This window comes from Coloeus monedula, assembly GCF_965178545.1.
Source record: "Coloeus monedula genome assembly, chromosome: 1".
Classification (NCBI taxonomy): domain Eukaryota; kingdom Metazoa; phylum Chordata; class Aves; order Passeriformes; family Corvidae; genus Coloeus; species Coloeus monedula.
Window position 1 is genome coordinate 64173453 of NC_138781.1, and position 72089 is coordinate 64245541.

Consider the following 72089-nt stretch of genomic DNA (forward strand, 5'->3'; position numbering starts at 1 on the left):
AAGGGAGGAAGGGGAAAAGGTCCCTCTTTTCCGTGGGACCCAGTGCCAGGTCATGTGGGAATGGCTCAAAGCTGTGCCCCTCAGAAGAGGTTCAGACTTGGCAAGAGGAAGCATTTCTTTACCCAGTGGGTGTTCAAACCCTGGAACAGGCTCCCGAGAGAGGTGGTCACTGTCCTGAGTTGGTCAGTGTTGAAGAGGCTTTTGGACAGCACCCTTAATAGTATGCTTTAACTATTGTTCAGCCCTAAGCTGTCAGGCAGTTGGACTCGATGATCACTGTAGGCCCCTTCCAACTCAATTATTCTATTCTATTTTATATTATTTGATTTGATTCTTCTTGCTCCCTCCTCCTTTCCCTACCACTACTTGCTGAGGAAATCCTTGATGACATTTCTTCCCAGTCCTGTGCTGGAGAAAGGACAGAATGGGCAATTTTGTCAGCCTGGGCATTGGCTCTGTCACTTTGTGGGAAGGAGACATGTACCTTCTGATGGGGGTGAGAGCTATGGATCATCTTGAGATCACTTGTCCACTTAAACACATTTGCAAAAACCACAAGATTACTGTGAGTTTTTTAAGACTCTTCTGTGTTTATTCAGTTTAGCTGGGCTTCCACAGGATGGCAAACTCCCTCATCTCTGACACTAGGAGATAAAAGATCTTGGCTCAAAGATCAAGCCCTCAGCCTGGAGCAGAAGGTGCTCCAGAACTAAATGGCTGCAAAACTTTCTGACATAAACAATACTTGTTAATTTCCCTGGGGCATTCAGTCTGTGCCTCAGTGATGCTGTAGTTGTGCCCTTCTCTGACTCTCTTCGCTGGATGGGCCTGGGGCCTGCACTGCAGACAGCTTCTCTCCTGGATAGAGCCCTCAGACATGGGTGATAATTTTTCATGCAGAACATAGCAGAACTAGTCTAGTCTGTTCCCTACCTCACCCTGAGTCAAATAACTCAAAAATTGGACTGTTATTTGTTTTTTCATCTCCAAAAACACCTTCAAGGATACTTCACAAAGAGGTTACAAGCAGAAACAGGATTTTAAAAATTTTATATAATTTTATTTATTTTATGTTATTCTTCTGAATCTGTTTCAGGGCCAGGGCTCACATGCATTAGCACAATGCACTTGTGTAGCCAGGAGCAGGCTTATGCATTCTTCTGTTTGAAGAAAGCACTTCAGCTTGAAAAAACATTCCTTGCAGTCTGGCAAGGAATATCCACAGAGCCCCAGAGAGTAGCAGAAGGAGCACAGGCCAAGCAGTCCCTGTTTCCTGAAGAGTGAGAACTTGCAGAATGACAGTCAGTACTGACTGCACACAGAAGAAAAATAAAAGGTGTGTGTATGGTACCATGGAATATTTTCCAAAGTAGGACACATATCTATGACAAGAACTTTTTGCCTTCCAAAAGTTTCTCCACTGTGCTTCTTGGACAGTGGTGCATGAAATGCACTCTCATGCATGCCCTGTGCTTGTATTGCACATAGGGAAAATCAAAAGTGGCAGCTCTCAATGGGGCAAGCAAGTGATGCCTTGTTGGGACTACCTAGAAACAGAGGCTAGACAAAATTAAGAGAATAAAAAGCAGTTATATTTATTGAAGGGTCTTCAGGTACATTAGGGCAGATGAAGCCCACCCAGGGGCTACACCCATAAATGGACAACAGGGTCACATGTTTCCATACTTTTATAAGTTTGGTCCATTTGCATATCAGGGATTAATCCTCCAATTACAGCTTCAGGAAATGAAGTAATTTACTCCAAGTTTGCTCCCCCCCAACTCACTTTTGTTTGCATTTCTTGGGGCCTGAGACAGTAAGGTGTCCTTGAGTTTCAGGCCTAGAGGGGAATTGTTTTGTCTGACCAAAATGGGAGAACAGTAGCTAACACTATGTATGGAGTTTAGAGTTATACACTAAAGAATTGCAGAATTACAAATACAGGAAAAATATAAAAGCTAAAATCCTAAGGCATCACATGGAGCCCTTCCAAGCACAGGCTGTTTTCTGCAAGCAAGAATGCCTGTGGAAATGGAGCCAGGGGAAGAGCAGAGCTCGCTCCTCCAAGCTTGCAATGCACAAGACGGAGACAGATAGAGGTGGGGTATTAATGGTGCCTCAGAGGTGCCTGAGAGGAGTAACATCAGCTTAGTCTGTCTTGGACACGGAATACCTGGCCAAGAAAAGAGGGAAAGAAGTGTGCACACAGGTAACAGGTAACACAACTTCTCAGGATCAGACAGATAAGATTCTAATGCACTGAGCTGAGAAAAGGCTTGGCAGTGCTTCACTGTCATCAGTCCTCACAATCTCTAGTTGCAAAGCCCAGATCCTGCAGGAAGACTGTGACTCTCAGATGAAAAACACAAACACACAGACAGTGGCTTTTCAAGGAACTGGGAGTCAAGCTTAAAATAGATGAGGTAGGATTTAGCAACAATGTAACTCCTGTTGAGAGAAATTTTACATAATGTATGACTTCAAAAGAGGCACTGCATGTTAACCCCTCTTGATCCCTTCCTGTTATTTTATTTACTCAGACGACTTTAAAGATCTGGACCTAAATCCACAGCCTGGGGATAGCGATAGGCATCTGCTCTGTGGGATCAGCTTGATAGAAAATCACATACAAGGATGTGTGACTACAAATCCTCTTCCCCATCCAAGAAAAAAAAACTTGGGAAAAACAACAGCATGCTGGATTCACATCTACCTATGCAAAATAAGTCACTGATTAAGTATCACTTGCCCATTCATTACATGTGGGGTTCTGTTCCAGAAAAGATGTCGCGGCAGGATTTGATCTATTTGGAGGCTACATGTTCAACTTCAGTACAGATTAACACATCTTTGCATCATGTACTTTTAGCATCAGAAACTATTCATTTCTGCAAGTCTTCTTATTTCATACTCCTTCATTTACTTGAACATCAAGAGAAATAGACATAACCTAGAACTGGAGACTAATACAATTTTTAGAGGGTTTCTAAGTCCTTGTTCTCAGGAATTTTGATTTTTCCAGGAAAACAACAAAGCTGCTGAACACTTCAGGACAACCAGACTGGTTTTTTTGTGATGACCACTGGTTAATGCTGAGGTAGATATGCTTTAAATGACAGCATTTTTGCCTAGGGTCTCATGAGGGGAAAAGTACAAGCAGTCTCATCAGCAGTGTTCCACTACAGGAGAAGACAACCAAAAAGGTACCAAGAAGAATTAAAAATTCAAGTGCACTTTCCTTAGTACTTCTCTATTGCAAATATTTTTCTTTGGGTACAGAGCTGCTTTTAACCTTTCACCTGCTAGATAAAAACCAGGAAACTTGCTGTACTACATTTTTGCCTGTAAATCAGGAAGGATCTTTGCTTACCTTAATACTATCCCTTCAGAGTCTGCTTTATGAAAGAAAGTGAAATAAATCTCTGCTTGCCCTTACCTTATGTAAATTTACAATTCACTTCTAATGTTTCCTGCATTTCATGATTACTGATACTCCACTTACAGAAGGAATCTTTCTAAGAAACCCAAAAGTATTTTATTTATCTAAGACTACGATATCTTATTTGGACATACATATAGTTAGGGCTTGGACTGGTTTCTTCTGCTTCAGCTGTAGCCACCTAAGATCTTCTCTGTAAATACTGTATGATAAACAACATCCCAGCCACAGCCTTATTAATATCTACCTGGTTTTGTATCACTGCTGTAATGCAACTTTGAAGTTATCACTCTTGTTTTTTTATAGCAGAGGAAAACCCTAAAAGCAAAGTAAAGAGGGGAAAATGGATGTAACAGTAGGTTCATTTTTCCTATAATGAAATGATGTATTACATCAAATATACTTTTGGAGTTATAGTGGTATCTTGGAGAAAAAAGACTGTGCTGATTTTGCCTGGGCTAGAGTTAATTTTCTCCACAGTGGCTGGTATGGGGCTGTGTTTTAGATTTGTGCTGAGCACCAGGTTGATAATTTAGAGATGTTTTGTTATTGCTGAGCAGGACTTGCACAGAGCCAAGGCCTTTTCTGCTTTCCATACTGACACTCTGGCAAGGAATGTGGGGGTGCTTGGGAGGTTGGGAGGAGACACAGCCAGGACAGGTGACCCCAGCTGACCAGAGGGATATTCCAGACCACAGGGCATCATGCTCAGGGTATAAAGTGTGGGGAAGAAGGAGGAAGGGGGGAACATTTGGAGAGATGGTGTTTGTATTTCCAAATAATCATTACATGTGATTCAGCCCTGCCCTCCTGGGGATGGCTGAACACCTGCCTGCCCATGCAAAGCAGTGAATTAATGCATTGGTTTGCTTTGCTTTTGTGTGTGGCTTTTGCTTTTGCTGTTAAACTGTCTTCATCTCAACCAACAAATTTTCCATCTTTTACCCTTCCAATTCATTTCCCAGTCCTGCTGGTGGGGGAGTGAGTGAGTGGCTGCATGGGGCTTGGTGCTGGCTGGGTTTAAAGCACTACAGTATATGAATAGTCTATCTTTTCTTTCTCCCTAGCTAATTAATTAATAATTTGTGCTACCCTCAAAACAATTCTCTCTGAAATACTTTCTCACATGAAGGGAAGGGAGAGATATCCTACTAAAATAGGTTGGCTTTCAAAGTCTGAATGTCAAACTCAAAAAAATATCTTCTTTCAAGGGTCTCAGGTCAAAACATTGTTAGCACTTTTGTTCAGTGAGTAACTTCAATTTATGTCAATGATGCAGTAAAAAATGTAAAAACTTTTTTTGACAATCTGAGAAATGAATTAATCAGTAATAAAATTAATCATTATTTGATGCTTTTCCTAATACATGGTTATTCTGACATGACGGAGACACTCCTGTAGGTTTCCCCAGAGTTCATCCTTTGAGGAGCAGGCTGCCATTCTGACTTATGCCAAATATCATCTTACTTTTCTTTTAATTTTTTTTTTTTTTTAATTCTGCTATGGAGTCACAGGGTACTGTCAGGTATATTTTCAGTGTGAAGAAAGTTATCATACTGTCACTTTGGAGATATGACAACATTGTTACAAAATATTGCAGGATTTTGAGAGATCTACTTATAAAAATTTTTATTTTACAGATTAAAATCTACTTGAAGAGGCCCAGACATGCATTCCATGTCATGGGTCAGACAGACCCATCACATCATCAGTCAGAAATAGCCTATGTAGTACACAGAAAACTATATCAATATTGCCTATCTTCTTGGTAACACTTTCAGCACTGAGCAGGTTTTTTATTGTGGGCACTGCTTTTGGTGTTATCACATTCAGTCTTGAGGTTTTTTGTGATACAAAAAGTGTAGATGCACAGGAAGCTCCCCTCAGCTAAGGGACAGCTATCTGGCAAGCATACTGCAACTTTTACTTTTCCTGAATGTTTTTATGTGCCATAAAGATTTCTTTAAAATATACAAAAATGTGTCTTGGCTTGCTAGGTAATTTTGCACCCTCTTCTGGCCAAGACCTTCCCTTTTTAGGCATAAATCATCTAAGATAGGTGGATTGACCATGAAATTACTCAGCATTGAAACTAACTGTTCACACAGAAAAGTGTGTTGTCTGTAGGCCAACTCCTCCTTACTAGAGAAATACCTAGATCCCAAACCATTCCGGCCCTGGGGGTCAGCCATGTTCTCACCTGCTGTATTCAAATACTCCATATCGACACCTAAGAAAGGAAAAAGGAGTATGTTGAAATAAATACATTCTCATGAAACTGTCTTCTTCTACATCTCCCAGCAGACCTCTTATCACCAAGATAAAAGTCTTTGCTTTTCTTAAAGTGAGAGATGAGGCCCTTCCAAACTATGTAAGTTTCTATCTGTTTTTTAATCACCACCTATATGTCTTCAGCATGTATAGTAAAAGGGAAAGTGTCATTTAAGATGGTCAGAAAAACCCCTGCTGTTCTGTAACTCGTGCAAATATTTGAAAACACCAGTATCTCTACCCATATTTCTCCTTGAGTCCTACACACACTGTATAATTACGAAAGTAGCTTTAACTCTGGTGGCACAACTGCATAAGCAAGGTCTGTAGTCACGCACTACCTTGAGCAAAAAATCTTAGTTTGAAAACAGCTTAGTTTGACTATTAGCCCTAAACACCAACTTCAGTGGGATCTAAAACACCCGATGCTCAGCTGCGGATTTCACGACACTGCACTCATTTGAAGTTCTGGTGAATCTTTTTAAATACAGGTATTTTTTTTCCTTTTTGAAAGGCCACTGATGTCAGCTTGAGACACCTCCAATTTTTGCTCCCAGCTCATTATCTGCAACAGTTTTTAAAAGATGCTCAATAAATACAGGTCAATTGAGTGCTAATAGTGGTCATTCTTTTTCTTTTTTACTTGAACAAAAAGATACTTTGTTAATTTTGTTTTGGTTTTTGTTTTGATAGCTTGCGCATGGCCTAGGTTGACATTTGAGATTCAGCATGTCCCAAACACATCTTAAACCTATTCTAGCTTTGACATTCCTATTTCAACACTGATTTGTGTTTACTAGATGGCTCATGCTCTTAGCTGGTTTTCTGCTGCATATGGATGACTTAAAATTAGAAACCAAGCAGAACCTTGGAATCTCCTTATCTAATAGCCTACAAATACAGAAAAACCCTTTGGAAGTATTTGTGGAAATTGCACCTCTGTTTCTTGGGCAATCAAGGAGGCATTATTTGCTCTGCTGATTTTGCAGTTGAATTTAACACTGAAAAAGAAGCATTCACATGGCAAGTGCACAAGACACAGTTTAAGTAGAAAACACACTCAGAATCCAGACCAGCTCTGTTGGACAAGTATTTGAAAAAATCCACTGGTCATGGATAAAATATTGGTAAAATGTCTTGAAAGCAAAGCTAGATAATTTTTCTAGCCATTTTCCCCATTTTTCCAAAGGCATAAAATGCAGTAGACACTAAACAGAATTTTTGGCCACCAGTCAAACCTTTATAGTAAATTATTTCTTCATTGTTTCCTATTCCTTTTCTAGACTGCAGGCTTTAAAATTAGGAGTCAACCCTAAAACCTGAACTGAGTTTCCATCATATATTCCTGCTGGCCAATGGCCTAAGGTGTTACCAGCTGGATTAAAACTCGCAGCATCTGGCCTTAATCAGTGGCATCAAATCTGTTGCTTTTTTTCTTCTTGAAAAAGTCTTAATCTTTGATTAACAGCAATCTTCTCATGGAAGTGATGAAGGAGGATTCAAGATTTAACAAACTATGGATACCTGGTTTGGAAACAAACATAGTACAGTCCTGGATTTTCAAATAGGGAGCTTTGTAGATTAAACTATGAGGACCTCTAGTCCTCTGATTTGTTATTATCAGATAGAATTTGTTACCAAAGCATGCTTTTAAAGAGAGAGGTTTCTGTAATATTTATACCTTTTACATGACTGTATATTTATATGGGGAAATCTATCATAAAATCTGCACTCTTCTTCTAAAAGATCTTGATTTTCTTTCCTATTATCAGAAGAAATGTGTGGCCAACACCACTCCAAACTCCTGGCTAGCCTGTATTTTAGGCAGACTGTAGTTTACTGTTGAGTCACTGGGGGTTCTCACAAAGAGTAGACTGACTGGAACTACAGCACCCAGAAGTTACAGATGCTTTCCAAAGCCTCAATAATCTTTATACAGCAACTGTTTTTCTGCTATTTTGGATGATGGCGGCAGGGGCTAGAGGCTTGCATGGGATCAAAACGCCGTCATTTTCACAACAGTAAATTTCACTGGTTCCAAGCTTGCTGCAGTTCCCTTTTTATTGCAAATACATCAAACTGTCTCTGATATATCTAGCATGTCAAGGCTGAAAAAGGTTCACACTTCAGATGCTGACTTGCAGGGGGTGTTTAGAGTTGGGGGGGAAGTTGACATAAGGTACAAGCAGCCTTTCACATGCACTTAAAACATGTCATTTTTATGATCTTTTGGGCTTTTTTAATTTTTTTTTTTTTTTTAGCAGACAGTGGGGGAGAGTATATGTGTCAAGAAAGGTGGCTGTGTGCCTCCTCTCACACAAGATCCAAGGATTTCAGAGGACCTGGACACCTCTCCCTGCATCTTTTTCTGTCATTTCTAATAAGCAGACTCTGTTGCCAGATAAATAAACTTGTAGTCAATGACTAAATTTTCACTACTGTTACTAGTATTTTTAAATCCAAATTTGATTTTTCTGACATTTTTTTTTCTGAGAGAAAACTGTAGAGTCAAGTCTGATAGCAACTTTGACATGTTTTTGTCAAGTCCAACTTTCTCTGTGCATTGTATATAGAAGAATGTTCTGTAATTTCAATCATTGCATATAAAAAATGGCATCTTTACCCATTTAATGTACAGAACTTTCATTCAGTCTTCTTCTTGATTTATCAACCTGACTGTAGGTTTGGTTCAGAAAAAAATATCAAACAAAAAAAAGTTAAAGTTATAAGAATATAATGACTTGATTATATGAACTTCTCTTTATCCATTAATTTGTGCTCTGAAGCACCTGTGTTTTCTGTTTCTTACAGAATACAGATAAAGACTGTGCTATTGAATTTATCTGATAAATTCGCCCTCCCTCTTTGTCACACCTAAATAACAATATGTACATTTGAGCACACAGTGAAAACTAAACTGATGGCAGTGACTCACAGAAAGAAGTCCCTGGCAAAGAGTCATGATAAAATTGGCAGTAAGATATGGAAAGCTATTCTTTGTTTTACTGTAATTCTTTTTCTGAGCTTCCTATAAAATCTGATTTATGTCTGTCAAAAGATATTGAGAAACCAACTCCACCAATAGCAATAAAAAGTCACCAGCCTGAAGCAGCTTTGACATAAAGCCAGGTGTAATTTCCATACCTAGTTTTTAAGGGTGGTCACATCTTGAATTACAGAATCACAGAATATTCTGAGTTGGAATGGACTTCCAAGGATCACGAGACCAACTTCTGGCCCTGCACAGGATGCCCAGGAGTCACACCATGTGCCTGAGAGCACAGTCTGAACACTTCTTGAACTCTGTCAGGCTTGGTGCTTCCCTGTGGAGCCTGTCCCTGTGCCCAACCACCCTCTGGGTGAAGAACCTTTTCCTAATCTCCAACCTAAATGTCCCCTGACACAACTTCAGGCCATTCCCTCGGGTCCTGTCACTGGGCACCACGGAGAAGAGGGCAGGCCCTGCCCCTGCTCTTCCCCTCACAAGGAAGTTGTAACTGCAATCAGGTCTCCCCTCAGTCTCCTCCAGGCTGAACAGACCAAGTGACCTCAGCTGCTCCTCACACGGCTTTCCCTCAAGGCCCTTCATCATCCTCATGGCCCTCCTCTGGACACTTTCTAACAATTTAATATCCTTTTTCTATTGTGGCACCCAAAACTGCCCCCAACACTCATGGTGAGGCCGCCCCAGAGCAGAGCAGAGCGGGACAATCCCCTCCCTTGCCCAGCTGGCGATGCTGTGCCTGATGCACCCCAGGACATGGTTGGCCCTCCTGGCTGCCAGGGCACTGCTGACTCAGATTCAATTTGCCATCGACCAGGACCCCCAGGACCCTTTCCACAGCACTGCTTTCCAGCATCTCATTCCCTGGTCTGTATGTACAGCTGTTGTAACCACTTGACTCTGCCTAGCAGGCTGCAGCTCCCTGAGAGCACAGCGGGGTTTCCTAGGGCCATGCGATCGGCCGCACCCCGGAGTCCATTTCGGACAGCCCCGCGATCTGGCTCCAGCAGCTGGCAGCGTTACAACGCAGTGGATGGCAAAGAAGCAGAGAAGGGTCTCTCATAAGGGTTTGAAATGACTTTAATCACATCTTGTCCCCACAATGTTAAGAGGTAGAGAAACTGCGCTCTGACTGCGGGGCGGTTTTGCCAGGGGCCCAGGGGCGGTCCCTGGGCGGGGTTGGGGTACAGGAGCCAATAGGAAGAAACCGAGCGAGTGGCCAAGGCTAGGGAGGGAACAGGGGGAACATACAGAATCACGGGGTTAACAGGCCACCCCATACAGCCAGGATTGTCCCATCCCTGGTGCAGCGTCCAGCACTTCGTTGGACTTCATACAGCTGGTGATTGCCCATCTCTCTAATTTGTTGAGGTCTCTCTTTAGGGCGTTCCTCTGAGAGAGTCAACGGCTCCGCCCAGTTTTGCATCATCTGTGAAATTGCACAGTATCCCTTCCAGTCCTGCATCCAAGTAATTCATGAAGATGTTGAAGAGCACAAGGCTGAGGATGGAGCTCTGTGGAACCCCCTAGTGACAGGTTGCCAGCCTGATGTCACCCCATTCTCTGTGACCCTTTTAAGACCTTCAAGGAAAAATATGACTATTACACTTTCTGATATGAATATATATTTTTTTTCACACTGCATGTCTTTTATCTTGTAAATAGGAAGGTATATCTCCAAAATGAAGATTTATGGTATGGGCAAAGCAGTGAACAAAATATAGTAATTTTAATGGAAAGACTGTCTATTAAACACAGAAGACATGATCACAACCTTCCCCCCCAACCCCCTTATTAATCTATTAATTAACTGTATTCTTCTCTAGAAGGCAATGTCCCTAAAGAGGAGGAGATATTTATGAGAGGTCCAGCTGACAACATTAGCAGGTGAATCAGTTAATCATATGTTCTGGGTTAAACAGCATTACTGTTATATAGATGCTAGATCTCTGTTCTGGGGCACATATGCTGAAGAGAAGGAAAAGACAGCACCCCAGAGAAGAATGAAAGGTACCATTATTATAACTTGTATGACAGCACGATCTCGTTGATTATTCTCAGTATCTTATTTCAGTTTCTGTTTTAATTTCATTTACTAAAAATGGCAGCATATTTTCTGGGTTGACTGTCACTTACAGGATTTAGTAATAGACACAGAGTAATACATAATTACTTTTGACTTCTTGCTATCTATAAATCTGAAGTTCATGGAATCAAATTTTTAGTGTCTTTTCCTTCTCCTCTACTGTCACTTCTCACGCGTTACCAGCCAGCTGCTTTAAAGCTTGGGAGGTCAGATTTCCTATTTTACCTAGGCTCTCTCCCCTTGATGAAAGTAATCTGAATGGAATAAAGAAGTGAAGACATTTCTAAGCAGAACAGGGGGTTTAGGGAGGAAAGCAAAAATACAATGTTGGCTTAATATACAGGATAGATTCCAAGACTTTACAGCTAAAAGTAATCATGAGATGATCCTGTATGACTTTATATCTCAGGGCAGTAAATTTCACTCTATGTCCCTATATTAACTTTAGAACTCCCTCTTGCTTAAAACCAACATTCTAAAATGACAACAAGTAGAGGAATCCCACCTCTGCTGGTATTCACCTTCAGTGGGCAAACATCCTGTAGAATCATAGTATCATTAAGGTTGGAAAAGACCTCTAAGATCAAGTCCAGATATTAATGCAGCACTACCAAGTCTCCAGGCACTTCACTAACTTTCTGCCCTCCTTTGGACATGTTAATTTTTACAGGCATTATTTCATATTCAAATTTACTGGTCTCATCTTCCAGCCATTGGACGATGGTACACACACTTCTGCTAGGTTACTGAGCCCCTTAATGCCTGCCATTCATAAGTTCAGTAACATATAAAAATTGTAAAAGTAGGCTGTTACAACAAGGACCTAAGAGTTAACTAATCAAGCTCCATTTTAGGATCTTTATAGATCTAACTTCATGCTTGGTTTAAGATAGAATCCCACAAAATCTATAAAATTAAACTTGAACAACAGAAAACCTGCCTAGTTTCAGGTCACACCATAAACTCCTTACTCAGTCCAGGTCACAGTTTCTCATGTAAGCCCAACATCAGGTGAAGAGTAATTTCTCTCATTTGTAAAATGACACTAAAACTAGGGTGCCCCATGTTTTCAGAGTTATCATCAAGTAACACTGCACGAGCATATTCTGCTCTTGCATCATTGTCAAAATAAAAGGACAGGACAGTCTATGTATTAACTTTGTGGGTTTAATTTTTTTAATTTCTGAAATGATACACAACGAATGCTCTGAGTCAGAGATTTGAGTATATCCTTATATATCTCACAGATAATAGATTCCACCCAATTACCACTGTATTAAGTGCCGTAATGTGTGTTTGAAAAGTGCATATTTACAGAGAAGGAATTAGTATTTATCTGGAAGAGTCAAAAGAGAAAAATCCAGGTTTTCCACTGATAGTTCCATCTTTTCATCATTTGACTCTTATTAATGCATGCCATACTTTTTATTCAAATTTGTCTTTTTAATTAGCTTCCATCCATTAACTTTTTTGTCATGAATTTCTTCAAAACAGTTAAAGAACTGTGGGTTTTGGCTTTTTTCTCCTTCTTCCGCTTATACTCTGGAATCAAATCACCTCTCAACTTCAATTTTGATGAGTGGACCCAATTATTAAGTGTAAGATATATTATTTTAATATCAACAAACCTTTCATATTTCAAGTTAACCTCAGAGTAACTGGTCTTTGGTGATTTTTCACTAATACTACACTGATACTTTACCACGGCATTTGTCTCCAACATGTTTTCTTAAGGCAATCACCACAGTGTGTCTAATTCCATCTACTCTGTTGCAACTGCAATATGCACATTAAATTATAGTGGGGGAAATGATATAAATATAAGACATTTTGAAAATTATATGAATGCAAAAATAGTCTACATGGTTTAAAAAAACCTTAAGTTGAATATTTATAATTATTTTACTCAGACTGCTCAGTTGCAGCAGTCTTCCAGGTGGCAGTGGTTATTTTCTCACTGGCCACAGAATGACGTGAATAGAAGGTCAATATGTATTGCTGGGATAGCACATGCCCACTTTATGTACAGAAATCTCTCTTCTATGTGGGTGGAATACAACAGCTCCTATCTTTACTGAAAAATCAATTTCAGTATAATGGCTACAGAACTCAGGATCCTGCTTGTGTACATGTCGAGTAACTGAGCTACAGAATGACAGAGCCATGAGGAACTTACTAGAGAAAATTCTACCTTTAGTTAGACACCAGAGGAAGGAAAATATATTTGAGGCTTTGAAAAGGGCTTTACTGGTGAGAACTTGATAAGAGCTCAGATGTGGCATGAGGTCAAGACACATTTCTTCATAGTGACTCTATATTTGACCTTCTTGACACCCAATCAGTCATATGTTTTCCAAAGCTACTTCCGTGTAATGGAAGCATCGGTAATGTTTCGAATTCAGTTTTGTGTCTGAAAATCATTCAGTAAGAACTCAAATGGAGTCAAAACCAACAGAAATATAACTAGAGTATTTTTCCACGTTATGTTTCTGTTCTCCTACAACAGCATTGCCATCAGCTATGTTAGAATGACCACACAATGCAATGCAGTGTTGTATTTGGTCTTCTGCAAAAAGCTTCTGAGAAAAAAATAAACAAACAAAAAAACCCAACCAAAAACCTGAGCAGGTTGAACACACAGAAAACAAGAGAACAAAGGTCTTCACAGCAGTAAGTATCCTTAGTTATCACTAATTTGCCTGGTAAGCACTGTTCAACATAAACTCAAAAATCAGCCATCAGCAAAATAAATACTGGAAATTCATCAGTGGACCCACAATCCTTCATCCCAGTTTCCCGCCAGAGGCCTACTGCATTTACCTAAATTAAGTCAATTAAGTTACCCTGGATTTCTGCATGTTTTCAAAAGATCAGTAAGACCAGTTGCCATGTAGGATCACAAGGCTGTAAATAACAAAGAGAGTTTCAGAATATTAACCATTGCCAGGACACAAAATGTTGGCTTGAAATATGGATAACTGTATACTACCTGTTCTAATACCATATATATTTATCCACATAAGCAGTGTTAGTTGATAAAATACGTTCATTCTATTAGAAAAAAAGACTATTGAGAAAGTAGAAAATTAGGTGTTTTGTCAGTTCTAGTTCTCTGATTTTATTCTTAACATTCTCAGGCTGATATAATAGATTTATATCTTTATATGATAGTTTGACAAAAGAGAAAATCAGGTAGTAGCTCAGGACCATATAGGGCTACGCTTTACATAACTCAACCGACTTTTCCTTCCTATTAAACTGTTGTGCTCTTTTACCTCTTCTAGCTCTAGAGGAGACCATGAACACAAATATTACTGTCCTGACAAGATTTTGTGCTTGTAGTTAAGAGATTGGAAAAGAACAGAGAAACAGAACACAGTTTGTTTGAATCTCAGACCCTCTCAAACCTCATTCACCGTTTCTAAGGAAATGACACTGAACCATTCCTGCTGTGCTGCTCCCCCCAGAAAACATATAATAAATAACATTTGATTACCCAAAACATATTTGGGGTCTAATAGTTATGTAGCAGAGGAGGTCCATCTATCACATAGTAGTTAAGACTCAGCATTGCTTGGCATTATCACCTGTCGTCCGTTTAATGGGATGCTGTCCACACAAAAACTAAAACTGAAAAAAGCCCCACCCCACCACCCCTGAAAATGTTGGGTGTAACACATTCAGATTATAACATAAGATAATTAACATACCTGATGTATTTTAGATGTTTGAGACATATGTTTCTGCTTTACTACTTCTTTTGGACTCCAAATTGATAAATTCACATTTAAAAACTTGCCCTGGTGAAGTCCTCAGCTAAGATTGGAAAATTTTGTTTAATTAAACTAGGATGGATAGCTTTACTATTGCATTTTGGTTTGTTTCACCATCAGATTTTCATGAACAACACAACAAAATAAACAAATAAATAACTCATTTTGCCTGATTTTTTTTCTATTTTGATCAAATTTGTGATTAATTTTTTCCCAGCTAATAAGTTAGAGAAATATTTATGGAATTGTTTCTGTTTATTCCTGCTCGTGTGGAATCCTCTTGACAAATCACACTAAACCTGGGACTACAGGAGTATTGCAGGATTCCTTTAACACACAAATTGGTCTAATAAAATTCAGTGTAACTCCTGGTTACAGTAAATGTCTTCAGGGATACCTTGTTTTAAGAGTTAACATCAGCTATTTATCCCTTTAATAAATGTACTGACCTTTTCCCAATTTCTAAGAAGAAGCAGGCCTGAAGTTTCAAAGTTATTTTAAGAATAAACAGTTAGGTAACCTCTGCAACAGCAGATCTTCACTTTGAAATGTCACAGCAATGGCTAGGTGCAGGCAGAGAGCACCCAGAAAAAGAGAACTGTTCTGTGAGTTTTACTGCCATCTGAAGTCTTTGCTTGGATGACCTGAGGCATACACTGAGATTCTTTTCTCTCTCTCATTCTCTTTCTTCCTTTCTTTCTATTTAAATAGGATTCTAGAAAGCAGGACTTCTGGGCCTCAGTGAAACTCAATTCATTTCATGAAGGGAAAAAGTTATCAATTAGTTGAATTTATTTAATTTTATTTCTGCAGAGAACCTGGTGAGTTCTATGCAAGCAGAAAAATATAGAGGGAACAGTGTTCAGCTTCAAAGAGCATGGAGTTTGGGAGGGTGAAACACAGTTTACTGTATGGAACCTTTTTTTTTTTTAATTTGCCTTGATGGAAGTTGACAGCTCAGCCTGTATTTCAGCTCTGTCCACAGGCAGTGAAATGTGTGAGAAACCAATACTCTGAAAATTCTCATATGCATATGAAAAATCATGGTATGAAAAGGGGCCAAGGGATTAGGACAAGATAAATTTATACTAAGCTTTACACATTCCATTGACAAATTTGCTGTTTTTGCGTTGTTGCCTCCGACCTCCTGGTTACCGAGGGGATGACATTAAACTGGGAGAAAATGGCTTATTATGTGTGATAAATTCAAACAAAGATGACGCACTTTACCCACCAAGTATATCTAAGAAATTGTGAGGAAATGTCAAGCATTTCAAAAGAAAGCTGCCGTAAATTCTGATGCCGGAGACTTTAACGAATTTCTGCCAGAGTAGAAAGGTCTCTTTGTTTGGACTCAGCTGACACTCAGCGTGTGGAATATTATGAGCTCGGGGGTCACATAAAAGCTACAGGAGAAAGAAAGAAAACTGTGGATGTGACAAAACTCAGGCACTAGAGGGCTAAGATCTGGCACGAAGACTTTGCACTGACTCAGTGCAGACAGTACATGGGAATCAGCACTCACACACCAAAAAAAAAGGTTAAAACCACAAACATCCGTACCCTTCTGTTCACTCTCTCTCATTCCCACTGCCCCCATTCAGTATGTTCACATGGTCTTTGGGCACGACTTGATTTGTGTCAATTTTATTTTTCCTTGTGTTATGGTAAAGTTTTAGAAGAGAGAAAAGATTTAGGTAAAAGGGCGGGGGGATCCAGACCCCAGAAAACCTCCTGTCCTGCTGATGTTACATAATTGATGAACAAATGATCACACGTTGTGTCCCTGATTCAGGTCAGGAGGTGGCAGGAGGAGGAAGTGCTGTCAAATGTTTGAAAGAAAAAGGAGGTAGAGGAGTAGCAATGAGACCCCCTGCCACTGTGGCAAATTAGCTATTTCACAGCGATGTTTACACTATATAGTGCTTTTCACATGCTGACCTCTTGGGTACAGGCAAGATGGAAAGGGCAAAAATGACAAAAAATGATAAGCTAATGCAGTGAAGAAGAGCAAGGGAAACTAATTTGGAGCTCCTGTTCTCTCTTCTTCCTTCCATATGCACTACTGGGTGTCATGGAGGAGAGCGGGTGGCAGCCTCCTCACACACAAAAACACCTCAGCAATGGCCCTTGTGTGTGGCTTTGGAGGGGGTGTTGGTAACATTACCTTCAAGCAGGGGACCAGCATGGCAAGACACACTTAATTTGAGATGTTTACAGACTGTGCAGCTAAAAAAATCAATAAGTAACTGACAATTCATTATGGAGAGAGGTTGTTTTAAATTTACAACTTTGTTTTAAATCTCAAATATCCTCCTTGTTATTTATTTATTTCAAGAAAACAAAAAATCAAAATCCAAAAAGAAAGAAAAAGACAGAAAAAAAAAGAGAGAAGAGGAAAGGGAAAAATAATCCCAGAAGCAACAACAGCGCACCACTTCTGCCCCCTGGATATACCTCAGTTAGTTCCAAAAATGTGCGTGCAAGAAAAAGCCACCTCTGTTTGGAGGTGACATATTTTTTCCAGTCTCTGTGACTATGAGTATTCATTACACCCTGAAAAGGTAGTGTACATACTGTGTATAACAGCAGATTCTAACTCTTTTCAGGATTTAGCCTTATCAACAAAATAAATAATAAACAGAATAATGCAAATTGCAGCTGAAGCATTGTCATCTGTAAGATCTTTTGAGATGGTCTCTCTGTTCCAGCCCATGGATCCCTCTGCCTGGAGAGCTGCATCTGCTCATTTGCTATCCACAATGTGTCAATAGCAATCAGGCAATAGCTTAACCTGGACATCTACCACCTGTCAAAAGAGTGGATCAATGGGATAGACTGTAGCCCTGTGCCACCCATGTGTCTTATCCAGCTCTGAATCCTACAGTACAAAGCCTCTCTAAAAATTTAACTAGCTTGAATATTGCCCTGGAAAGGTATTTTTAGTTTTTTTCATTACAATGGTATGTCTAATGTAAGGGCATTCAAGCACAATTAGGCTCTGCAAATTAGGCATGACTGCATCCTTTATTACAAAGAGGTGTATATTCTAGTATTCATGCCTGACACTTTGAGTCCGTGGCTAGTCCTAAAATGGGCACGTGAAAAGGGTAAAAAATGATGGGCCTGTATCATCCCATCTCCTCCAAAAACAAGGGCAGTCAGGAATGCCTTCTCCAGATGGCAAACATTGATGACAATGGGAGCCTTAGCCCACGACTGAAGTGTTTTGATAATCCCACCTGTAATGAATGACTGGAAAGTTGCCAGAAGTAATGCAAATATGTTCATAATTTTATTTTTCTTTGTTATCACCTAGCATTTTGTTTCATAAACTTACTATATTAAAAGCATTAATAAAATAATGAACAGCCACCATAATGTTTACTTTGGCACAAGGTCAAATATAACCCTTCCTTTACCTGGGGAAAATGCATTGGCTTTGCACATTGCACATTTTATGTGTGATGGTTTAGCAAAACACAGTTTGAATGTTGGGATAAAAATCTAAGTATCTTTTCCACTCGAACTGACCAATCTTCCAGCTTCATTTGACAGAAACAGAGTCTTGTTCATTTACTAGTTTATTACATTGGTAAACAAAGCTCTTCATCCCCTGCTAAAGAACACTTTATATAAAAGATCACATTCTGTTTGCCAACCTCTCTTTAGGCACTTAAATATTATTTTTAATTCTCCTGTTCAATCCTTCTCCAACAACTGCAAGAGCTGAAACATCTGTCATTTCTCAATCCAGCAATCCCTAAAGAGTCTTGTACTAAAATAAAGGAACACAAAAGCTTATTTTTCAGTGTGTTTGGCAAGATGTGATCACAGTGTTTTTCACAAGTCAAAAACCTTGACATTCCTTCAAAAAAATCTCTGTTAAGTCACAAATTGCACTGCTCCATGGAGCAGGTATCATTAAGAATGTTTCCCTACCTATCTTTACATAGACACGCATATGCTTATAGAAGGGATCACCAACAACTTACCTGTCTAAACCCTGTAGCTTGGTTTTCCTAAAACCAGCATTTATTTGACTTTTGGTGATTAATGATTAATAAAGAAATGACAAGGTCCAAAAATCAAAGTTTTGGTCTCCATTTAACTCCAGATTTTCACCATTAAAAATACTGCAGCTTGATAATAATCTAGGCTAGGTGATGAGGGGGATGTACTGCTATCTTGTCTGTCCTAAATACATGGAAGAGCAAAAGTCAGTAGTTTATCCCTCCTGATACCAGTTGCTGTACCTTGGGATGGTACTGACAGGAGAAAGAAAAACAACCTTTGTATGTGGTTAAGAGCATTCAGAACCAAAACAGCAGGGAGATCATTACAGAGGATAGAGCTGGAATGGCAGTGAGAAGAAAATGAGGACAAAATACTCCTGCAATTTGCCAGTAAGAAAGACAAGTGGCTTAAATTAATGATTTGGGATCTCTTATTTTATATATAGTGTTACAGATATATTGTTTACATTTAATTTTTTTACGTTACTGTGACAACTCTGCAAAGGATCAGTGTTGTGCTCTGCATGACTGCACCAGAAACTAAAATCATAACTGTATTCGTACTTTCCTTTTCCTTCCCTTTCCCAACAGCCTTACATTAAAAAAGCAAACAAGGAGACAAGAAAGGTGCTGTTTGCCTCATCCTTGCTCTGGTCTCAGTCATAATCTCCACCTCTCCCTTGTCAGGAAGTCGTTACAACATCCTCCCTGACAGATCCCCTCCGGTTGGGTCTGCCCCCTGATCTACTTTTGCTTTTCCATCCTAATGCTTGTTTAGATCCAGAAGCTGGGCACTTGAGGGCACAGGAGAGGCAAGCTCTGTCCTCATTTCTGCTGCCCAGACCTATTCTCAGACACAGGAATCAAAGTAGCCTTTAAGGCTCTAGTTTTATTTATACAATCCTGTAGTAATTTTCTTCATCTGTTCTAGAAAATGTTCCAGCTTGGGAAACACATAATTACAGAAAAAGAGTTTTGGTGCTGAAAATATCAAATACTCCTTAGTGATCAGCAATGCTACCAGGGCTACCTATAACATTTCAGGATTATTTGGAATTACAGAACTGTGATTTTTTTTTTTTTTTTTTTCTGATTAAAAAAGAATATTTTGCCCTGAATTTTTTAGCTAATATTTTCCATTTCAACTTTTTCTAATTTAGATACCATTCTCAAGTTCCTTATGGGTAGTGAAATATTCAATACAAGCTGATGGGAAGTGATATTCTCATTATTAAATGGAAGCACATCTACAAAAGGGGACCCAGCTTCTAAAAAAAGGACTTGCTGTAAACTTTGTGCATAGTGGAATTACCCATATGGCCTCCAATGTATTGGAGGCAATGTTGGTGTTTGCAAATAAATTATAAGAAAGCCTCAGTTTATGGCCTTATCAGGCCCTGTATTGTAAAAATTCCCTCATTACAAAAAAGAAAATTTAGAAACAAACTGTTCAGTGCTTGTACTGGAAGCAGGAAGGGTCAATACGTTTATTCTCATCTTTCATAAAGGAACTGAGGGAGACTAGGGATGCGAGTCTCATGTTTACTCAGTTACCTTTTATTTAACAAAAGACCCTGATGTTGCAGAATGCCAAGTCAGTGTTTTTGTTAAATAATTAAGACTGCCTAGGAATCTGTTTCACAAGCCAGGTGCAAAATTAAAAAGTTCCAGGCAGGAAATAGGAGATCACTGTACTCTTGAAAGCAAGTAGATACCAAGTAAAGATTATGTAGCAGTACTTACTAAATTTTTTAACACCTTCCAACCAAAGCTGAAGCAGTGAAACAAGGCAATTACACAAGATCAACACAGAACAAGAGATGTCAGTGGTCATGCCCTGCCAATATTGTTATAGGGACTCAGTAAAGTTCCTGATAAGGTGGATTAACTTAGAAAAATTTTAAATCATCATCTGCATAGCTACACTTCCATTTTAAATCAGTTTTCTTGAAGTGCCCCTCCTCCCTATCCCACTATGACTCACTTTCCATCAACTGATATTTATGACCAAGATTTATTGGAGAAAAAGTCTTATGAAGGCACATTTCAGTCTCCTGGGAGGACTATCATGGAAGCTTCATTTTAACTTTTTCAACTCTTTCTGCTAGCATGAAGTGCAATAAAGAAGTCGAATCAAAAGCATGTAAGTGAGATGCAAATAGCAATTTTGTTCTGGTTATTTAACAGTGATGCATTAAATAAAATGATATGGCATTAATATACTCATCACCCACTGAGAGTATTCAGAAATATTGGAGGCACTCTCCAGCTGCTCCTTGCTATCTCTTGAGTGGAACTGGGGCTTCATACAGAATTAGGTACACACTTGAAAAATTACAGCTCTTTCTGGACATGTTCTGTAGTCAGACATTTGCTTTCACTTATTGAAGACTCAGTTTCTGTCTTTCTCTTGACTACAACGTGTATTGCACTCGGACAAATTTGAATATATGTGATTTCCTCAGCTGTGGTTTCACGGTCACTCATACATAGCATAAAACTGCCACCACAAAATGGAATGGACCGTAGCTACTTCATGTTGCTGCTATGCCCTTTCTCCCATGATGACTGGAAATTATGAAGAGGATACTGATTGGAGACACTCATCTTCAAATATGACACAGCCTGCCACAATGAGGAATGCAATAAACCATTCTCCATTTTCACTGCCAATAAGACCACTTGTATGACTAAACTGTAGCAAGGGAGACTTAAGCTAAGACAAGCAAGTGGGACAAATACTGTCAGGAAGGGTTTATGTATTGTTGATTCTGCCCTGGGGGTGATAGATGGGGCAGGTGACCGCCTGGGGTCTTTTCCAGCCTCTTGTTTTTTATGACCCCGTCTGTGTTGAATAGGAAATAGGGATTATATTCTAGTATAAATCCAAGTAGTAGTAAATACACCTCATTCTGTACTTCAAATGAGAGATGGTAGAATGGTGTATAACTTTCCACACTGTTTTCCCAGTGAAATCAGTTGAAGAATAGTGGTTTCTCAGGCTGCAAAATTCATGCATCTCAGGCTGATATTTGCTCAGATTCAAAATATGGAAGTTACTTAATTTTACCCATAGACAACTAGCTGTAATCTAGAGTTAGAATTAAAAGCATTCAACATAGTCAGCCTTTTCCTTTTGCTGATGGAATGAGGAAAACAAGTCAAACAGATTAATTTTGCCTTGACAGTACTTTATGATTTTTCTACAGGTAAAATTCAAATCAGAATGCTCACTACCTATCTATTCTGTTGCCTCAAAAGGAAATAGCCTGAATTCTTTTATGAACTTTCAATTATGAAAAAATTATTGCTAATACATATATCTCATTTTCAGATTTATCCTAAAGCTGGTAAAATCTTCTGGTCAATCATAACCACCAGAATGATGCTTATAGTAAACACCATGACCAATTTAATAAATCAAGGTCTCTGTTTTAAAGCAGATGTACAGATGTCATATTTACACAATGTATTCCAAAGGATGGGTAAAACCTGGGATCTTCTTGCATGTCCAGCCATTAAGATCTATACAAAAAGCATTCAACCTTAATGTCACATCTTCAGGAGCAAGAACAGATTTACAAAATAATGTAGTTGTAACATGAAGGTATATAAATCCTGTAGTTCAGATGAAAGTTCTGATTAGTGAATTCCATTTAAATGTTCAACTATCCATATATCAGGTTTTTTCCCTAGCATTTGAATTTAGCAATCACGTTCACAAAGAAAATACAATTTACTTGCTACTGTCTGATTAACAAGTTCAAACATGGCTTCCTACACCCTAATCAGTCAGAGTGTATAATTATTATTGACAGACACATAAATGAATTATGGTTCATGTTCTCAAAATTAGTTTGCACATCAACATGAAGCATGGTTTTGCAGCTAATGGTCTTTGAACTGAGATTGAAGAGGGATTTTTTTTTCAAAACTGTCCCTGGAGCAAATATTATTAATTTGAACAGAATTGTATTAATACATATCATATCCCTCTTTAACATAATCTGGAAGTTGACAAGTTTTCTTATCAATGTTTTAGGTCCTTTCAGTGATGAATCCTTTCTTAGAACACAGGCTTTCATAGAAGTTATTGCTACTGTATTTAAATTCAGAAGTATATGTGACAAAGAACATCTGTAACTAATGCAACCTGTCATTGAAATGAAATTTGGGCTTTGAACTTTTCTGTCATCTCTCGCTAAAACTGTTTTAAAATTTCACCAAACTTTATATATAATTATTAAAATATTTAGAAAAATAAACCCTAGTGTGCAGTCATGATACTCTTCCAAATTTTCATATTAATGTACAAAAATAATTTTGTATTTAAAACTTCTTTGATTCTTTTATGTGAATCTCAACTGATTTGACCAGACATCATGGTGATTACTGAATCAACACACAGCTCTCTCAGAATGAATATTAATATGAATATGATGGTGGATTTAGAAAAGGCAGGAAGACAAAAGTTCTGCATAGTTTGTTTAAAATCTATAGTAGGAATACTGGCAAGAAGGAACTGGAGAAGTTTCTTGAAAAAGCTTTTCACAACAAATCAAAAACCCCAAAACTGCATCATACTGATTGCTAGGGAAGTTCAAATATCTATCAGGATCTAAATACCATTGTTTGCATTCATTCCCTAAAATAGACCTCAACTGAAGCAATATCTGAACAGTTGTAAAACCAACTGACATGCTACAAAACATGTATTTTGCATTATTGCATTACACTGTTAAATTTCTGATAGTCATGTGCTTTTGTGGAGTTTTAATTCACTAGAGTCCAGGTGTTCCAAGTCCCTTGATTGCTCCAAGTCACCATGACCAAACCATCCTTTCTTCTCATGCAAGTTCATTGTTTCCTGTGTCACTGAGCAATGAATTTCCAAACCCAGTCTTCTTAAAAGAAGGCCTATCATCTTTTCAGCAACAGCCTTTGCTCCTTTCCGTGTTAACCTGTCCTCACCCGCTTTCATGTGTGAACACCCCATGATACTTCATGCATGAACTGGGCAAAGAATTTCTCTCCATGGTTTCTTCTTGTCCTCCATAACAGGGAACAGTTGTGAGGGGCATCAACGCCAAAAGCAATGGACTTGATGTGGAGAGACAAACTGGTTAAAACTTGAGGTTTGAGAGTCCTCAAAGTGAAAGTAACAAAGGCCCATTTACTAACTGGAAGAGGCTGAGGCTGGAAGGGTGTTACATTCTGCTGGTAGGCACCATATGAAGAGGTTTTTTTAAAATGACGGTCTACTTGTCAATATTTGATGTTCCTCCAATACAAGATTTGTATCTTCAGTTACTATAACAGAATTATTGCTAAGGTTTGTTATTTTTCCTAACAGGACTGTAAAGGTTCATTTGTCCTGTAAAATGACTACTTGAGTCTTAATTATTTGGTATCAGGACTTTCAAGAAAGAAAATAAAGATCAAGAAAAGAAAACTGATTAACATTTCTCTTTGACTATTATTGTATGCTAAAGAAAAATCCATAGGCACATTTTTGTTAAGCGTAAAAAGAAAGATACAGTAAATCAAAGCATTGATTTAAAATGTGAAATTTTGTTGAGGTTGGATAGCTGGAGAAAAGGAGGTGGGATCCACAGCTGTTGTAATCTCCTTGTGCAGCTCTGAATATCACTGTCAACACGTTGTTCCCCTTCCTGCTAAAGCTAGCAGCCACGTGTCACTTCCAACTTCCACTTGCTGCATTTATTTTAGTAAAACAATGCCCATTTTAAAATGTCATAAGAAATTATCATATTTTCTTCTGTTACTGTGTTTGTGAATAATTAATTTCACAGTCAAGACCCTGTGTACCTAGTTCAGCGTGGGAGGAATTTTTATCAGATATATAAGTTCTGGAAATTAAGGTGGTTTAGTGGAAATGCTATCTTAAATTAATTATAGCAGTGCTAGCAGGCACCATTACACTGTAATTGTTTATGAAAATTCCCAGATAGCAGTAGATTACACCAATTTTAATATGAGTTTTTATGTTATGTTCTACAAATACTCATAATTTTTAAGGGTTCAATGTGACTTACATAAGAATCAGCACAGAGGACACCAGGAGGCAGCTTGGGAGAAAGTATCAGCAGTCACCACAGACTAATTTCAGTTCAATGGTACTTCCTGAATCCTACTGCATTTAGTCATGCTATTTAATGTTTTAATTTTTTTCTCTTCCTCTCTCCCCTGCCCCCACCAAGTGACATGCCAGGAAACAATTCTATGTCTCTAAAATCCACCCAGCTACAAAGGTAATATAGCTGGCTGATTACTACTAAATGGCAACTAATTTTCTCAGAAAAATGCCAACCATTTTTGGTCGTGTAGAAACAGATGTTAAAACTAGAGTCAGCTTTCTAGCATAGAATTGAAAACTTTTTAGTTGTAAGGGATACTTAGAAATCTCTATTCCAACTCCATCTCAAAGCAGATTTAATTAGATCACGTTGTGAAGGACATTGTCCAGACAAGTTTTGAGTATTGTCAAAGATGGAGATTCCATAACCTCCCTTGGACACCTGTGCCAGCCTTTGATCATCCTCATGATGAAGGAATTTTTTCAGATCTCATTCAGATTCAGAATTTCTCTAGTTTTAGTGTGTCAATATTTTATCTTGTTCTATCAGTATCCACCTCCTAGAAGGGTTTATTTCTATCTTCTCTCTGCCCTCCCATTAAGCAGCTGTAGACAGCAAAATGACCCTCCTTCTGCCCCCTCTTACTAATGCTGAATAAACTCATTTCTCCCAGTTCTTCTCATAGGATATGTCCTCTGCTTGCCTGACCACCCATATGACAATGTGAAGCCAGTCACAAACTGGACACAAATGCCACAGTGAGAGAAAGGATCACTTCCCTCAACCTGCAGGTTGCACAACCCACTATGTAGTTGACTTTCTTTGCAGCAACTGCAAACAACTGACTCACATTCAACCTGTCCACCAGGACCTCCAGGTCCTTTTCTGCAAAAGTCTGAAAAGCAGCCCTGTCCTGCTGCTTAACAGTTGCCTTCCTCAACTAGGTATGGCCCACAAACTTTAGCTCACAGAATCATAGAATCACAGAATCCTAGAATGGGTAAGGTTGGAAGGGACAACAGTGGGTCATCTGGTCCAACCTCCCTGCTCAAGCACGGTCATACCAGAGTACATTGTACAGGATTACATGCAGACAGTTCAAGAGTATCTCCAGTGAGGGAGAATACACAACTTTGCTGGGCGATCTGTTCCAGATAGCTCAGTGACCCACACAGTAAAGAAGTTCCTCATATTCAGTTGGAATTTCCTGTGCACCAGTTTCTGCCCATTGCCTCTTGTGCTATTGCTTGGCACCACAGAGAAGAGCCTGGATCCATCCTCTTGAGGCTCTCCCTTCAGATACAGCGGCAGGCCTCCAATCAGACCTTGTGCCACTGATTACAACGCCCAGGAATCTGCCATTCAGCCAGTTCTCACTCCACTTCACTGTACGCTCATCCAGTCCAGACTTCTGAGTTTGCCTGTGAGGATCATAGAAAGCACAGATGATATGTATATTTTAGGAAGAGACGAATTTCAAAGTAGAAGTGCCAGTTTCTCACCATTGGCTGCAGCATTAATTTGCATAAGGACAGCTACAAAGACACATTCTGCCCCATGTACCCCCTTGTCCTGGATTTCTATTCTTTCTGTCTATAAGCGAGTGAGATTTGGCCCATTTTCTTATGTGCAAAATGATCATTTTAGCAATATACATCATGTGTAATAACATTCATATCTTGCTCAAGATTACTCTTCTTTGGACAAGCTCACTGCTTACAGTACTAAGCATAATCCCAATAACTGTACAAATGCTGAGTATCCAGCCATATCCATATCCATGGCAAAGTCCTTTTCCTGGGTAAAGCATATTTTCTTCCTGTGCCACTGGCACAGACTACTTCAAAACAGAAATAGAACCTGCTTGGTCCCATTAGATATTCAGTATAGAATTCTGATTGAGAAGACACTTCATGGAAAAAGTCTATCTGGTCAGCCCTAACACCTCAGTCTGTTCTTGAGTTTACAAAGCTGAAGGAATCCAGAGAAAGCAACTTCTATAGCTCCTGATTTTACCCAGATATACATTAAAAAAATTAGCATAATCAACGTGCAGCTGGGAGAAATACCTTTACACACCTTGACTAACTTAAAACAAGAACAGGTAAAAGTTCCAGTTTTTTAAGGCCAGCCCCACAAATCTGACAACAATCCCATTTAAACATCTTCACAAAAAAATATAATGCCATTTTAAATTTGAATATTCACAATAAATATCATCATGTCTCTTCAATCTTCTATATGTCTGCCAGTCTAAATTTTAATAAGTCAATGAAAATATCTCAGTGTAACTTTCTTTTTTCATTATTTCAAGAAGACTGAGGGAAATGGCTTCAGTATTTGCCAAAAACATCAGCATTTCTATTACTTCTCAGTGTAAGGTTCATCAGGCTACACTTCACAAAAAAAGCTCTTTGAAAATCAGAGATTTTTTCCCCCTTTCAATGCATTAGAGTAAAAAAATGGTTTAAAGCACCACACCATTATTTTAGAGCTAAACAGTTAAATGTTTTATACAGGAACATCAAAACCATATATGCTTCAAAGACCCTACATTTTTTTAATGGCTTTCAGATAAAACAATTTATTTATGCAATTAACAACAACATGCAATTTCTAATAATTAGCCGATAATAGTTATCCACAAAGTACTTTATAGAATTGCCTTCTGAACTGCATTCATTCTGTAGGGAACCACTGAAAATTAGACTATAAAATTACCAGAAAATGTACTGCATTAACAAGAATTTTCTGTATTTTGTTTCTCCTACAGATTTATGGACTTGAATATTTGCAAACATTTGTTTTCAGGGTAAGACGTCAGGTCCCATCACCTCCCATTTATAACAAAGAAATAAATACTGCAGCAGCATTTTCTGAAAGGTTAAACCAACATTATTCAGCAAAAATATGTGAGAATATATTCATATTGCTGTTTTGCAAACGGTACATTTTAAAAAACAGCTGTTAATTTGTTCTCAAATGATAATAAGTTTGGGGCATTTTCCTGGCTTTATGACTATCGAGCTTTTTGAGTCTGCACTTCTGAGCTTTTCCTGACCAAAAGAAAGGCAGCTGGAAACAGTATTTGTGTGAAAGTTCAAATTTTCACCTGATTTGAGACTCCTGGATCTAATTCTGAAGCCCCTTGTTAATTTATGTTAAAGCCAAGAAAGCTGAGAGCAGCAGGTTTAGGTGGAACAGTTGGGTGCCCTCAGTTCAGCAAGGTTTATACAGCTCCATTTAAAACAACAAAAGCATTTATCATTTTACTAAGTAGAGGAACAAAAGAATACTACAATCTCTCTCCTCTTTTACACATAGGTTGCAGAAGAATTAGGGTATTCCTACTTTCATTGACATGAGTACACTTTTGAGAAAACTGAAAGGTTTTTTTGCATGGGTATGGGTAATGGTATGAATGAGTGCTAGAAAGAAAGGGCCAGAGGGAGCTTTAATGACCTTTATAAGCCAGTATCATTAAAACACAGAAACGCTTTGAAATTTACATGGAAGTATTTATTTCTATCTGGATAAACAGAATTTGTTTTCTGTGCTCTCAGATATCTACATCTCTGATACATCTGGACTTCTGGAATCTATTTCTAAGCAGGGTTTTCAGTGTTGCCTGTTGTACAACTGGGGCTACTTTAGACCAGCCACAACACAGAGGGCAAGTGACAAATAATCATCCTACCAACATGTTTTCTTGGTATTAAAGGATATGCTAGTCCAATAACATTCAGACTTTGAAGAACATGCTTTATTTATTTATATTAGTACAAAAGAAAATATTCTTTAAGTGCTCATGCTGTTGTGTGCCTGCCAGCTCAGGAAGGTGGTGAAATATCATCCAGGCCTAGAAGGGACACCTCAGATAAAGCCAACCAAAGCAGGTTAATAATGTAAAACTGAAAGTTAAGCTTTACTTTGAAGACAAGAGGGAATAGTGATGAGCTGGTGTAGCTATTAGGACCAATTCCTGAACTGATTCCAAATAATGTGAACTTCTCTGCCTTCGAAGTAGTGACTTCTGGCCATATGACGAATTTTCTCAGAATAGCTGATGCAGAAACTAGTAATGATTATGAACTGGGACTTTAAAGCAAAATGACAGGACTTTAAGAATCATATACATTTAATCAGAAAGACAAAGGGAAAATAAAATTAAAATATTTGAAAATAACATAGTGAAAGAAAAATAAGTGTAAGAATGAGGTGATAAATGTAGAGACAAAAAATTAAATGGTATTTTATTTAGTAAAATTATATTATATAATCATACATATGTTCACCTTGTGGAATATTTATTTTTGATTTATCTTTATGTATTGACAATATTCCTGGTTGTTCTGAAAATGATCAGGACTAATGTGGTGTTAAGCAAGGGAAGTGAAAGTCAGAATATTCCGAAGAGGAAGTTCCCCCACAACTCTGGAAGTTGCCATCATTTCCTCTGACTTGAACCATATAAACATGCTTTGCATGATAACCTTCACATTCTTCCAACAACTGCTCTGTTTTCCTAATTGATATCACTTCTGGGAAAGTCACAATTTGCCTGTGAGTTCTTGGGACTCCCAGAGCCTGTGCAGATTGCTTATGAAAGTATTTCAGAGTAACTCCTCAATTTTCTAAATGTTTTTCATTTACTAAGAACAAAGAGCAATTATAATACAAAAACGTAGCATTTGACTTCTCTTTAGTCTTATTTAGGCTAACAACTGACAAGCCAAGAAATTACTGAGACCAGAAATCTGTTTGTATGATATGCACTATATTTTGTTCCCAGTCAGTGAGTGCATCAAACCTGTCATCTATTGCCTCTAATCAAACAGGATAAAGCAAGTGTTCAGCCCTTTCACCTGTGTAGTAAGTCCTCCTTGTGTTTGCAACTCTAAAACACTTCTGGGTACAAATTCTCCCAATTATCTGTCATAGAAGGTGGATTTCATACTGGTTACTTAGGGACCTAATTTAAGATCCTCACTTCTATAAAACACACCAAAAAGATGGTTAGCTCTAGGAAAGTGGGTTTCAGCACATAACCAAGGTGCCAGCAGATGCTCTTTCATACCGTATATTTTTTCACCATGTGAGCAAAAAGTTTGGGATTATAATTTAGGCATCTGAGTACTTGTCTAAATGATAAAATATAAACATTCTTGAATTATCTACACAGTCATGGTTCTATTATTGCTCTAAATTGCGGCAGAAGCTGACACACCAAGATTTTGCATTCTCATATAGTCCAGCTGCAGCAGATGCAAATCAGCTAATTCTGTACATCTGAATGTAAGCTTCAAAACTTCCTGTGGAGCTCAAGAGTGAGGGATGAAGTCAAGGCTTGGTCCAATCTGAGTTCACAAGACGCCTCAGTATCAATTTCACATCCAAAGCTAGCTGATTTTAAAATCCCCCAAATATGGAAAACACTTAACACCTTGTAAAAAAGCCATTGTGGTCTTTTATCCCTGCCCCAAATCTATGGTATATTTTCTCTTTGACCTAAATTGTGGATACGATTACTTGATAAAGTAGAAACAATGTAGCAAAAAAAAAATGGTGGCACTTTCAAGCTCTTACCTTTCTATTTGCAGACATATGTATGTGTTAGCATACAGTACTCTCTCAAGAAGACAGGAGAGGAGGTTAGCAGTGAAGCACAATACAGATCAATTTGGCTACCACTTATCTTCTCCAGAGCTGTCCCTTTTCTTACATTAAGAAATACTCAGAGAACATCTCATTTTGCCTAGACTGATAAAATAAGCCCTCAACTTTCTCAGTGACATCTTTTAAAAACATTTATTTAGTTAGTAATTCTTTCTGTTTCTAGTCTCAGATTTATGTATAAAACCACTTTGTTTTTTCTGGTTCTCCTTGAAAAAATAGCTAGGCAACTGACCCAATATAAATAGCTGGAGCAGCCAAATACACTATCCTTTTTGGCAGATGTACTAAATAAATGACTGACAATTTTACTCATATGCATAATGTTTTCTTCTTCTAAAGTAGATTTCTTTTAGATTTCTCCCCCCGCATATTCATGCTGGCATGCCTTGAGCAAAAACTAAACAGTTTCCTCGTCCCATTCTAAATATCTTTCAGCAGGAAATATTTGTTGACCAAGGTAATAAATATCTTTCCTGATGGAGCTATCTCTGCCCAGTGGCATTTCTACCAGTCCAAGTTTTGCTTGGCCTTATGACAGACCAAGAAGTCAAACAAGTAGCGGATGCTGCTTATCTCTAATACTCTGTACCAAAATTTGAGACATGATATAAAGCATCCATTTCTAATTTTTAATGAATTCAACAACAGCATCTCTAATCAAACTGAGTAGAGCAGCAATTTTTATACCAACTGATAGTGAAAGAACATATGTGGATAAAAAAATTCTCACTAAATACATGGATCTGCATTCGTTGTCTTTCCCTTGAAACAATCTTGCACTGAACTCCAATACTATTTCACCGGAATGTTACACACTGTGATACAAGATGCCTTACCTGCTTCTGGATTAGTAAACATATTGCATAATGATGAAAAAGGGTAGATATTTTCTCTTGGTCCTAATTTCCATTTGTTAAAAATCTTTTCTTGGTTCCCAAACCAGATACTCTTTCACCATAATACAATGGTGGAGAATCCAAAAATCTTCACTCTTGTCATGCAACTTTCGTATGAATAACTGTGATTGATAACTGTAATCGATTCCTAAGAATTAATCTGCTCTGATTGTAATTACTACAATTCCTTACTCCTAGGTCTCCTGAAACCAAAAGTAAGGTAGAAAGCAATACTGTTTCTTTCAAAACTCACATACTCTTGAAAACCAAATTCTCTTCTCAAATAGCCAGCATTAGGCAGAATGCTTTAAATTAAAACTGTTGCTCATAATCAGATAATTGCACGTCATGAGTTTTTGGAGGTTCAGGACTAACTTATGCCCCAATCCTTTTAAGCAGACACATACAAATTTGACTTCATGAAGATGACACCTCCAGCCCTAGTTGATGATAACATACTTTGAAATTTGAGCCTGGATTACCAAATGTGAGGTTCAGCAGTGAAAAAGTAATTGTACAAATCAATCTCTTGTGCAATAGCTCTACTTTGTGAAGCAGCGTCTTTAGTGTATCTGTTGAAGAAATGACATGAATATGCTAAAGAATAATTGATGATCTTAACCATTGCATCATTTTCTACTATAAAATGAAAACCTTTCCAGTTTATGTAAAATAAATAAATGACATCCAGAGCTTTAACAGTAAGTACAGTTCATTATGATAAAATTCAAATCAACAATATATGATTTATGGGTTACTAATTGAGATTGCAATTAAAAAAGAGATGTAAATAGTTGGAAAGTAGTAGAAGTTGAGCTATAAATAAAACTAAAGTCTTCTTAATTAAGCATTTTCTTTTACTATAAATATAGCATTGAAAGTTCCCTTCTATCATCTCCCGTAAAGACAAGCAAACTTTGTCTGAGCCCTGCTCCAGTTAAATGATAAAAATCTTGGACAAAACTGAATGATCAGATTAGTCTTTGGGTGTTTTGCTTATGGAAACCTTGGGCAGGGAAGGAATATTGTGCCACACGAAAAGAGTGTGAAAGAGCTGGGAGTGTTTAGACCAGAGGAGGGATCTTATAAATGTCTGTAAATTCCTGATGGGGAAGAGGAGTGAAGAAGACAGAGGCAGCCTCTTATCAGTGCTGCCTACTGAAAGGGCCAGGGGTGGTGGGCAGAAGCTGAAATATATGAAATTCCACTTGAACATATGGGGGAGGTTTTTTTTAAGTTGTTGTTGTTGTTGTTGTTGTTGTTGTTGTGGTTGTCGTTGTGAGAGTGTCAAGCATTGGATCAAGGTACCCAGAGATGCTGTGGAAATATCCTTGGATATATTCAACACCTGATTGGACAAGACTCTGAGTAACCAGCTCTAACAGACCCTGCTTTGAGGTTTGGACTGCACCATCTCTAGAGGCCCCTTCCCACCTCAATTATTCCATGGTTAATTATGGGAAGCTAGATATGGTCTTAAATGTATCTTGCTCCTTTTTCATAGGAGATACGCTTATGCATTTTTCTATCGTTTTCAACTACATGCTTTTTACTCTGTCCTCAGGTACAGTTATCTTTGGTAGGACTGTATTTCAGTTTTCCATTAGGCTTGCTTCTGTTTAGAATTTTCTTCAAGTTTCTTTTTGCTTCCTTCCAACTTTCTTTACCTGCATTTGAAAGTCTAGTATACAGTCCTTTTCATTACATTCCTGATTGTTTGTTTTTGCTGTTTTAAATGCTTTCATCTAAATTGTATCTTTCTTTTCATTTTCATCTGTTTGAAACTGATAGCTCTGACCTTGGGTAAACTCACTGCTTGTTAGAAATATCATATTTTATCACAGTTTTTCTTTTTTATCTCCTCTGTAACTTTTCTCCTTTCCTGCCTTACTCTAATAGATCACTGTTTTTCTTCTGCTTACTTTTTAATTCATGTCCCTTCAGTTCTCTCCAGTGCATGATTGCAGTCTAAGGAAAATAATTCATGAAACATCAAGGAAAAACTTTTTTTTTAAGTCTGTATTTGAGGGACTTAGAATAAACACTCATAAGAAGATGTAACTTGCAGTTATCCAAATCTCTCTGAGAAAGGGCAGACTTTTTTACTGCTTAATAAATTACTCTATTTCTACCACAGTTTTCGAGACAGGAAACTGATAGACTAAAGTCAAGATACAAAACCACCAATGTCCATTTCAACAAGCTTCCCTACAACTGTGTAGATGAAGACTACTATGGAGAGGAAGCTTCCTGGCCACCATGAAGTATTAGAAGATAGAATTTTCTTTCAAGTAACTCCTAAATTAATGATATTAGTCTTTAGACACTAATAAAAATAATTATTTCTTGTAATAAAATAATAAACATTATTTCTTTTCCATCTTGTTTACAAAATTATCAAGTTTTTCAACCAAAAAAATCACTTATATCAATATAAAAGATAAAAAAGACTGAAAGTACACACTTCCCAAACTGTGATGAAGAACTTGCCAGACTGGTCACACTCTTAGAGCAATATATCTTCCTATTCTTTTCAGATGTATTGTTCTAGATTACATGGTTATTTGGACCTGAAGTCCAGATGCAACCACTGCTGGAATGCTATGCCCTAGTGGGAATGCTCATGAAGTCAGTGTGGATCATGCAAGTCTATTTTTGAATCAGTTCTCACACAAAGATGCAGAAAATGAGTTTACTCATCATTTTTCCAAATAACTAAAATTATAGAAGATATTGAAAACTTAGTCCTTGCTGGTGCCTTCAGATACACATCATCTAGTAGCATATTTTTAAACATGCACCAAGATGAGCACTATGAGTCAAAGATAGAAATCTGTCCCTTACTCTTCCTGGATTGTTTATTACTGTCTTTGTTGGATTTAATGAAAAAGCCATTAAATAATGCTGTAAGTGCAATTATTTCCTTGTTCAGCTCATCTTTGAAGTTAGGAAAATTTGTTAGAAGGCTTTGCTCTTTATCTTCTGCCACAGCTGCTTTTGTTTATGCCTGGTAATGTCACTGTGTGCTTAAGTGTCTAGCACTCTCAGGCCTGACAGAAATGTGGAAGAAGCAGAAATGCAATGTAATATGCTACTGTTACTTTAACAGCTGCACTTGATGTTTCTTTTAGAAATGGATACTCATCTTTATATAAAGACAAGGGAAGATCTCTGACTTTCTTCCTTACAAAAACATTTGGAGTTAAAGAAGAAAACAGAAAATGCAGCATTTCATGAAAGACAAGCAAAAAACCTGCATATAACCGACAACACCCTTATAAGAAACCACAATGTCCTCTGTAAGAAATAGATACTTAAAGCTCTAATCATTATCCTGATGGCACACTAATACACACCATAGAAATGGAGTTCAAATAGGGTCACTTGGATGGCTGACATCATATCCACAGGACTGCAAAACGAGATTCAAGAATATATAGGTGAGTTATCAGTGTGGTCACTAAGAGCTCATCGATGTAATATCACCCAGCCTCTGCCCCAGTCACCTACTCTGAATACGAAAATTGGACAAAGTATAATTCAGTCTTGTTGACTGTCAGATTCAATAAGATTAGGTTGCATTCAGCAAAATTGAAAATTCCTCACTGCAAGAAAATAAATTCCCTCTTTTTTCAGGGCATTGAACACTATACCTGAAAAGAAATGTATTTTCAGGGCATTGAACACTATACCTGAAAAGAAATGTATTTGTATATATATTACCTAGAGGTATTCAACTGAGACTCCACTAGAAAGAAAACTGGAAGATCTCAGAAACACAACTTGTAGAAACACATGATGGACCACCCAGCATTCTTCATGATCCTTTCATCATCCCTTCTGAGTTTCTTCTTCCCAGCAGGATAGGCAATACTTTTAGGAAAGTAGAAAGTAGAGGACAATCGTGGCTTTCCATCAGTATGGAATTAGCCTCTTTGAGGCAGGAAAATTAGTCAACAAAGAATGGAATGTAGGAAAACTGCAAAAATTTAATGTGTCATAAAACTATTTAGTACAGATTTGAGTTCCATTTTCCACATTTCAGGGAATTAGTCAGGGTTAAGAAATGTGAAATAAACCAGTCGTTTAATGAAAAATGCTCTCTCACTAGTGACTTGTTCTTTCTGTCCTTATCAATTGCCTATGGGAGTTTATTTTAGTACATAATGGATGTTTGATTTCTTTCACTTGAAATAACAAGTATTTCATCTGCAATTCTCACTGTGCACACCTTTGAAAAGATTACACTTTCAATGGTATTAATATACTATGAATTATTATACTTTCAATATTTAAGGAGACAGATCAGGAGTTAGGCTCTTAAATACATTTGTAGAACATGCCCATATTTATTAAAATAAACCAAAGAAAATTTATTGATAAAGCAGTACTGGTAGTGATAACAATGCTGATGGTAGCAACAACAACAACAATAATAATATAGTTGATGTCAAAAAAAAGTGTAGACATTATTTCCCGCCACATGAAGAAACAAAATTGCATTACAAAATATGGTTGTTCATTTAGATTTTTTAAAAAATATCATTTAATAAAAGCTGCCAAAAAAAAAAAAAATTAAATAGTAAAGCAAAAGATCACTCTTAGTGGTACATCTAATAGTTACTTATTAAATATTTTTTCTGATGACCATTTTACTGCACAGTTAGTCAGCTCCCAACATAGAAATCTTTGCTGGTGAAGATTGTAACTTTCTGTTACTATTGGTACAATATTAAGGGATCGCTGTTAAAGTGACATTTAAGCCCATTGTTTATTCATGTGTTGTAAATGTTCAGCTTGGATGAAAAAATACATCAAGCATCTGAAAATAAATCCCAGGGTTTTCTGGAGGAAGAGATATGACTTCTGAAACTATCCAGTTTGATTTTGGGACATTCACGATGCAATACCAAGTACTCTGTGTCAGATTATATTTCTGCTTTTTGAAAGTATCTTTATATTCTCTCTTCCTCAGGAAAAAAAAAATCATTTTTTAAATTTCATTTTCCTATCTAAAATTAAACTGCCACAATATAACACTAAAAATGTATAAAACAACAACAAGAACAAAAAAGTTTGTGTCATATTACATCTTCTATCACATACAAAATCTTGGTGTAAAAGAGAAGCATAAACACTAATATCTATCAGTTATACATGCTTGCTCTCACAGAAGAAAAGAAATCGTATAGATATGCACATCTGAGAAAAGCAAATCTGTCCTTTCACAAGCCTAGAATAATGTATCAGATAGAACTAAAATGGTTTTATATTACCATATTTTCCTATGGCTACTCAGATAACCCACACCTCTTTTTGAAAATAAATTCTCATACAAACCACACCTCAGATAACCTACAACTGTCTCCTCTTTTCCCCCCAAGGCATCTATGTATCTTGCAAATTCCCCTGGAGGTTTCCTCTTGTGGTGGAAAGGAAACAGGGAAAGAACAGAGCAAGGAAGGCAGGCAAACTGGGGCAGGGCCAAATAAGCTTTCAGTTTATAACTATCCTTGTAAACATATATAATAATAAAACCTAAAAGCAACAACAAATGTTAAACATACTAAACCATAAGAAAAGTAGCCTGCAGCTTCTACTCAAAGCTCTGAAAAGTAGTGGGCACATCTTAAGTCTCTCCAAACCCAACTGAAGGTATTCATTATGTGGTTGAAGCCAACCATTGTTTCTGCACCGCCTGTGTCTTAATGCCACTACTTTACGGTATTACTGGTAAGGAAATGGTTACTGGGCGGGACACACAATTTTTATCTTCCAGACACTAAACTGAATGATGCACCCTTCTATGCCAATCCAGATCAGTTCTAAACCCAGGAAAAGCAATGAGCTGATTTTTGCAGGAGGGCTGAATTTGGCCTTTTCTTTCCTTTCCAGTTCAAAATAGAAGGTGGCATGGCTTTTCTGGTGCAGTGCTGGCTTCTGTCTTGTTGTTAGCCTACTATAATTTCAGGTACAGTAGAAATGCTTGTCTCAGACTTGAAAAATGTGTCAATAATCTCAATTATTTTAGTGGATTCCAGAGTTGGATCTCTAACATCTACAACATTTAGAATGGTGCAGAGGAATCTAAGTGGTTCAAATGATACCAAGGCTAATGCAGTGATTTCAGTTATGCACAGAAGAGTGACCAAAGTTGGTTGTAGTCACTCAAAACCTCTCCTATGTGCTCAGTTTACAACCATGCTGTCAGTGTTACTTCAGTATGAATTTCCACATTTTCATATTGTCACAAACAGTAAAGCTTCCAGATACCAAACCAGGTCTCCTTTTCCAGCTGTGCAAATCCATCAGGTACACTTGGGCAACTTAAATTGCATTTAATGGCAATGTAATGTAAACAATTCTATTTTTAATGAACAACAAACAAACAAACAAGCAAGTAAAGCTCCACACCAAACCCAGTATGTCCTAGGCACACTGGCTATGTGTGGGTTAAATATTTTCCTTACAGATGCCAGAAGAGATTACTAAATACATGAGGAATTGAAAGATTTCACTTTGATATTACATATATCACTGGCTTGCTACAGCAAATAACCAAATGAAATTAAAGGACATTGGTTTTACAATATAATGCTGGATTTAATTCTCAATATGAGCATACAGCTTATTGCGTTATGTAGTATTTCTTCAGTATATCTGCTGAAGAATCTTCAGCCAAGGTTAACACTTCTGTACACTTCATGGTACAAGAGAGCTTATTTCCAAGCTAATTAGAAGCCATGCATTATCCACTTAGCAACCAGCAACACATTTTTAATTATTATTTTGTAGTGCTGCCTTCATTGTGACAGAAAATGTTACTTTTTCTATAATAATGCAAAGGTTTGGGCTGTGTGTGTAGGAAACTTCCATTATTCTATATATTCATAATTCACTGAAGAGCACAACTGTCTTTGAACTCACTATTTGAATTTTTTAATTCAAGAGTGTTTCTATGTGGATATGAGAATGACAGAAGACTTTGATTTCACTGTATTGTCTTGGGAATGCACCTTCAAAAAGTGTGGGTTTTCTTGCCTTGTGGTATCAATAACCCTGAATTAGGCATCTAAGAATTGAACCAAAATTCTTCCCGGGCAGGAATTAGTAACTTTTGAGTTCCCTACACAGGATGAGTACTCTGAATTATGACACTAAATACATTGTATATGTGAAGGGTAAACAGGAGAGGGATGGATAAATACAATAACAGTAACTAACAGATTTCAGAAATGGCTAATAACTTGACCAGTAAAAGCTTTAATGATGAAAAAATTGGTCAAATGCTGACCAAGAAGCCATGAAACTCCACTTTTCAAATTGGCACATCTTCCAAGCTAACTCTTGGATGTAGCTCTAGGACTGACACCTACAAAGTGACTTGGCTACTCCAAGACTCCATGTCTCAATGACTGAGGGGATACCACAACTGTAAGTTAAAATCACTTGACTGTACCTGCATCTCTGCTAATGGATATTTCTTTGAAGTGTTCTTAAGCAAGTAAAGCTCTGAGAATTATTATCGAAGAGACAAATTCACAGTGAAATTCAAAAAAGGCAGGGTGACGAAGAAGGAACTGTCACAGACAGCAAGTAGTAAGTTCTGGGAAGAAGAATGTGACTTGGCACACTGTCACTTTAGTCAGTACTTCCCTCCTTCTGAGTTTCCTAGCTATTGTTTTCCCAGTAGGCAGATAACCAAAACAGCAAAGCAGGCCCTGATTGTTCTGCTTTGCTCTGCACTGGGGCAGCCTCACTTCGGGTGTTGGGCGCAGTTTTGGGTGCCACAAAATAAAAAAGACTTTAAACTATTTGAGAGTGTCCAAAGGAGACCAATAAAGATGGTGAAGAGATGAGGGGAAGCCCTGTGAGGAGCAGTTGAGATCACTTGGTCTGTTCAGCCTGGAGGAGATTGAGAGAAGACCTCATTGCAGTTACAACTTCCTTGTGAGGGGAAAAGGAGGGGCAGGCACTGATCTCTTCTCTGTGGTGACCAGTGACAGGACCTGAGGGAATGGCCTGAAGTTGAGTCTGGGGAGGTTTAGGTTGGATATCAGGAAAAAAATTTTCACCCAGAGGGTGGTTGGGTACTGGAACAGGCTCCCCAGGGCAGTGGTCAGAGCACTAAGCCTGAGAGAATTCAAGGAGCATTTGGACGACGTTCTCAGGCACATGGAGTGACTCTTTGGGATGTCCTGTGCAGGGCCAGGAGCTGGATTTGATAATCCTAGTGTGTCCTTTCAACCTCAGCATATTCTATTCTATGATTTCTTTCCAAAACTGAGTAGGAATAATTTTCTTCTTTTAAACTAATTGTATTGTAAAACACATAATAGAAAATAGAACAAATGTCCACCATTGTGTGAGGAAAAATAATGTGGGCCTGCCACATTCCACACTCATGAGAATTTATCAAAGGTATCCTTAAGAGATCAAGATAAACATTTTGTACATAATCTCATAGCACTGAATTTTACATGTTAGTTCCTTTCTATCCATGTATGGAGAGTTTTTTGATGTACACAAAGACTGCTGACAGTTTTCTGTCTGCTCCTTTTTCCTTGGGATGAAACAATCAGAAAGATTTCTATATTTTCTCAAAGTACAAAGTTCCTGGAAATTGAGCCAATCTTGTTGCAAACTGGTTTGTCTAATCTGGGTTTTTCTAGTCTGTGCATGTCTTCTGTGCATTACTCAAAACTACACGTGATATCTACCAAAGCTGTTTTTTTCCAGTTCTAAGAAGGGTGAAGGGACTACTCCACATCACATTTTTTAGAAGGCAGCATTATATTTGTCTTTCTGGAACTATATGACATTGATGATTTAGATTTGCTTTCTTATCTTTATCTAATCCCTCAGACTCTTTTCCAAATCTACTAATTAAACAGTCCTCCTCCATTCTGTCATTTCTGCTGCAGATTATCCCAAAATGCATTCTTTTCCTTGTGCCCCTCTTCAACTGCATCCTGTTTCTTTTCCTGTCACCCACTTGGAAAAACCGATTTTGAATTCTAAAGCCATTCTCCAATGCACTTAAAAATGTCTAGGAAATTGATTTCAATTTCATAATCAACAAGTACTTTCCATGGCAGTAGTCATTACAGAGGCACTGGTTAATACATGAAGGAAAGTAACACTGGTGATGCTATAGGCAGACAAAATACAGTATTACAAGTCCATCACAAGGAGAGGAAGTCCTGTTCCACACAAATGGAAGCTGGGATTAATGTCTAGGCAACTGTCAGAGTGAAACACTTATGAGCAGGTCTCCATTCAGACCCTTCACCACTTGGCTTTGAAAATCTATGTGTCTACTCTCCCCTCTCAGTCCTGACCACAACATATCTTTTTACTTAAGTATGTTTCCTTGTACTTTGATGTCTGTATCCTGCAGTTATACTTCCTACAGATGTCAGTCATCTTGAGGGGAAAAAAAAAAAAGCAGGAGTATCTAGTTTAATTCTGAGCAGATAGTCAATTTATTTGACCAGATATTCTGCACACTATTAATTATGGTACTGTTGTGTGCAAATCCATGTTATTAACTATTCATTATTTCTAACAAGCTTCATATTTCAATATAACTCATCAACTGAACAATAAGAACTTGTTTACTTTAAGCTACAGCTTTATATAAATATATATAAACATTAGGAGTCATTAATAGAATAAGAGTTTCTGAACCACATGAAAATAAATATTAGCTGTTTCATGAAGGTATCATCTGATGTGGAAGAAGTGATAACTTTGTAAGGCTATGTACTAAGATTCCTTTAATTTTTAAATAACATGGTCAAATTATTTCCTGACCCTAACAAAGTCTATAGAGCTAACCCGATATACCTGAATGTGGCAAAATTTGACTCCATTGGATGAAATAATTTATGTAAATACAGATTGTACAGTGCTAGTCCAATATCATCACGGTAAATGCTTCACTTGTGCTTTTTATAGTCAGAAGAAATTAACACTCTTAAACAGTAATGCAGGTATTCATATGCCAAATATACAACATAAACTAACATTGGTTTGAACAAAGTGCAGTGTCTGCCCCAGCTGTAAGTTTCCCTTTTCTGATAAGTTCTGAAAATAAATACCAGAAAATAAGCAGGATTTTACTGTGACTGATAATGTATTTTTCTGGATGCACTGCTAAACACAGCAATTGGAGTTAATAGGTAACTCATACTCATCCCCTCTAGTGCTAATTATCAATGGAGGAAAGAAAATAACTAATTTAGGCTAGTGTATTCATCTTACTAACCGTTACTAGTAGAACAAAGATGCCTAATTCAAAGAATTTCATGAAATAGCTGATGCCACCCTCACATCCATGTTCCCTAAATGCAATGATAAAGAAATAACGCATACATGAATATGAACATCAAATATGTAACATTATGTAAATAATAATATTGGAATGATAGATGTTGATTGCCTGATCCCACACCATAGCAGTAGCAGTGCTTTGGATGCTATAGGAACAAAATGTTGCAAGTAAATGACTGAATCAGTTGCAATAGGATAGATTTTAAGGTGAGACCTGGATGTAAGATATTAATTAAGATAAGGCCCCAAGTACCAGCTGAGATTCTTGTTTTGCCCACAGAACAAAATGTAAGCAATCCAAAGCCTTGTTCTATGACCTCTGCACACAGGTTACACAGTAATTACACCCTTACCTAAGTATGAACTTAGCAGTTACAAATATCCTAGTAATTCTGCAATTATTTTAAAGGAGGGAATCCTCAACAAACTTAGGACTTTCAAGCAGGTGCTTAAACTGCACGCTAAATCAGTTTCTAAGAAAAAGAGATATCCTTCATATCTCAGTATTTCTGCATCACATTGCAGAGAAGCTGATAAGACTGAATAACAAACAGAAATAAGAGTGTTCTGCAACTGGTATTAATTTATTCAGGCTAATCAGGTGTGCTCTTCCCTCAGCTGAATTTTGTCTTGGGAATATCTTGATGGAGTTACGTGAAGCAATGAAGCCGCCCAACCTCAATAATCTCATATACGCTAATAAAATCTTTTCTACAGAAAAGCAGGATTTAGATTCATGGGGAAGGGTTGAAATGGAAAATGGGAGAGGGGATCAATTATCACTATTCCAAATGTTAGGAACAGGTAAAAAATCTCTTCATGATCTCTGGCATGACATCTTTTGAAATACATCTTATTTTATAAATAGCCTACTTAATTCAGTTCAGCTTCTTTTCAGTTTTGTGCATGTTTCTTTTCTCACCAGAAACATAGGGTCTAGGTCATTTGCCATAGCTATCAACTCTATTACTTAGAAAATTTACATAGCTACCTCTCAAAATACGTTTGATTTCTCTATCTCACTAACCTTGATGAAAATGTTACTTGTCTTATGATTAGAATCTCCTTTCTTATTTCTGGACTGTATTACCTTCTAGGCATTCTATATCCCAGACCTTTTCTGTGACATGATTGTATTTTTGGTTAGATAAACCTCTTCCCTCTTTTTTTAAGTTGACTGACACAAAGTATTTATAGATGAATGTATCTTTTCAACCTCCTTATTACTAGGTGGAGTATCTTTTAGTTTTTGCAGGTTTTGCTTCTCATGATAATGGCTTACCTCCACTGTTTCACTTTCGATTGTTTGTCCTGAACATGAACCATTACAGTTTTAAGCATTATTCCAGATGAGGTTGTGTCCCATCTTTGTTGCATGATGTTACCAGTTCTTCAACTCAAATGGATAAATGTTCACATGTGTTTTAAAGTCACACTTCTCTTTTTTGCAACCACATTATGATAAAGTTATATCAAGAACAGCTGAAAAATTTTAATTCAGCATTTCTGAAAATTACCTGATTGTCAGTATTAAATTCCTGCCCTCTCAGATTTTTCTGTATAATCTTCTTCGAGGGTGACAGCATTTTCCTCTCTGCATTCATTTCCAAGATCAGTCCTTGCTGGTACCACGGAATCCCTTCTTTTCAAAGTTGTCCGTTTAGGACAACTTCTAGTAAGCCTTCCTGTAACCAGATCCTTATCTATTTCACATGTCTTGCATTTTCCACCTTCTCCACCTCTATTGTTATTTCCCACATAGTTCTCCTCTTTTGTTTTTTTTTTTGTCTTTTGACATCTACAAAGGTTCACTAGGTTCATATCTGTAAAATATGATTTGCTTTAGCAAAAAGCTTGAGAAAATCTGTCTTTCATGAATCAATGTTTTATTTTATTCTGTTCTGATTTCTTTTTAAATCCATAGTTTAATTCAGGATTCCTTAAAATTTCCTTAACTCATATACATTCTGACAGTAAGAATTTCAAAACTTGCATTACAAATCTCTCCTCCAGCCAAAGGATGACATAAAAAAGAACCTAGATGAATATCATTCTCCTTTAAACCTTTCCCCAATTTTTTTACCTGTGAAACATAATTGATCTTACCTACATCATGAATTCTTTCTTTTTTTGTTGCAAGACACACCATGATGTTTTTGACATGCAGTATTTGTATCTTTTCTGAACAAAGAATGCCCTTGCATATTCCTGCTATGTACCAGCTATGTACGTTAATTCATTATGCTTACATTACTTGTATTATAACATTTCAGGTTTTGAACAATTTCTCTGTAGTGGTTCCTTTTTTCCTCTCTATCTATTTTCTTTTTTTTTTTCCCCAGTACCGTACAAACATCAGTCTGATGTACTGAAAAATGAAATATTGCTTTGTCAAAATAACAATAAAAAAAAGAAGACATAATTTGGAAGTAAATTCAGATCAACACATATCACTTCTTACTGTAGCCTTCATCTAAGATGGAAAACAATGAGCTTCTGCAATCAGCATCAGATGAGTATTTTTGGCAGATTCAGACTAATCTGTCATACCAAGCTTCCCAGTCAGGCTTAGAATTTATCAACATTTTCTTTTCCTCCTCCAAGAAATTCTTGGCAAAAGCAAGCCCCAAACCTGTTGCTATGACTCAGTGCTGATCCATAACTCTGAAAGGTTTCCCATGACAGTTTGCCAATAAAAATATGTCAAAGCTTGGCTGTATTGTCCATAAAGTATGGTCAGAAATTATAGCAAAAGAAAATTTACTACTTTCTAAATAAAAAACATTTTAATATACTTACTACTTATAATACTTGAATGATATCTTGATAAGAGAGAACATTTTATTTAAAATTAAAAGCCATTATTATTGTTATTATTATTGTTGTTGTTGTTATCTTCCTCTAATTTGTTACTGCTAATTGTTACAGAAGCTATGAACACATACAGAACAATATGCAAAAGTTTTGTCTGTTATTCTCGTTTTTTGTTTGAACTTTATAATGATGTTTGGAGACAGAATCACCTCAGAACAGTCATATTTCACAAATGTATTCCAATTTTCATTGGTAGATGAAATCTCTTTTCTTTCTATTATTAAAAATTTTAAAGTGATAAGAAAGTCTGGCCATGGTCGAGCTTTCTAATCTACAGCAATAATCACAATCATTAGTATCTAGTGCTTCATAAACATCCCTTTAAGATACTATTTGATATACCATATTGTCTTCTGGGAAACAATCGGGATACTCCTGCTTCAAAAGCAGCTAAATGTATTACAATAAATTTGCTTTCTCTGGGATGCTAAATTGGAAACCTATGAGCTGTTGAATAAGAAAACTGATACCACTGCTTATCTGTCCAAAAGCTAGTGGTGTTAGGAAGCCCAGTAATTGAAAAATGGATAGCACTGATATTTGAACCTTTTTATATAACCTTTGAAGTGTAAGCCTTTTGGGGAATAAATTGCTTTTTGTAACAAGAACAATGTCAGATCCCATATTTAGAAACCATGCACTTAATTCATTTTCAGACAGAGAAACTCATGTTGTCTTGTTGGGAAAAACATTGTAAAATGGATTAAGCTTCACCCTGGAGAGATGATAACCTAATATAAATAACTGCAGGCTGATCTTTATTAGTTACTGAACAAATATTGCCAAATAGGACAGGCGACCTTCAATGATGATTGATCTAGGATAAGTCATCAACAGCCTTGTCTCCAGAGAGTAACTTTGGGGCATTTTGGAATTGTACTGCACTTCTTATTTCAGGGTTGGCACTAACACTGAGTAAGAATAAGTACATCTTTAATGGCGAGGTCTAAAGCTAATCCGGTGGCAGAGTAATGACAACTTATTCTAGGGTGGGCAACTGCTAAGTATCTGCTAGAACTAATCAAACAGGATTGGGTCTTCGTTGGAGATCTGAATCAGCTGCAGCTTCCCATGTACACAGGAGACAGCCTAAACCCTGCTTTTTAGAATCAGTGTGAGTATGAAAGGTATTTTTTTTAAACATGACATTAGATGAATGAAGAATTATCTTTATTTAGATATTTACATACCCCAGTGCACTAGAACTAGCATCCCATCAGTTGATTCATTCTGCAGTTATTCTTTCCTAAGATTTTTTTATATTCTTTGCTCAGATTTTCCTAAAAGTAAAGGAAGTAAAATTTCCTGGTTTTGAAAGTCAAAAAACCTCAGAAGATAACTGTAGCTGTCTTCATCTGGAAAGCTATTGCATTCCAGTGAGGATCAGTAAGATGTCACATTTAGAAACAGTCTTTAATTATATTTGCTGTATTGCTGTAATTATAAACTTATAAATCGTATTGATTCTATGAAGAAGTAACACAAGACTATGTGAGAACTCATACTAAAGTGCTATACTGATTGTGCATGGAGATGAATGAAAAAGTAAAATAGTAAACATCTAACAGTGGAACTCTGGAGCCCATAGCATATGCTAATATACAAAGATTCATACCAAAACAACAAATCTTGAGCTTTAGCTACACAAAGACAGAAGGTACTGGGGTTTTAGTATTATCACACACAAGTACTTGCATATTTGCACAAATAAACTATGTGCAACTTATCCATACAAAAGATGTTTTGAAACCTGAGGATTCCTGGTCAGCTGATGCATTATTATACAACCTTCAATAGACTGTGGTTTTCTATACATCAAGGATCTATTTAAAGGCAGAGAGTTTTGTTCTTAGGAATCTTTGCTTATGTGAGTGCAACTTGATAGTTGGAAGAAGAATAAATTATAATTATTAGCTCTAATTATAAAGTGTCTCTCTACAAAAGTAACACACCCCTGTACTGTTGAAGTCCTCTTTGCTTGCACAGCACTTGGCCTGTTCATGGTTTTGGGGAGCTGGAGAGTAGCAGAAGCAAATTTATTTTCCAGAAAGTAGTACGGTACTGATCTTGGAGCCTTTGTGCCACCTTCTCTTCTAATTTGAATACTTTGATTTTGTTTCAGTGAGTAAAGACCAATTTCAGTTCCTTCTGGCACCAATACTTACAGGCTTATTTCTTCTCATCAATTATCCTATTATTTGGTTTGTACCTTGCTCAGGTGATAAAACTTTTTGCCTGTGATCTCTTTTCTCCTTTGTAATACAACAATTTTTCCTTTTAGGTTTTAAAAGTGACAGAACAAGACTTTAATTGTTGCTGTTTTAAAAAATCTAATTCTTCATCCTCTGATATAAAATATTTGTAAGAACCTCTAGTAATGTTTCTCTTGTGTAATGTATGAATTATCTTTTGAAAATCTAACAATAGAAAGACAAGATTATTAATCTGTTGGTAATAAACAAAAATATATCCAGTAGAAGTTATTACTTTTAATGTTAACACAAGCCAAAATCCCCCAAGAATTAGGAATTCTGAATTAAATAGCTTAATAATATATCCTCTGCTGCCAAATTCATGCCTGGTGTTATTTCACCAATTAATTTATCAACTTTTGCAAAGTAGCTATGACTGAAACTATTTCCTAAGTTAAAGAAACAGTTTGGCAGCATTTGAATATGTTTCTGGTATTTTTCCCTTGCAAGAGACTTTTAAAATCTCCAAATACTTTTGTGTAATTTCTCCTGCATCCAGTATTTTATCAACGTCTTCCTTTACAAATATTCAGCCCACTGATTTTGATTAGTATCCTTTTTTGCTCTATATTCCATGTTGTCTTTTGTGTACTAGTATCATCAATGCTCTTCTACATTCTCTTCATGCTTTAGACATGGGTGTGCCATACAAATCTCTCACTGTGTTTGCTTGCTTCTTCAAGAACTGTTATTGTGAAGTTAGTGAAAAAGGTCAGGGTGATTATTTAGTGGGAAAAATCGAATCTGCTGGAGCTTTATTGCTTTCCTCTAAGAAATCTGACTTATTTATGACATAAGGTATTTTAGGGCATCTGATAGGACTTACTTCTTTTTTTATGATACTCCTGCCTTTGTGTAAAATTGTGCTATAAATGATATTGACAGCGTCATACAGTACTACTGTATTGTTTTTAAGTTGCATTGTTTCAGCAATTTATAGTCAAACAAACCAAAGTCGTGACTGTCTGCCCTACTTGCAAAGTTGCAGGGACTTGTCTTAAATTTTTCAATATATGTTAGAGAAACTTTCAGCAGAGAAAAGTTTAGCATAACTCAAGGCAAGATGGACTTTTTCTTCTGGCTTGAAACCACAATTCTTAAAATACATGTAACATGGACAGATGTATAACTGTGTAGGGATAATCTTATGATTGGGATATTTTTCTTAATGGGCTTAGTAGAGAAGCCCATTGGCAACATAACACCAAAGAGTTGCCTGACAAGTGCAATAAAGTAGACATACTTCTGAGAAAGGAGAAATGAGAACATCTGAATTGTCCATAACATAAGAGATATTAGATAAAAAGTAGAGGCTGGTTCTTTGACCCCAAAAGAAATAATCAGGTGAAATAATCAGCTGCTGGGAGGTTACTGGAAAGGATAATTTATAGTCCTTCTGGAGGCAGTAATGAGATAAAAGGGTCCTTTCAGGCTTGGTTGGTCAGAATTATCTTCAGATATTCTTCCCAAGCAGGATTTTTTTTAACCTGTAGCACTGAAATGAATGAAGATCCTCGTTCCTCTATCCCTTAAAGATAAATGAATCAGCTTTCTCCCTCCATGTTTGCACCTGCCAACCTTCTCCAAAAGCTTTTCATTGTACAACCACAGGTTTTTAACCCCTATAAGAAATCCTCATGCAAACTCTCCAGAGGTTTGATAAGTTCTCTTGTGTTCCTGATGGTTACTGCTCTTCAATAGTACCCAGTTTCAGAACTTTCTTAAGTTACAGTTCATCATACTCTTGAATGTCCTGAATCTCATGATCTGGAAAAAAATCTCCACCAAGTTTTAGAAAACCGAGGAAGGATTTCACGTCCAAAAAGAACCATGCAGGTTGCTGGCAGCATAACTGCATGATCCCTTTTAAGTACTCCTCAGAGCTGATTGCTTAGATAATTATTTTTCATATTCTAATCTTCTGGTTAAATCCAAGTGACTTTGCCATCATTGTTTAAATCAAGATAAATGGATTTTCAAAGGGCAAAGCATTTTTGCTTAAATAAGAATAAGACTTCTAAATGATTTTTGGCTGTGGTGAGGTATCTTAAATGGCTAGGGTCCTTAAAACCTTAAATAGTTTTTTTTTTTTAAGTGATTGAAAATATATTAACCATTTCATGTTTATTGCTATTCTTGCTATTCTTGCTATAGGGAAAACATCTGGATGTTTTCCCTATAGCTGGGGAGTTTTCAACTGCAATCTTACAGAAAGAGCTTGGGATCCAAACTTTAATCTGGTACTCACTTTTTTGCAAATCAGAGTCTTTAACTCTGCAGAGGTGTGGGCTCACTGGGGCAGCTGTAGTCTTCAAAGCAGCAACCTTGGGTGCATGCTGTGTATGGTGTGATGAGGAAGATACTGCACTATTTAGCAATTTGTTCATTTATACATCACTACTGCAGCTATATCTGGTCCCATATCCTTCTGTTTTTAGTGATACTGCATTGGATTATATAGACCTTAATTGTCTAAAAAATTTCCTTCTGCCTAATGTTATTACAAGCGCAATCCAAATATAAGCAAGCCTAACCACTATTCTTTTACCATTGCGTTTTTAGGTTTGTTCTAACAAGTGCTAGAGAGAGTTCAGACTTCAGGAATAGTTGAGAAAGATGTGCAAGATACTTCTGCTAGATACAAAACCTATTTTGAGGAGGTTGTAAGGAAAAATTGAAATTGGCCAAGCAATTTTTAACTAGCTACCAGTTGTGTGCAGAAGACAGTGTGCTGAGCTGTGTGTCTTACAGCAATTTCCAAGATAGTACAGCTGGAATTTGGATTCTGAAAATTACCACACACTGTAAAACTGTGACAGAATGGGGATTCACAACATCTCAAAGGAGAATCTCAGATCCTGATGGAATTACACCCTACAAGTTAGTCATGCTATGCTGGATTTGGCTTTTCATATAGGCTTCTAACCTGAATGTTATGGCTTTTCAGTAAAATCTGTGATTTCATAATTCCAAATTTATTTTTTTTTAAGATGCAAGAGAACAAGTTATTTAATAATAAAAAGTAGTTTCCCTGCATGCTAAGCTTAATTGACTCAGTACTCATTATTATAACTGGATTATCATTGGCTCAATGATAATTTTTGAAGGGGTAGCTGCATAAATGCTTGATCATCTTTTCAAGCCATTAAACACTCTGGGCATCAGCCTCTTAACAGTAATTCTGACATGTTTATCTCAGCTGGGTTTGTAATTCTTCTTTGTTCAGGGTTTGTGATCTGTATATACAGTAGATTTGGAAAAAAAAGGAAAGAAAAAAAGAACAACAAAAATCCAACAAAACATACAGCCTTCCAAAAGAAGAAATAAATAAAGGAAAACAGACTATTCCATCACAAGATAATCCTCAGTGACTAACAAATAAAATATTCTGCTTAAAAAGCAATTATGCTTTTGTCCATTAAGTCTGGACACCTGGAGTAAATATTTGTTTCAGATTTGCAGGCACCTTATTACATTTATATTTAAAGGTTAGATACAACTGTTCCTCTTGGTTACCCATCACATAATTAACCTCAGTGTACTTCCAAATTTGATTTTTAAAGAGAGTATCTCATGCAGCCCACATCCAGAAAACTGCTAAGAAATAAGGCCATTATTTTCATTTCATCTTTAGATTCCACATGCTTGGTCCCTCCGTAAGGAGTTAAACAATAGTTAGAGTTTGACTGTTTACGCCTGAACCCATCAGGATGACTTAATGCTGTGCTTTTTCTATACACACAGAGAGCCCTTCCTGAAGGGATGGGATGGAGGGATCCGACCCCCTGTATGCGCCACAGGGACGATAAAGAAGCAATATTTCCCGAGCCAGCAGGAAGTGTTTGTTCTGGAGTCAGGCTCCCTGCCCGCCCCGCCCTCTCCCAGCAGAAGTTCAGTGTTGTTGCCGGCGGTGCCGCCTGGCCCGAGGCGGGGGCCCCGAGCCCGGCCCGGCCGGCGCTGCCCATCCCGCCGCCCAGGAATGCCATCCCGGCGCTCCAGAGCTGCGCCGAGCCGAGCAGCGCCGAGCCAGCAGTGGCATAATCTACTAATGGCTTCTTTTCATTTCAGCCCTCCCTGAGAGACTCAGTGGCAGATTGTAGACTCAATTACTCTCATGTCAGGTGATTATCCTAGGTCTTAATGTAATCTTCCATTCACACATACCATATTTCAATTACGGCAGCTATGAAACAAGCTGTGTATTCAAATCACCAATCACCTTATCACTGCTGAACAATGTCAACTGTAAAAAACGCCAGCTGAAGGCAATTACACATGTGTTGAGAACCGATTATGATTACTCTCTGTGGTATTTGTGATGAGCTGGGGAATGTTCTGAAAATTTAATTTAATGACAATATGCTTGCTGTACAATCCATAATACCTCCTGAATCCAGCATGGGGCTATTAAAACTGATAGGAGCATATTATCACCGAACTGAAAAGCTGGGTTGGGATGGTTGCTGGATGTCTCTACAGGGAATGATAGGTAATTTCTCCACATATTTCTAACGGCTGAGGCAGACAGCTTCCAGTTCCAGCTGCACTCTGAAGGTGGTCCCTTCCCCTCCCTCCTCTCTCCCGGCGCTGAGTTAAGGTGTTTTACTGTAGGCGCTGCGGAGGGACGGGGAGGCGAGGAGAACGAGGGTGCGGGGGGCGTTGCCGTAGAGGCCCCAGGGTATAGCGCCGTTTTCCCTGGGGCACTTTTTGAACCTCATTAAACCATCTATCTGATTTTTGCTTATATATATGTTTTTTTTTTTTTTTTTTCACCTTCCTCTAATTTTGACACCGTCTCCTCTGCGGGGAGTTCGCTTACATACCCGTGCAGATTTAACGGGAGGAGGAGGAAGAACAACAGCCCGCTTCCAAACGAATCCCTCCGGGCTCCTTGAACGGAGAGGCAACACTGCCCGCCCCGCCCTGCGGGGTCGCCTGTTGCCAGGCAACATCCCCTGCCCGGGCAATGTTCAGCCCCAGATACCCCAAACGTGTTGTATGCACACGGTGTAGGTGAAATTGTAATTGTTGTGCGGTTCCCCGGCCAGCCTGGCACGGTCCTGCCTTCCAACAGGTAGCCAGGCTGAAGGGCACCCAGCAGGAGCCCCGCGGCCTCCTCGGGGCCCCGCCGGCGCAGCGCTGCAGGCCGGGATGAGCAGGAAACAGCCAGGGCCCCGTGCGCCTGGGGACGGGGCCGGTGAGCTGCGCTGCTGCTGTTTATTGATCTGAATGGGTGCGATCCTAGATTAGGCCTGCAGCTCATTTCAGAAAGCTGACAATCTCCGCTGCCTGCGCAGAACACAAAGGTCTCCGGGTCTCTGCGGGTTCCGGCCGATAACACCGCGCTGGGATCATCTGCGGGCTCCGTGGCTCCCGTCTACTGTCTGGCTCTCCTTCAAGGGCTGCCTTACGAACTCTGGAGCCTTCAAACAAAACCCGTCGTCTCCAGCGCTAAACCGAGAATCCCATTCAACTTGAAGCATGCGACGGCATTCGCCTACATACAAGAAAAATTATTTTTCAATGAGTATGTACTCATCTGCACTAATATTTCATATACAGAGCATTTGTTTTCATAAGCAGGTTGATTTTTTCAACAGATCAGCCTATTGTGGTAATTTGCCCTTCATTGTATATGGGAATTTTATTGCGGATTTACTATTCTGAAAGCATTTAAGTGGGATTCTGCAGAACCTGTGCTTTTTCAGCCTGGAAATCATGTAGGTCTCACATTGTCCCAAACTCATACATTCTAAGAAGTACGCTTACCTGATTTTTAATTTTTTCTTTTCGGTTGCTCTTTCCCACAGTGACAGGTACCCTGTCTCAATTGTCTTTTGCCTCCGTCTGCTGTACAAGGCACTAGGACAAAAATATCTCACCAGATGTGTAAGGGAGAAGATACTGTAACCCACACACTGTACTCTAGTACCCTGTTTCTTTTGGGTACTTACCTATGCATCTGAATACCACAGGCATGTAAAGCACAAGGCCAGAAAATAACTAAATAAGGTTAATAAAAATGACATAAATTAGAGAAGCCAGAGCAAGCAACTAGAAACATTTAAACAGTATACTCAAATTATTTGTATCTATTTGAAAAAAACAGCTTCTGTTGTAAAAGAGATTTTAACTGTATAATTTACGTTTTAAAAAGCCAATTCTAAAAAGGAAACAATGACTAAATTAAGACTGGTGGAGAAAAGAATAGTCACAGGAGAAAAATATGCTAATAAAATAAGCAAAGGTTTAGGAAACTTAAGTCACACCAGTTTTGAGTGAAAGGAAACTATCCACAAGATACTACAGGATTTTCTTGGTTTGCAGTATGTATATGGAGGCTTACCTGATTTTTAATTTTTTCTTTTTAGTTGCTCTTTCTCACAGTGACAGGTACCCTGTCTCAATTGTCTTTTGCCTCTGTCTGCTGTACAAGGCACTAGGACAAAAATATCTCACCAGATGTGTAAGGGAGAAGATACTGTAACCCACAAACTATACTCTAGTATCCTGTTTCTTTTGGGTATTTAGGGTACTCATGTACACAAAATGTGGTGATTAGTATTATTATAGTAACAGTAGTAGTAACAGTGTCAATACTAACAGCATTGATAGTAAAACCAGAAAATGGCAAAATATGAGCAGAACCAAGTGGAGCAAGTTATTAAGAAGCCTTTAGTCTAAGATTCAAACCAGCTGTTTCTCCAAAGGGTTGAAATGGTGCATCTTCATTCTGTATTACTCTACAGCTGAGGAATCACTGACGTATGAGCAGTCTGACTGAATTCCACCTAGAAGCAGAGACTTCAGGGCACCTCTGCTCTTTGCTACAGGAATACAGAACTCACAACATCGCATGCATCTGGCACTTGCAAGGAAACCTTTCTTTTTACATGAAGTAGAAAGGAAACATGCAAGCTGATTTGTGACATTGCTCTTCATATTGCAATGCAAAAAAAGTCAATAATTAAAGAAAAAACCCTCAAGTCTACTGTTACTCATGGAAGTTTACGTTGTTACTGGCATGTTTCTTGCATGAAGGGAACAACATTCTATAAATTAAGGGAGATACAGCATCATGACATAGCTCCAAACTTTCTCCCACTTACTGGATGGATCATTGTCCGATTTCCGTTACATATAGAGAACTTCATCCCAGCATCTCTAATATGGTGAGATTTAAGATTTTTTCTTAATCAGATTGGGGGTTTTTTTTCTTTGTATGGTTTTTTGTTTTGGTTTGGTTTTTTGTTGTTTGTTGTTTTTTTTTTTTTCTTTCCCTAATTTGGTTGCACTTTTTTTTTCCCCCTAGGAAAGCTTATGAAAGTCCATAAGGAAACATCTCCATTCACCTTACACATGCAGTGTGAACATATATTAACTGTAAACACAAGTGGGCACAGACTATAAAATCACACTTAGGAAGAGCCAAAAATCTGCCATTCAGCCCAAAATCTGTCATTCATGGCAGTGTAGATTTCCTGTCAAGTTGAAGGAAGCATCAGCTGCGCAACGTTGCCATGACAGACATCCTTCAGGCAGCATCATTTTTTTATTCAGTAGGTAAGCTTGTGTTACCTAGAAGGAAAAAAAATCTATATACACATTTTAAAAAATTTTGAGGGTTTGCAAGTAAGATGTTATTAGGTAAATATCCATCACAGTGAAAGGCTTTATTGCTTTTTCAACAAAGTGAAGCTACTGTACTTGTTTTAGAGATCAGTTTTATCAGTTGAGGTCAGGTATGCTGAACTTCAAAGAAAGAGGAGAATCCTTCATAACCTCCTCCATGGCCCTATACAGCCAGAAAACCAAAAGGCTAGCCCATTTTGTTATCTGAATTACATTTCTTCTTTGTCTCTTTGATCCTTCTTAATGTATAATTTTCTGCCAAAAAAAGTAAGCTATCTGATTACAAATTGTGCAACTTTTATTGCCCAAGGCAGTTGTTAATTTTTGCCATAGGTCAGACAGGATAGAGCCTTAAAGAACCAAGAGCTTCTTAATTGCATGGTGTACCACTCACTGTTGCCACATCTCAGAGGAGTTATTGCACCTTGCAGATAATGCCCTTTTCCCCTGCAAGCCATGAAATAGGTTCTCCCTGCATCGATGTATTAATTAGATTTCAAGACTGTTTCAAAAATTATAGCTCAAGCTGCAGTTCAAATATTTCAGAAGTTCTTTGTAAGATTGTCTGCTGTGGTTTGTTTTGTCTTGGTTTGTTTTTTAATTGAAAAGGAGGAGGAGGATCTAACCTTGAACACTTATCTTTTTTTTTTTTTTAAAGGATAAGGTGGGGGAAGAAGCCCGACCTGTAAACTTTGCCACATTAAAAGAATATACAAGTTTATAAATTTTGATAGAATTCCAGGTTAACTTTGTCAATTCTGATGTTGTAAAAAGTGAATGAATTGGCACGACCTGTAGAAATCTCCGGAAACGTTTGAAATTTCTTTAGCTGGCTGTATATCAAGCATACAGTGAAAAAAGGAAATAGAAGGAAAGTAGAAAAGAAGGGCAAAAGGCGAAATGGTTTGTGTCCATTTAAGAAAAAATCAATAATAGCATAAAATTGATTTAGTGCTTGTCATAAAACATAAGTAAGTGCTGGAAAATAGAGAAAATTGAGTCTCAATTTAATCTGCACAAAAGCCACACTGTACTGATGAAGTGATCTGAGGAGAGAGCTACATAAAACCTAAAGACAGATACTTAATTGTCATATTAAAGACTCTCTTTTCTGCCTGCTGGAGTCAAGGGGTAGGACCCATTAATCATGGGGATAAGGGGCATTGAAATCAAATCTCAATTAAAATCTGTTCAATAATGTCTCTAATATGTTTTTCAAGCATTAATTTTTTCCCATCGATTCTACACCCCATAAATCAGATATGTTGCAGTGCATGTAATAGTTTATGGAGGAGAGGATTATGGTTTATGAAGTTAATGCAGCAGAACCATTTAATTTACGCAGGCTAAAGTTTTATGTCTGTTGATAATTTCTGTTGTTTTCTGTGGATGAAAATTCGTTGGGATATAAAACTAAAACATTTTTTTCTATTTTCATATATGTGTATGTGTCTGTGTACAAACATACACAAAATATTTATGTATACTTATGACCTTACTTACATGGCCCTGTTTGCAAAGATTGTTGCTGAAGAAGATACTTTTTGGTTTTTTATTATTATTGACTGTGGTTTTGGAGACTGAAAATAGCAGTCTCTCAGGAAAAAAAGACAACCATTTTTTGTACTGTTACTCTAAGCAATGTCTGGTGAAACACAGACAATAGCAGGGATATTGGCACCTCAGCTTCTAGCTTTTAAGTGAATCAAAGATTATGTGATCATGAGAAGTTTTGTATGAGATATAAAATTAGTTTGTGACCTGTTTAGAAAGAAAAAGGTTTTTCCACACTTGAAAAAGTGTTAAACTTTGCAAAAATCTCATTTCAGCAGCTATATTCCTCACCTGCATTTCCTGACAGGTACAATTGGCTATATCCTTCTTCATTTCCTGCCATAAGTTCACGTGTGGGTGTAGGTGTATATTGTTTCAAAGCTGACAAATACTTAAGAATCAACTGCACTTTGTTGGTTGAGTGAATATTGTTTCCTGACTGAATCTACTCTGACTAAAAACAAAATCAAAACTCACTTGCAGTATTTAGGCCACCATTCATAAATATTTTCTGAGACTGCTGGACATGGAAGCAGCCCAATACATTTTCACCCTGAAGAAATATGAGATGCAAATGCCACATAATCAGTAACAAAATATCCTGTGAATTTAAGTGACTTTTGGCTCAAGAATATCAGTTCAGAACAGTCAAACTGATGAAGATTTGGTGCAGAGTGTAATTCACAGTAAGACAAAAGTGGCATTAGATTGTGTGCCTCCGACATTTTGAGCCGGGACTCTGGATCACCTAGTAAGTCACCACAAAAACAGCTATTAGCTATAATGTTATCATATGGCCCAAAGTAGTCATAGAATTGCATTCTAGTAATGCTAATGTCTCCTGATGCCTCTTCCCATCCTAAACCATTCCTGCATCAGGAACTGTAATGAGATGCAAAGCTATATCATGCCTGTCTGCTGACTTACATCCATTCAGGATCTCATTGCATATATAATAGTTATTAACTCAAGGGACAATTCATAGTTAAAGTCCCAGGAGCCATAGCACAGGCAGTGTTGGGAGCTATGGGCAACATATATTTCAAAAATTAAAACATAATTTATTTTTTAAAAAATTGTGTCTTCTCTGTTGGTAGTGTGGTTAGACAAGCAAAGGGAACACTAATGCTGAAAGACAAAGTAAAAAATAATGAGACAGAAAATTAAATTGTGAATGTGCCACTCCACTCTTTCCTAATAATACATTTCTCTTGGAAAATTATATTAAAGCCACTCCTATACTGCACAGTAATTAGACACAGTTTTACTGCAGAAGACTGTACATAAGAAGACTTAAGTACTGCTACTGTGAATTTTTATTATTATTATTTTTACCAAATCATTATATTAAGTAAGAAAAGGCAATTGGATACTAGTTTGTGCCATAGCTGAAAGTTTTGCCAGCATAGCTGCATCAGAAGAGAGTATGAGCAAGACAAATTATTCAGCACACAGTTCTACTAGGGAAAATTTCTTTGGTTGATACAACTTATGTCACCCCTTCCAGTTTTCATAACATAATTCCTACAGGTTAGCTTTACAGATGCTTTTTGGTGTAGACACTGCTATAATTAAAATAAAATTTACATTTTACAGAGAACATACTTTGGGGTTTCCTGCTTCATACTTGTTGAGTTTCAAATGTACTTGGTGTATGTAGGATGTATAAGGATGCATTTTAATATGGTACAAAATTAACCTGTGTTGCTCATTGCTACAAAATTACAATGAATTGAAAAAGCTAGGAAGAAGACTGTAGATTTATCTCAATCATAAAAAGCTTCCACAGTTTCATCAGGAAGGATAAAACATTTTTAAAGGGGATATAAACCCTCGTGCTTCAGGTCACAAACAACAGAGAAGATTTAGAAATACACCTCCAGCCTATGAGCAGATTATTCTGCTAAGGTGTGCCATACCTTTTCCTGTAAAGTCAGGTGCTGGTTGTTCTCAGGATACTATCTCTTTTTGTGCACCACAGTCCTATGGCCTATCTGTATGGATGCTTGAAACTTTTAGATACTCTTGCAGTTCAGGCAGTTTCCCAGGTTTTTTTGCCTGCCAAAATTTTCTGAGTAATCCTTCTAGTGGTTAATCCACTAGAAGATGACTCTTCCAAGCTGACACCCTGAATTATCAGCTTTCATTTGCTCTCTGCAGTTTACTGGGAAAGCTATTTCTTGTGACTTCAGCTGGGCTTATGAGTGGGTTAAAAATGGCACTGCTGATCTGCAGGCCACAGATCTCCTGGGTGTAAAAGGTCTCTTTGCCAGCTGCCTCGGTGCTGTTTCTAACACTAGCCATGTTTAGAAGTGAGAAGTAACAAAATATTTCCCCTGTAATTTAAAGTACAGAAGACAACTCCAACTGTTCAAAGATGAACTAAACAAACTTACATTATATATTAATATATCTTAGTATTATATCTTAATTCAATTTAAATAGATTCTGTTTCCTCCAGCTAAAAGCTATCAGGAATCCTATGCAGCTGGGAAGATTAGTATAGGCTGGATCCCAGCTCAGGGTCCATGATGTTCTCAATTACTCTCTGAATATCCATTCAGATCCATAACTTTGCCCTGATAATTTCCAGCAATTCTAAAACTCAATCCTTAATTAAGATGTCAAACTTTAGCACTTTTCTCAAAGGATTAGTGACTGTCCCTTGCTAATTTTAGAAATATTGATGTCCCTGGGGCATAGCTATGTGAAGCTGTCTCTTGCTAGACAGTAAAAAAAATTAGTCATGAATAGTGCACTACATTGTTTATCCCATTTTTCAAATGGCAGGGAGGGATCAAACCTCAGTATCTAGCTTTTCATACATTAAAAAAATACAGTCCTTGCAAACACATAAATTGATTCTATACTTACATACTAAGGAACACAATGGATGTAGACCATTTCTGATTGTTCATTGAAAGTATAATCACAGAGTCTGGGGAAGTGGACTTGGGATAAATGATTACTAATCTGGTTTTGATAGACACCATGACAATAGGATAGCTTTTTCTATTATCATATTACACAGTTCCAGAGACCACATTACATATTATTAAATAGAAACAATAGTTTCTATGTTGATACACAATATACAAAAAAGGATAGTTCCTGTGGTTTGTGTTTCACTTTTTCTTGTTATACCTCAGTCCTTTTATCTTTCTTGCATTTGACATTTGAAAGAGGAAACAGAAGATTTGCTGAATGCTCAGCAGCATCTTGTGAGGAGTGAGGAGCGGTGTTATTTAAAGTGTTCAAGCCAGTAGGATCAGGTGTGTGGCTGGGAGATGACGACTGAGACAGGAATGGTAGTGGACAAAGATGAGGAGAGAACTACACCAAGCATATGCTCATCAAGGTAGGAATTGATGGGAAAATAAGTAACTAAATCTTATGTCATATCAGTCTTACTTCTCTGTCCCAGCACTGACCTCAGGACTTCTCAGCAGTGGTGGTTCATGTCGTTATTCCATGATCTCACCTCCATACCTGGGGAGACCACGGAACAGATTCTCCTAGAAGCTAAGGTGGACAGGGAGGTGATTTGGGACAACCAGCACAGCTTCAGCAGGGGAAAATCCTGCCTAGCCAACCTGGTGGCCTTCTATGACAGAGTCACTACATCAGTTGTCAAGGGAAGAGGTCATTTATCTGGACTTCTGTACAGCCTTTGACATGGTCCCCCACAACATCCTGCTCTCTAAATTAGAGATATATGGATTTGATTGGTGGACTGTTCAGTGAATAAGGACTTGGTTGGACAGTCGCATCCAGAGGGTAGTGGTCAACAGCTCAGGGCCATATCAGAGATCAGGGACAGAGGGTGTCCTTCAGGGGTTTGTATTTGGAGCAATTATTTAATGTCTTCATTAAAGACATAGACAAAGGAGTTGAAGGCACCCTCCGCACGTTTACAGATGACACCAAGCTGAGTGGTGCTATTGAGACACCTGAAGGATGTGATGCCATCCAGAAGGACCTGGAAGAGCTCAAGAATTGGGCCCATGGGAATCTCTTGCTGCTCAGCTAAGCCACGTGCAAGGTGCTGCACCTAGGTTGGGGCAAACCCACTACCAACACAGGCTGGGGGATGAGCAGGTCCAGAGCAGCCCTGCAGAGAAGGACTTCGTGCTGGTGGATGAGAGGCCGGACATGATCTGCCAATGTGCACTCACAGCCCAGAAGGCCAACCTCATCTTGGTCTGCATCAAAAGCAGCATGGCCAGCAGGGAGAGAGAAGGGATTCTGTCCCTCTCTTCTGGTGAGACCCCACCTGGAGTGCTGCATCCAGCTCTAGGGTCCCCAACACAGGAAGGACATGGAGTGAGTCCAGAGGAGGCCAAGATGATTAGAAGGATGGAGCACCTTTCCTACAAGGAAAGACTAAGAGAATTGAGATTGCTCAGTCTGGAGAAGAGAAGGCTTTGGGTGACCTAATTGCAGCCTTCCAGTAACTGAAGGGAGCCTAGAAGACTGATGGAGAGGGGCTATTTGCAAGAGCATGTAGTGACAGGACAAGGGGGAATGACTTCAAACTTAAAGAGAGTAGGTTTATGTTGGGGCGGGTCAGCCTGATCTCGGGCTGAAACCATCAAATGTCAGTCACCAGAAGAGATCACTGAGGTCTAGGTTACCTCCCCCTCGGTGGCTCCCAATCCTAAATTACCTCCCCCTGTTCCAGAAAGTTCTCTCTTTTTTAGTTATTAATTGGTTCCCTGTTATGACTCCTGCCTCCCTGTTTCCCCCATTTGTTCTGAAAAATTGTATCCTCCCCTCTGCTTGTACCCCATTGGTTGTTTTCTCGCTCCCTGCCTTGCTCCACCCCCCCATAAAGGGGGCTAGCTCGCGTTTTCTCGAGGCTTTTGCTGGTCCCTGGACCCTCCTGCAAATAAACCTGTTGGAACTCACACCAGAAGCCCCTCCCGCCTTCTTTGCCTCCGGGCTAATGCGAGCCTAATCCATCGGCCGCCCGACGTGCTTCCTCTGAGGAGGAGCCAGCGCATGCACCCATCCCACGCTGATTCCACTGAGCCGTCCAGCGAGGATGTTGTGGAGACTAACGCTGCGTCCCCTCTGCCCGAGGGCACGCCGGGGCTTGTTACACGCCCCCAGCTGCGTTAGGTTTAGATTAGATATTAGGAAGAAATCCTTCACTGTGAGGATGATGAGGAACTGGAACAGGTTTCCCAGAAAAAGGTGTGGATGCTCCATCCCGTTAAGTGTTCAAGGCCAGGTTGGGTGGGACTTTAAGCAACCTGGTCTAGTGGAAGATGTTCCTGCCCATGGTAGGGGGCTTGGAATGAGATGGTCTTTAAGATCCTTTTCAACCCAAACCGTTCTGTGATTCTATGATTCTTTCTATGATTCTATTCCCTCCTTCCCAGGCAACCTTGCATATGTGGTAGGAGTGGCTGAGCTCAGTCTAAGCTGTCCTGATAATTAGAGATAAAAACAGGGGTTTCAAGGTTTTTAGCAGCCACAAGCTTAAATTTTCATTCTGCTCTCTCCGTAGCCCAGCTCCTTCCCCCTTCTATAAACAGGAATTTCTTTGGGACTGTGTCTACCAGCTGTCTACCCAAAAATTCTCTGGATTTATGAATTTATTTAAATATTCAGCATGTATGCCTTGCTCCAGTTAAAATCTCCATTCCCCTTTAGGTGAAAGGGATTGATTAGAGGTCTGCTAGTCATAGTAACTGAATTGGAAAGGCAGGTTAGTTGATTTTCAACAACAGGTCATTCCTGTTTTACTAAGGTCTGAGAAGGCTCAAAGACTTACCAAAGGTTATCTAACAGTAACCTTGGCAATGCCAAGAATAGCATCCCTGTGCCCAAAATGGACATGTCAGTCACTGGCCATGTCACTTTTTTTCATGGAAAAAAGCGGCTTAAAAAAAAAAAAAAAAAGGCAACTAGTAAGTTGTACTTCTGCTCTTACTGTGTTCTAGCTCTTAGCTGCCCTTGTAATTTGTGCTGCGTCTTTTCATGACTCCCAACCAGGGAAATATTTAAACTGAATAATACACAGAATGGGGGAATAAGGTGAAAAGTCTTTGAAAAGTGCTGCTATCTGTTGCTTTATTCCAAAAGCAAGACATTTGCTTTTTGGAAACATCACTATAAAATACTGATGAAAGGAGGAGTTCTTTGATGGTGACAGAAAAGAGGGGGGGGCTGTATTACATTTGAGATGTCAGGTTTGTTTTTTTTTTTTTTTAATTCATGGTTCTATTACTCAAAATAAAGATTATGATTTTTGTTTGAATTAGAACAATCCTAGAATTAGTAAGTGTAATAATATTTTCTATCCCTAAAGGACTTTCAGCTTTCCAGTATAGTTGTCACACTTTCTCTGTCTGAACCAGAGATCTTCCATTTCCCTCAATGATCTGTAGAGCTGGAATACTTAAACATGTCAGAATTAAGCACCTTTTCTATCAGTGAGTCATTCCCCATACACCTATCCAGGCAATACTGCTTGATGCTGACTGTCAAATCGCAGCATCCTTTTGAAGTACAGACACCCTAGATCATCCTGTGAACCCCGGCAGAAGTGTTCACCAGTTTGGGTTTTTGAAGCCAGTGCTTCTACATGCTGTGACCAAAAAAAAAAAAAAAAAATTAAAAAAGAAAAGTGAGTATTGTTCCCCTTTCTGCTTCCCTTTAACAAAATGTCGCTAGCATTCACTGCTAAATAAAACCAATCACAATGGAATCATTTTATGTGTTTGACTCTCAAATATAGTTTCCCCAAGCCACTGTTCCAAATTAACAGCAGTTAAGCACCCATTGTTAGAGACTTAAAATAAATCGTTACCCAGTGGACTCCTCCACAGTCACCACTCAGAAGGTGCAGAGAGTTCCATGGGAGCTGTGACAGAGTTTATGCATTTGGTTGTGTTTAGGTTACGAAGAAATACCATTTTGTGCACAATGATCTCTTTTACAACAGCTTCTCAGTACCAGCAGATTGCAATATCATACGTAGGCCTCCCTTTAACCTGACTCTTAAAAACTTTTGATGAATATATTGTTTAAGAATTTTCACAGTAAGTCACAGAAGCCTTAATTAAATGCAAACTGGTTCCTTCAAATCTTTCCTTCGACAATGCGGGCATGAATGGAACACATTTGAGAGCTCACACAGCTCTAGTTTTCATGCAAAAGACTCAAGTCCCATGAGTGAGCCAATTACAAATTATAGTGTAGGTGAACTCATTCTTTCCCATTCACTGGAGCTGATTCTGTGTCATTAATGCTGATATCTTAAAAGGAAGAAAAGACATTTCATATCTCATTAACATTACAGAAGAGAAATGAAATTAATTCTATGATAGGTGAGAGCTACATGCATGGAACTAGTTCAGTTGCCTACATTTTAATAAGTTTTTACAAAAAGCCAGAGTCATATCCACCACCAAAAGGCTCTCTAATCCTTTGTGGTGTCTTGCACTGACCTCATTGGCATGGACTTGTTATTGGCTGAGGTTCCACCACTGTTAGGCTTAAATCAGCTAGTGTGAAATTTTAGTTGGGTGTTAACTGTGCCAAAATCCATCTTTAGAGCTCTCAACATTTCACTTCCCAAATGCTGAACAGTGGCACTGTAACAGTGGAATGTGACTTGTGTTATGAATCTATGAAGGTGGAGGCTTAGATCTATATAAAAGGGCCATAATTTACAGGAAACGTTGTAAAGGAAACAGTCTCTCATATCTATTTACAGTTGCACATGCAGTGAAAGAGTCACATAATATTGGCTGGATGATGCTCAGAGATAGAAAAATCATATTTTTTCTTAAAAAACCTACATATTGTCAAACTTGGAAGCTGGCCATATCTGTCCTTGATTCATTTAGCATAGAAAGCTATTTATTGGTATTGAAATCCAACTGCCACAAATACATACATCTACTGTACTCCTCTTTTGGCCTGGACTAACACAGCCACACATATAGATAAACTTACCTATATACCCCATGTGCCAAAGGCAGTAAAGCAAATAGCTCTCAACACTGATGATGTACTAATACTAAGAGTTATTCTTTGCTACATCAATTTCCTGTTGTTTTGTTGATTTTTAAAAAAAATTATGTCTGGCTATTACAATGCAGAGCCTTGTATAACAGGAGTGACCCTGAGGCTGTTCTAGACTATATTCAAATTCAAAATCTGCTGAATTTTAGCATCCTGCAACCATGGTTCAGAAGAGCTGGAAATACCTTTTTCTCCACTAGACATGAGCATATTGTGACACAAGAGATGGAAGACCAGAAAAACTACCAATTATGAAGGACAGGAATAAAAAAACTACACAGATTTAAATTATAGATGTTTGGCATCAGCATTTTCACTGCAGCATTCTTTGTCTCTTAAAAAAAGCTCTAGGAAGATATTTTAAAACTTTTCCCCATTAAAAACCCATTCATTATATAATTTCTTGGTAAAAAATAGATGTTATGTGAATGATTTGACTGAGGCTTCATATCATAAATGCATCTATCTTATAACAGTTTTTAGGCTTGCTCAAGACCAAGTTACTTAATGATAATTAATTAATGAAAATTATGGGACTTAATTGTTGTTTTCTTCCTTTTTTGTTCCTCCAAACTATTTCCTTTCTTTCTGAAAACATTAAAAACTGCAGGCCCAAAAAAAGCCTAAATGCCACTATACAGTGGAACTCTTTCAATCAGTAAAGGTATTGTTAAGTTTGTTTTGCAGGGAATATTGACAGTCATTCTCTAAATACAGCACTCTGTTATGATACCTGGTTTGTAATACTAGGAAATTTCTCTCAAAGCAGTCACACAAACTGTTGATTTGACAAAATTTGGAGTGAAACACTATCTAGAGCAAGATAAGGGCAGGAAGAAAATGTGTGACTTGGAAGAGAGAGGGCCAGAGCATCTTAGAAATAAAATAAATCCCTCTACTATTTGTAGTGAAAAGGAGTATTTATAATTCAGTGAGAAAACAAAGCAACAATTTGCAAGGATACAGCCACAGATTTCCTCTTTGTGCTACAAGGAATATTTGATCTGGCACACGGTTCACCCAAGAATTAACAGATTCAGAAAGATTTAAATTTTTGTTAAGTAAAACATAAGATTCACCATATTTGCTGGGGAGAAAAGCAAGGTTAAAAAATCATGTCACAGTGGATTACAGAATGGTTTCCAGAATCACCACACTTAGAATTAGAAAAATTTGTTCTCTAATAGTGTGATTTTTAGTTTTTTGTGCTGACCAAGAACGATGCTGAAGCACCAAAGTACTGCCAGCTCTCTGTTATTCAGGATATTTTAGGGATAGGAATGAGAACTGAGGTATCCCAAATTATGGAAAACAATTTGGCAGAAGGTATATGTGATTGTGCAGAAACTGCATGAACTGGGTCGGCTCAAATATACTGGTGCTTATTAGCTCCATCTGAATTATTGTCTTTGCAAAGCCAGTGGAGCATCTTGGTATTCATAATATGGAAGGCATTCAGCATGGCTAATGTTATGACAGTTTAGTAAACATATGCATATAGATTTACATTAGTATTATTTATAAACACATGCAGGCTTTGAATGCACATATTTGCACAGAAATTTTGCCAGTATTAAGTAAAACGCGAGCAAAGCTTAATTTACAAGTTATTTAAGATGAAGGTAATTTATAACTCTGTAGAATTTTACTGTTACACTGCAGCAATGTTTTTCTAGTTTTGCCATTGTTCTCCTGGACCTTTGCAAAGTAATACTTCAGGTGAGAGCATCCACTGATTTTGTGTGGGATATTAGATGTTGTCTGATATTATTGAGCACTTGGGAAAAGGTGTTCCAATGTCTAAAGCTGAAAATACTGGAATATCATAAATATATACATATAACCACTGCTAACTGCCAAGTAGAGCAGCTCTTCAGGCCCTTTAGTTTCTTATATCCCCACTGAGCAGCTGATGTTCGAAAAAAAAGCAGTGGTCCTTTTTCTTCCCTACTTGTGTGGATGTCAAAGTTCAGTTAAGCCCAGCAGAAACCGAGCTAGAAAATTCCATATAAATTCTCACTGAGCTGTTTGTTCCAAGTAAGACATGCTTTTAAATTTTTTTTGTTTTTTTTCCTACAGAAATCTTTTTTGAGATAAATATATCCTACAAATCTTGAAAGAAAACAAACATTCTCCTAAAAGCAGACTGTAAACCAGTTATTTTCCAGAACTTCATCCTCTTATAATGGTTCTTTTTTGCAGGACTCAGCTCTGCTAAGCTCTCTACTACAATATCTCAGCTTGTTCTATTTGACGGCTGTTCTCCTGTCATCACTCATTTTCAGTGGGCAAAGGGGAGCAATTGCTGGGCATCAAATCATCATCAAGTAAACCAGCCTTGACACTAGTTAAAAAGGGAGATGGATGGTCAGTTGGCTTCTACAGAAAATATTCTCCTAAGTATCCTACCAAGGTCCCTTGATACCAGCCTAGTGCTTTTCTTTCTTTCTTTTCTTTTTTTTTTTTTTTCTTTTTTTCTCTTTTTTTTTAATGGCAGCACAGCAATCAGCCATATTTCTTCTGGGTCATCATTTGATGGCAGGTTTCCTCAGGGGAGGAGCACAGGGGTTAGGTGAGTAAGCTCCATGTTCAACAATTAAACAGCAGACATACAAGCTGTGAAGGAAGCAGCTTCCTTGCACTTGATTTCTGTGCCTGTAATGGGCAATGAAAACCTCCCCACATTCTGTATCTTCAGGAATGCCACTCTTCCGTGTACCATCCATTGCTCATTTTTTTGTTCCTCCCCATCCCGTAACTGGCTTCAGACATAGCTTTCAATTCCTAATAAAAGGTTCATAAATAGCCTGAAAATTAAAAGGTAGATTGTAAGATTGACCATGAAGGTGACGGTATTGGTCTTTTAAAATTATAGTGAAAATAACTCCACAATTTGCTTGTTTGCAATAATGAATAAATGAATGAATAAATAAATGGTAAATATCAGAAAGTGCTGCTGAAGAGAGAAATAACAAGATACGTATATATGGCTTTTGGGTAGTAAGTTTGTCTTGCATATTGTAGCACACTAGAAACACCTTTGGACACTTGCTGTACTTGTGCAGATACAGGAGACATCATGTCTCTAACACCAACACAGGAAGCAGCACAAATGTCTTCCCAAAGCAAGAATCTTGTGTTAGAACTAAGTTACAGAGGAACACTTTGGAGTAAAGGACTGTAAGTTTTGCTCTTCTCATTAGCATTGTGTCTGTAAGTCTCTTTCTCCCAACATGCACCCCCTCCCCCAAATAAAAAAAGAAGGAAAAAAGGAACGAACCCCCCCCCCCAAAACAAGAGCAACAAAAATAACCCTAATCTATGACAGAATTTGGAACTAAGAAAAAAAAAATAGAACAAAAGCATTGAACATGCAGTGATTGTCTCTGATCAGGATTTTTGGTGCTATCACAATATTATTACTACAATACAGAAAAAGCAATTTTGATAATAATTTTACAAGAGTGGTACAGAAGTTCCCAAAAGCATAACCCTTTTCAGATTTATCTGCCAACTGAGCTCTCATTAAAGTCAATGAGAATTTGGAGACTCTCTAATGGAGGAAAAGCCAGTACAAAGCATAAATGTTCAGACAGTGCCTCGAGGTCCTTACTCCAGCAAAATTCTTATGTAAATCAGTGGAAATTTTGTCTCAGGGGGAAAATCAGAAATGAGCTTCATTTTATTTGTAGAGACTGAAATATTTAAAATGCTAAACCAGCAATAATTGTTAGTATGCTCTTATTGTAATTGTTTAAAAAAAATGTGTAGGGGTCAGTCCTGCAAAATCCTGACATCTTGGGGAGTATTTGTAAGCTAAAGCAAGCTCTTAATGCTCAGCAAAGGGGAAGGGATCTCAGCACTCCTGCCTCCAAAACACAGCATGGTCCCAGCTGAGGCAGGATGGGAAGCTGAGACCAGGCGGTGACAGCTTGATTGAGGAAGAGGAACAATGTAGTAGAGTGCCTTCTGATATTAATTCACATGATGCTCTTTATTACCCCTAGGGATAAGAGGTACTATTTTAAATTCCTTTTAACACTATTTATTTAAAACATATTTTACTGGCACATGTCTTATGTTTAAACAAGTCATAGAATATGTAGTGTCCTGGGGGAGTCCTGGGGTTAGATATTTATGGGAAAAAAATACAGAGGAAAATTAAGAAAAAACAGAAGTTAGGTTTTTAAATCTTTCTATTTTTTTATAAAACAGCAATTATTTTAATCCTATTAAGGAGTTAATATATCATACATAAATAACTTAAAAGCAGTTTAGTAATAATTAAGCCATTATGTTATTCACTGGAACTGTTTCTCTGTTCGCTATTGTATGGGATGGGATTTTCTAAAGATGCCAGCTTTGGTTGGTAGTCTGTGTATTCACTGTAATGTGAAGGTCTGCATAGCAAAACTAAAGATAATACTCTTTAACAAAAATGCTTTACTATTGATACAAGAGGAGTCAAAATATACAGGTAGAAATAGACTGAGTTTCTTATTTTCTTGATTCATGTTCATGATACTTGTGCAGTTATTTATATTACACTTCCAGAGGTCTTATTTTTTCATTCATTACAGAGTTAAATACAGAAAAAGATTATTCTTAATTATTTATTTTAATGGGGGAAGCAAGATAAAAATAACCAAATGCAGTTATTCTGAGATTTTGTGAAGTCTGTAAACTGATTCAGGGAACTTATATGCTCTCTGTTATTAAAAAGTTACATTATTATAGAGTAGAATTCATCCTGGTTAAAATTAAAAATAGTATCGATATTTTCCATTTTTAATATTTTAAGATTTATAATGAACCTCTGTGTTAAACCTCTATGAAAAAATGCTTTTTGTGAATTCTGACAAGTTACAAACCTTCAGAGGTGTGAGCCACCAAATAGCACTAGAAAGTACAGAGAAAAACTCAGGTTTATGGACAGCTATGTTAGCTCATATCTGCAGATTACCTGGTGGGACATTTAAGTCTTGTGTCTCAAGGCCTGTCTGAGCTTAAAAAATCAGTGTATTTGCTCCTATTTGGGTGTGATTCCATGTCACAAATTTTCAGGCAGCCTGGCAGGTTTGAAGTTGGCTGTCCCCCACTGCACTTCCACTCCTCAAACACAGGCACACTCTCAGCAGTGCCACTTTGCATATTCATACTATAAACCTGTCCTTTGAAATTGCCTGATTTTTTAAAAGCCTTTGAAAAATAATTTTTTAACAAAATTGTTGTGCAGGTCTGAATTAGAATATGGTACAGCTCAGGGGTAAATAGCCACAAGTGAAGAGCAAAACTGCAAAACTGGGCAAAGGAGGGTCAGCAACAGAGGAAATTAGCTCCACAACTGAAGGATTACTGGAATCAAATCATATCCTTGGTGAAAGATGACCCAATCAAAAGACATCAACACCCCCTTCATCACTGTGTGTGGACTGATCACAAGCCCTTCATTCTAGTTCTGCTTGCTGGAAGAACTGTGTGCCCATGGCAGCAAACCTGGGGTAGTTTTTTATGGGAACAGCTGCATTTCTGTGATAATACAGACCAACACCAACTGGTGCATTTTACAAGAAGAGACATATACGTTACAGTAGTGTGATATTGAAATTCATGTGGCCTCCAGACATTTCAGTCAGACTCAGGACTCAATAGTACTTAATAATTGATACATAGGGGAAAAACAATAAAGTTTGAGAGATTTTTATAAAACATTTCTTTCTGTTATAACTAGCCTAAAAGACAAATGCAAATTTGTTGACTGTTAAAAGTTATTCAAACTAATCAATACTACTTAATTTAAATATTTTTAAAAATTGATGCAAGAGAAATAGCTTTATTTGACAGCTATTTATCTCAAAGTTACTCAGACTGAAAAAATATGCAATCAAACAATATCTGCTTTACTGAATTAATGGGGATAATAATGTAATACTTCTAACAATGTTATTTCCATTCAATTTTTTTCAGTACGGCTCCTTCTATATCCTCCTTTCTGTACCGGTGTTATTCATTTTACTTGTATAAAGACAGATTAAAAAAAGAAACTGGAAGCAAGCAAGAGGAGGTATTTTCATAGAGCAGTATTAAATTATTGACAAGAGGACAAATGAATAACACAGGTGGAACACAGAGATTCTCAGTAGTTTTATAGAAAAATGTCTGAAATGGGAAACAAGGGACATGAGGGACTAAATGATGAAAAACTGACATCTTCCTTAAACACTGAATTTTATGTTCTTCTGGGATTTACGTTCGCTGGTTTGGCCTTTATCCCTCTTGCTGACAAATAGCTTTAACAAGATTTTGTCCTATTGTCATCTAAAAATCTGTCTTAGTATTCTCTTTAGGCCTGATTCTCTTCTTACCAGCCTCAGTGTAAATCAGAGGTGAAGAAAATCAGTATGGTTGAAATGACCTGAGATTACAGTAATATCTTTTCTGTGAAGTTTAGTATTTCCATGTGCATATTCCAAATTGAGCATTTGCAGACCAATATATAAGGTTTCTAACTACTGAGTTAACTTATTTTATCTTGGTTTTTTACCCATTAAAATCCTTGAGACATCTCAGTGACTTCAGATTTACATTGAAGTTTAATACAAAGAACTGCATGCTCTTGGTGTTTTTATTTGCTACACTTTTGTACTGCTACCAAGTTAATACAAATTTCCTCAGGGAATAATTAACTACCAAGACTTTTTAAACATAGGACACCTATTACTGAATTGTTAATATAACTTGTCAAATGCTTGTCTATAGGCACTGGGGACAATGAGGTTATATTTATGTTATGAGAGAGAAGAACACATTTTCATCCCTAGGTCTGTGCTCTGTCCATATTCTGACACTCTATTCTAATAAACCTCAACTATGATTGTACTTTCCATGAGAAAGAATATGTGAAACATGTGGTCCAAAGATATGTGATATTATAACGCAAAATTTTTCAGATTTCTCCTGTGATATTCAAGTGGATTAGAGAGAAGTGAGGGTATCTCTATTCTACAGACACAATGGGATTGTAGTTTTAGGTGTCAAGAAGAGCAAGATTACAAAATTGATACTTTCCACTAATAGTAAATTGCTGTGGCTGGTGGATTTAAGAAGATTCATTTCCACTTATAAAGGTCTGGTCACCAAGGCCAGCTGGGCATGAAATGGAGTAGCCATGCACAAGAACTCTTAAGCAGATTACTGACTTGGAGTTGCTTGGATATGCTGAAAAGAATTGCTGTAATGGCTATATTGTTCCTGCTACCTGTAGTTGTGCTTAAAAATACTTTATGTGAATCTTAGATGCAGTCATATTTGTACTGGAACAAAAAGGCATATTCTGGGAGGCATAGCTCCTTTCCAGAGCTCGTCCTGGGATGTCAGAGTTTTATGTCGTGTATCTGAGTCTGAAGGTTCAGGTTTGCCCTAAAGGATTATAACATTTGCTAAACTGTCATTTTCCTTGAACAGGAGCTGGAGTGTGTTTACATTAGCATGCAGTTTTAAGCCAATGCAGCTGAGTTCACTGATATGTTTGACTGACAGTTGGCAACTTGTGCTTAGTATTCAATTTTGAAACATCTTAAAACCTTCATTTAATAAAAGCATTTGAATTTCAAATTCTATTAAATACTTAATTCAGGCTTCAAGGTAATACATCTTGCTTACATGTTTTCTATATGAATGCCTTATTTGGCTATTAATTGTACAAATATTTCACCAGATTCCTACTGGGATTCTGCTTCTATGCCTTTTTTCTTCTTTACAAAGATGGAGAGACAAGTGAAAGAATCAAACAAGAGACAAGAATGAAAAAATACAATTCATAAGGAAGTTATAACTCTGACTGCCATTTTACACATCCTAAACAGCAAGAGTTTACATCTCTGTCTCAGTCCAGGGAAATGAGTTTCCTAATCAACATAATGGATTTAGACAAAACAGGCAAAATTTGTCACTGGGAGCAAAAACTGAAATTTATATGAATCAACAGTCAGTTTGAAAAATGTAGACAACCCTGGTGTGTACTGCTACAGTGGTTCTGTTTAAATCCATCCAGGACAGCTCTGAATGACTGCTGCCTTAGTTACTAGAGTTCCCAGACGTTGTCCAAGTGCAGAAGAACCCAACTATGTATACGGTTGCCTTGTTG